At 57.8% G+C, this 68,865-nt stretch overlaps 1 protein-coding gene across 1 annotated transcript; it reads left to right on the top strand.

Annotated features, from left to right (window-relative positions):
• The first annotated feature begins 21,892 nt into the window (after window positions 1-21,892).
• On the top strand, window positions 21,893-57,755 carry MYT1 (myelin transcription factor 1). Its single transcript, XM_044262261.1, has 21 exons — window positions 21,893-21,947; window positions 22,858-22,888; window positions 27,921-27,983; window positions 28,593-28,840; window positions 30,157-31,089; window positions 32,913-33,047; window positions 33,569-33,659; window positions 34,602-34,715; window positions 37,404-37,618; window positions 38,938-39,062; window positions 39,613-39,870; window positions 42,398-42,552; window positions 43,530-43,592; window positions 43,703-43,771; window positions 48,433-48,495; window positions 48,855-48,938; window positions 52,589-52,810; window positions 53,871-53,962; window positions 54,580-54,683; window positions 56,882-57,025; window positions 57,382-57,755. The coding sequence occupies exons 1-21, from the start codon at window positions 21,893-21,895 to the stop codon at window positions 57,520-57,522; spliced, it is 3,405 nt and encodes a 1,134-aa protein (XP_044118196.1). The 3' UTR covers window positions 57,523-57,755.
• Window positions 57,756-68,865: the final 11,110 nt, after the last annotated feature.

The raw sequence follows: 68,865 nt of genomic DNA, 5'->3' as shown, positions 1-68,865 counted from the left end.
GCTGAGCAGGGAGCCTGACTTGGGACTTGATCCCAGGACCCCGGAACCATGACCTGAGCTGAATGCAGATGCGTCACTGATGGACACCCGCCCCCCCCCCCCGCCCCCAGTGGCCCTTGTTAGTACTTTCCGATGGTCTGACGTTGTTCTGGCCAGACGATTCAGGTTTTCGTGTAATCTATTTTGTGTCCATGTGGCCCAGGCTCCAACCCCAGCCTCAGGGGCTTCTTGATGCCCCCTTGGCCCCGAAGCAGGTTAATGGGGCGGGGGAGGAGGAGGTGTTGATGCAGGTTAACGCTGTTCTCCCCATGACACACAGAAACCAGCAGTTTCCGCCGACCCGGAAGGGCCGTGGGCCTGTGGCCTTCTCTCATCCCACTGTTCTGATGCTCCCTAGGGAAGGCCACTGGGGCCATCGGAAAAGCTCACAGAGGCCCCCACGTGCTGAAGGCGTCGGGGGTCTAAGTGCTGGGCACATCCCCCGCCCCCGAGGGAGGAGAGAGGGGGATCTGTTATCGGAACTGCATCTGGCGCAGCTCGGTCACCCTGGAAGGCCGCTGGAGCAGGTCACGTGGGCAGCTTAGCTCTCCTGGCTGCAAAGCCCGCGGTCAGCCCCAAAGCTGAGAGCTGCTGCTAGGTGCGGAGTCCCCTCACGCTCTCAGCGTGCGGGCTGACCGGCTGACCCGCGGCCTCCGATGACCCACGTGGACTCGTGGACTCCGGAGTCGTTCCTGTGATCAGGCTGCCCTCCTGGAAGGCGCACCCCCGAGCACGTGTGCACGGCCGTCCGATTCTTCCCAGGCCTGTTTGGCTCTGCGCACTTCCAGCGAGGGCCCCCTTCCTGCCCCAAGCCCCTCGGATGCCAGTCACCTGTGGTCTGTGTGAAGTGTTCCTGTTTCTCCAAATTCTGTTGCATGCTGGTTCTCGGCGTGCAGGGCACCGTCCATCCAGACTGGGAAATTAGCACGGGCATCACCCCAGCATCTCCAAGCCTTAAAGGCAGGAGGGTGGGCTGTTGCTGGGCAGTGCTAGGAGGATGACGGGTGGGTTCCCCCTCCGCCACCCAAAAACTGGGGGGGCTCTGAGCCCTGGAGCAGGGGCTGCAATTAAACTCTCTGGGGAGCAGCTGCCTCCTGCCAGCCGCCTGCGGCTCGCCCTTCTCCCCCTGAACAGGAATGCTTCAGTTTCTTGCAGAGGGACTGGGGTGGGAGAAGGGAAAGGATACCGCTGTCAAGCCATCTCCCCACCGCAGGGCTGCCGGTGCCTGGCTGGATGGTGCCTGGATCCCCAGGTTGGCTGCCCGAGAGCCTTCTCACTGAGTGGGACACGGGCAAGGGCACGGATAGACCCTAAAGGGAGGGCTGAGCAGATTCATTCTGTTTGTGCGAGGGAGAGCCCTACTAGTTGTCTCACTTTCGAGGGCCTAAATAAAGAGGTTTCCAGGAAGATGGAAGTGGTCCTTTCTCCTGTCCCAGGGCTAGACAGTTCTGACTAAGGAAGGGGTTTCTGGGACTCAGGACGAGAGGCACAGGAGCAGAATTCCAGAGAAGGGCCTTCCTGATCCTGGGAGGCCAGTGTGTACTCTGAAGACCCGGGAGACCTCCAAGGAAGATGCCCAGAAACTAGCTCTCCTGGTTCCCAGCCTGTTGGATAAGGCCAGAGCTGTCCCTGTCCTTTCCCACGGCCTTTGGTTCCCTCTGTGGACCTCTTTATGCTCCCCAGGACTGAGACAGGACACCCTAGCTGTACTGAGGACCCCTTTGTGTGCCTCAAGACCGAGACAGGACACTCTAGCTGTACCGGGACCCCCTTGTGCACCCCAGGACTGAGATAGGACACTCTAGCTGTATGTGGTCTGAAAGGTGTCTGTGTTGTCCGCTCAGGGAGCCAGGCCCATGGGTCAGCCTCCCCATCCAAACTCTCCTTTCCTGAGCCCTTGGTGTGGCCCAGGCTCTGGGCCTTGGAGAGCAGTCGCATGGACACCTGATGAGTGGTTGGGTCCTGTAGGGGGATTTTGGGGGCCTGGGAGCGGTGAGTGGGTGCAGGTAGGTAGGGGGACCCTTTCCCCAGCACCTCCTCTGGCCTCCCGCCTGGCTGGGTCAGTGGGGTGGGTCAAGGTGAGTAGGATGGAGCCCCTCACCTCAATGCCTTTGTGGACACAGTAGCTGCACCCATTCCCCTTGGGCTAGTCTCCTGTTGGCCTACCCTCCTGGTGCGGGGAGAGGGAAACGCGGGTCTCCTGGAAGCCGCCCGGCTTCTCGTGCGGGGACAGAGCACGTGCGCTGAGGCTCTGGCTCCCAATTTGGTGCCAGGCTGGGTGGAGATGGGGACTGGGGTCCCTCTTGAACCCGACGTGGGTGGGGCGGGTCTCGTGGAAATCCTGCGTGCAGCCGGGCGTTGAGCTGAGCGCTTTCCTCCTGCTGCCTTCATTCCTGGCTGGGGCCTGGGTGTGCGGGGGCGGCCACCACCCACGGTGCCTCTCCCGGGACACGGGGCGCCCTGGGGCAGGGCTCGCCCCCACTCCACCGGGAGCTCCTCCCTCCCCTCCCTGCGGCTCCCTGACAGGCCTCCTGGAGAGCTGTCCTGTGATTTGGTTTGGAAAGTCATTATTACCGCCAGGCAGTGTGGCTGTTGTTTTTACAGCGTTGGTAAGGTTAAAAGAAATAATAATAATAATAATATAAGAAAGGCTCAGCTCGGCACTGCTGCAACGTGCTATTTGCATTTTTAAGGAAACACTTCTTTGAGACAGCCTGGGTGAAAGGTCACTATTTGCATATAAATGGAAGAGAAAGTGTATGAAGCTGAAAGTTACGTCTGTATTATTTTCTCAGCAGTGAGCTGCTGTTGGAGAGAGTAAGGGACATGGCTTGGATGTGGCTTTTATAGAATAAAGTACCAGCGAGGCTGATTTAGAAGCAGAATAATGAGAGAAATGTGCAAGGCTATGGGATTGCCAACTTCCCTGCCCCCCCTCATTTTCACCTAAACTCAGCAAAAGCAGGTCTGCTCCACTCAGCAAGTCTCCGTTTTACTTCCCTCTGAATTCCAGCTAAAAAAAAAATAGGAAAGAGAGAGAGAGGAAAACTTGCCCTCGTTTTCCCCTGGGCCCCGATTGTGTTTCCTGCCAGAAGGTGGTTCAGTGGGTGGGGTGCTGACGCGGCTTCCCGACTCCCCAAACCCAGGGCAGAGGCCCCACTGCCGTCTTCCCCAGCCCCGAGCTGAGACGGGCCGGCTGAGGGCTGGGTGCTGAGGAGGGGTCACTCGGACCTAGGAGCTGCTGGGGGGGAAATGAGGGGTCTCCTGGGTGCCCCGCCTTCCCTGCAGCCCCTCCCTGAAATATTCAGGGCACTGGTGCCTCTTCCTTTTGGATTTTCGAGGTTATCAGACTCCCCAAGGGCCCACCCTGCCCCACTGTCCCTGGGCTCTCCAAGGGGACGCCAGGCCCGGCTGGGGCAGGGCCGCGTTGGAGCTGGCTTTGGCCCAGAAACGCTTTTGCCCTTGTGGGCTTCCCGCGGCAGCACTGGGGGCTGTGGAAGGTGGAGACGTGCAGCTGGGGGGGCCTGAGGTCCCCCTCCTGGGTTCTGACTCGGACGCCCCCTCACAGGAGCCTCCACTGACCACCTGTTACTGAGCCCGCACCCCACACCCTGTTATTTTGAAAATGTACTTTGAAAGTAGCTCCAGCTCATGGATGCTACTTTCCAGATCCAGGACAAAACCCGTTTTCCCAGCCCTTTCCCAGAGTGCGTTTGCCAGGTCTATGTCCGTCACCCAGAGTGCTCGTTTGGGTGTTTCCGATGACGAACGGCTTCTCCTCCAGAGTCACCACCACGGCGTGGACGCCTAGTCCCTGGACTGTGTTCAGACGCCTCCAGCTGTCTCGAAGGACGGGCTCAGAACCCTGCTGTTTGGTCGTGATCACGACCCCCGCCTTCTGGAAGGGTGCTTGTCTGTTTTGTAGGGCGCCCCTGGGTTTGGGTTTGTTGGCTGTGCCCCGTGACTGGACTTGGCGTATGTGGGGCCAGTAGGAGTCAGGCCGTCCCCCCTGCGCTGCGTGGCGACTTTGCTCGCTGGGTCGGACGGGGCTATCCACTCTTGCTGCAAAGGCACTGCTGTTTTTTTGCAATTAGTAAGTATTTGGGAAGGGAATTCCAAGCCATGGGAATACCTCATTCCTCATCAACTACCAATTTACTTGTTTTTATTGAAACCTGTAGTGCCTCATGATTTTTTTCATCCAAAGGGTTGTAACTCTTATTTTGATGCTTGTCACTGTGGGCCAGTGAGGTCACCCCAACTGGCCACGCGTCCCCCTGCCTCCCTAAGGCTTTGCCTGGATTCTTGCTCAGCCCAGGCTCCTGGGCTGTCTTCCTGGCCGGAGCCTCGAGTCCTCCCCCAACGGCACGTTTCCGTGGGAGACCTGGTGCTGGGCGGGCCCCCAGCCTCTGAGTGGACCCGTGTGCAGACACACACGTGCACACGCTCACAGTTACACGCATTGGTGCACTTGCGTCTGAACTGAAGTCTCCATTTTCTCTCAGTATCAAAGACCACAAGTCCGCACAGATACTCCAACACTGTTCCCCCACAGGGTACATTTGAGGTTTCTGCCTTTCTCTGTGTGTAACTTCTTCCCCCAACAGTGAGAAACCTGGTTTCCTTCATCCTTCAAATAAGCACTGATTTCATCAATCCTGGTTCCCTCCTCATCCGCCACTCCAGGCCAGGCCTTCCCCGGGGCTGTCTTCTCCTCCTGCTTGGGATCTGACGTTAGGGGCACTCAGGCCTAGTTTGCCCAGGCCTGCAGATCTGCAGGCTGTGCTCCAGGACAGACCCCATGCAATGGATTGCGTCACGACTGGATTCCTCGAGTTCTTACGTCGAACAGCATCTTTGTTCTTTTATTTTCACTGATGGGCCAAGTCCTATGTGCCAGGATTAATTCCTATCCAAGTTTTTATTTTTCTTGTACATAATCACACACAACCCTGCCCCCCGGCTTACTCAGTGTCCAGTGGCTGGCACGGTTTTGTACCTATGTGTCTCCTGAAGTATTTTTATTCTGTCTGCCTTGCCTGGTGTTTTGTCTGAGCAGAGACAGCACCCTGGTTGATTTTCTTCTTCTTCTTTTTTTAAAAAAGATTTTATTTATTTATTTGACAGACAGAGATCACAAATAGGCAGAGAGGCAGGCAGAGAGAGAGAGAGGAGGAAGCAGGCCCCCTGCTGAGCAGAGAGCCCAATTCGGGGCTCGATCCCAGGACCCTGGGGTCTGGATCTGAGCCGAAGGCAGAGACTTTAACCCACTGAGCCACCCAGGCGCCCCCAAGGTTGATTTTCAACCTTATACTTTTGAACGTCTCGCTTCCCTGTTGAGAAACCTGATGCCATTCTGATGATATCTTTCTTTTGTGACCTTTCCCCCATGGATCTTCTAGGATCCTCTTGGTATTCCTGGTATTTCAGAATTTTTTTGTGCTCAGCTTGGTTGGAGCAGATCTTTGTTTCGTTAACTGCTGGGTACTTAACGGGTCTTTTAATCTAAAACTATAATTTCCTTTAGTTCTGGCAAATTATTTTTTATTAGTTAATTCCTACTTTCCCTCCCTTTTTTTGATTCTTCTTTGGAACTCTGGAGTCAGGTGTTAGGTCTCACCTTGTTTCTCTCCTTATTAACTTCTCTAGTTCCCGTCTTCATCTCTGCCTGCCAGGTCTTGTACTGGATTCTTTATGTGCTTTTACATTTTATTTCCAAATTGGGAAAGAGAGACACAGTGGTGTGAAGCCTTCCCAGGTAACTCACATCAGTCTCCAGCTCCCACCCCTGGCTGGGCCAGGCCATGCCTGCTTGTCTGGCCGTCCTGGGCTCGGGCCGTCCTGGGCTCTGGCCTAGCTCCTGCTCCACAGTCCACCCTGTGGAGGACGGAGCTTCCTAGGACGTGGACGTGTCTCTCTGGCACAGGTTCCTAGATGCACTCCCCTCACCCCCCAGCCCAGGATTCGTGCACAGGCGTGGGAAGGTCTTGGGAGCAGGGATCTGGGACGGGGATCTTGCTCTGAGCTGGAAGAGGCGCTCCACTGCCTCCTGCATCTCCAGGGAGCCATGGGACATGGGCCTCTGTAGGGCCTTGTCTTCCTGCCTCCGGAGGGACCGTCTGGACCTCACGGTTTTGGTTTGGGAGAGTCTCTGGATCTAGAGGGTGGGATTCTGGGCTGCGGTCCCCCCAGTGTCTCCTGTGACATGTGGTTGGTTTTCTGTGGGCCTTAACCTATGTCTACATTTTTATTCTAACCCTTTTCTTCTTGACTTCCTGGGCTTTGCCTTGAGTCTAAGCAGCAGGCGGGAAGACCTAGGAGCTGAGGGGATGGAGGAAGATCAAGATGAAAAACAGGAAAAATTCATTTTATTTGTTTATTTATTATTTATATTACTTATTTATTTTCATTCCGTTTATTTATTTATTTATTTTTAATTTTTTCTGTTTTTCAAAGATTTTATTTATTTATTTATTTGACAGAGATCAGAAGTAGGCAGAGAGGCAGGCAGAGAGAGGGGGAAACAGGCTCCGTGCTGAGCAGAGAGCCTGATGCGCGGCTCGATCCCAGGACCCTAAGATCATGACCTGACCCGAAGGCAGAGACTCAACTCACTGAGGCCACAGGCGCCCCATGTTTTTCCTTTTAAATGGCAAAACGTGTTCTTACGATTCCATGGCCCAGCTTTTCAGTGGGTAGACTCTGTTCATGGCTTTGAGGGGATGTGGGAGACATGGGGAGAGTTAGGGTCCTGCCAGGGTTTCGATCTGCCTGAGGACCAGGAAGCTGAAGGGGGCAGCAAGGCCCTGGGCTGGGGTGGCTGGAGCTCACTGGCCTGGGGCATGGAGGACCCCGTGACACACAGGCAGAGGCGGGACGGGGCCCAGGTCGGGGAGAGATGGACCGAGCCAGCAGTGGAGCATCCTGAAGGCTGAGGGTATCTGTGCTGCATCCGCCCCAGTGCGCTGCACAGAAGCTCTGGTCCTTCTCGCCAGGTGGCTGGGGGCTGCGTCTCCTGTCCTTGCCCTGCCCTTCATGGCCTCCGGGAGAGAGGGGCTGGGTAGCCCGGCCCTACCAAGACATGGGCTCAAAGCCCAGGCCCAGGCTGGGAGAACCAAAGGCAGCCCACTCCAGACTCTGGAGCTGAGAGCCACGTGTTTTCACTGAGCTGGTTTTGCTGAGAGCCACGTGCCTCCTGGCCAGGGGCTCACACATCACGGTGGGAGGCAGGGCAGCCCTTGTGGTCAGAAAAGTGCTTTCGATCTGGGCACGATCGTCCCCCTAAAGTTACCCAGGATGCACGAAATCCTCCGCGCAGGGCCCCTGACACGTGAAGTTGTCCTCACCCACGCCTAGCTCAGCTTTCCTCCGGGAACCGGTGCTCGGCGGGGGCACCTGCTCCCCTGGCCACCCTCAAGATTCACGGCCCTGGGCTGAGCTGGACGCTGCCGAGGACATCTGACCTGTGCAGGCCTCTCTCCTCCATTGAGCTGGCCATTGTAGCCCCGGTGGGGAGCCCTGGGGAGTGAGTGCTCCAGTGGGTCTGGGGACTTACTCCGGGGCCCTTCTGTGTGTGCCACGGGCTGCTGGAGGACAGCATTATGGGAATATAATCTACGTATCATATCGTATAATCATATAATTCACCCATTAGAAGCACACAGCTCAGGGGTCTCAGCATATCGAGGGCTGTGCATCAGTCACCACGTCTCACTTGTGAACGAAACCCTGGGCTCATGAACCATGGCCCCCCACTTGCCCCCGCCCGGCCCTCCCGGCGGCCGGTCTCCTAACCTACTCTCGGTGTCTGTGGAATTCCCATTTCTGCACGTTTCGTTCCACAAATATGGAGTTGTACAATCTGTGGTCCTCGTGTCTGACTTTGAGGTTCGCCTCCTCGGACCGCGTGTGAGCACGTGCACACTCTTGCTGCCTGACAGGGGCCGCTTTATGTCTCCCATCCAGCAGCTAAGTGCGGCCTTGGGCTTTCTCCATTTTCCGACTAGTTGGAATAAAGTGAAATAAGTTGTTATGCACAAGACTTGGAGTGGACGATTGTTTCCTTTTCTCTCGGGTCTGTATCTAGGAGAGGAGCTGCTGGGTCATGTGCTTTTCTGTTTAATATTTTGAAGAATTGCCGGGCTGTTTCCCAAAGTAGTGGTGCCATTCTGTGTTCCCATTGGGAATGTATGAGGGTTTCGTTTCTCCATATTCTCTCCAGCTCTTGTTGTTGTCTGTTTTCTAAAATTATAGCCATTTCAGTGGGTGTGAAGTGGTGCCTCATTGTGGTTTTGCTTAACATTTCCCTAATGACTAGATGTTGAGCATCTTTTCTTCTTCCTTCCTTCTCTCCCTCCCTCCCTCCTTCCTCTCTTTCCTGCTTTCTTTTATTTGTTTGCCAGAGAGAGAGAGAGAGAGAGAGATAGCCGGAGCACAAGCAGGGGGAGTGGGAGATGGAGAAGCAGGTTCCCCACCCAACAGGGAGCCTGACACAGGGTCGATCCCATGATGCTGGCATCATGACCTGAGCCAGAAGACAGAAGCTCAACGAACTGAGCCATCCAGGCATCCCGAGCATCTTTTCATGTTGGTCGTTTACGTGTTGTCTTTGAAGAAATGTCTATTCAAATATTTTGCCCGTTTTTAAAGTGGGTTATTTGTTTGATTATGAAGTTTCAAGATTTTTAAATGTATTCTGAATGAATTAACTATTCATTTGTAAACGAATTAGATATATGATTAGATTCATGATTTGTAAATATTTTCTCCCAGACTATGGGTTGTAATTTTCGCCCTATTGATGGTGTTTTTTTGTCATGCAAAAGTTTTAAACTTTGACGAAATCCAGTTTATCTATTTTTTTCTTTTATTGCTTATGCTTTTGGTGTCGCATGTACGAAACCACCGCCTAACCCAGAGTCAGAAAGTTACTCCAATGTTACATAAGAGTTCTAACTTTTACATTTATCTCTGTGATTCATTGTGTGTTAATTTTTGTACGGTGTGAGAGGTCTGACTTCATCGTCTTGGTTACCCTATGTTCCTTGAATTGCCATATGAATTGTAGAATCAGTGTGTCAGTCTCTGAAAACAAGACAACAGCTGGAGAGATCAGAAGTGGTCAGATTCTGGGACGCCTGGGTGGCGCAGTTGGTTAAACGACTGCCTCCGGCTCAGGGCGTGATCCTGGAGTCCCGGGATCGAGTCCCACATCAGGCTCCCAGCTCCATGGGGAGTCTGCTTCGCTCCCTGACCTTCTCCTCGCTCATTCTCTCTCTCACTGTCTCTCTCTCTCAAATAAATAAAATAAAATCTTTAAGAAGTGGTCAGATTCTGCAGAGATGCAAAGGCAAAGGCAGGATTTGGGACCTGGAACTATCCCTGTGTTCATGCTGGAGAAGCTGATGGCTGCGCTTGGGGAAGGAAAAGCTTGAGTCCTGTGAGAAGCTGATGCTGTGAGCAGGGATGGAGTTGGAAGAGGCGTCTGTGGGATGGCAGAGGGAGAGCGGGAGGGGCAGAGGGAGTGTGCACGGTGATGGAGGGGAGGCTCGGGGCGCAGGCAGTGTGGGAGCCCCCACCAGACAAGGAGGGAGTCAGTGTAGTGGCACACAATGGGGCTGTGGCGTAGACATTGGTGGTGACCGTCCACCAACGTGGCGGAGGGCAGTAGGCGGAGGGCGATAGGCGGAGGCCAGTTGGAGTGGGGAGTGAGGAGTGAAGTTAGCGGACTTCAGTCCCTTAGGAAACATGGCTGTGCAGGGGTGGAGGTGGCAGGGCTGGCATGTGGAGTCCAGACGGAGAGTGTTCTTGAAACGTGGATGCCTCAAGCCTGTGGAAGAGTTGAAAAGCCCCAGGAAGGGTTCAGTTTAGAGGCAGTGATCAAATATTCGAGAAGAATATGGCTGATACTCTAGGCTCCCTTTAATCAGTCATGGGAAGGAGGGGGTATCAAGCCCAGATGCAGAGGTTAGCTCAACGAGCATGCAAGACCTCCCTCCCTGTGCTGGGGACAGAGCAGGGACAGAAAAGGGCTGGGGCTGAGGAGCTGGCATTTCCAACCAAGTGGTGAGAACTTCTGATAAGTGTGTGTTGGTGCTGGGGGAGCGTAGGAGAGCCCAGATGTGGGCTCTCTGCGTGAAGACCATTCCCCCTTTGCATGCTTGCTGAGGGGTGAGGGCGGACACCCTCTGGTTCCAAAGGCAGCCCACGGTCACCAGAGACACAAAACCTAGTAAAGACTCTAAAAACATTTTGACTTTTTGCAACAGCCCCCTGAACCCTTGTTCAGGTTTCTTGTCTTCTGTTCTTATCTTGGGGAGGGTCAGGGAGGTTTTGAACTGAGGAAGGTACTAGGCTGTCAGCGCTGAGGCAGGCTAGAGGGAGAGTGGTCTAGGAGCCCACTAGGAGGACTTATCATTCTGTGTGGGGCCCTCAAGAGTCTGTGGGGTTGGGAGTGGGCACAAAACACCGTGTCTGGAAGGAAAAATGGGTGCCCAAAGTTTCCCAGATGGGCTTCCTGGGGGTCTCCCCAGATACGGGGAGGAGGGCTTCATGCTACTTTTTCAGGGGCCTGGCTGGGCTCCTTGCGGGCCTGCAGTGTTCTGAGTTGGGGTGGGCGGGTGTCATTAGCAGACAGACCTGGGTCTAGCCTGGGTCACGGCTCTGACCCAGTGGAGGGAGATGCCAAGTGAACTCTCAGGGGAGTCTCCTTGCCGAGGACCCATGTGTATCTGCTAACAGGTCCTGGTTGCTTTCCAGAGCTTATCTGTCCACTAGAGTCCTGTCAAAGTGAGTTTGGGGTCTCTGTGGGGACAGAGACTGGGCAGCATGGAACAGGCAGGGTGCGCAGGGACAGGTCATGGCCAGTGTCCCTGTCCTTGCCACCTGCTCCAAGCGGCTTGTTTGCTGTTTGTGTCTACAGGCAGGGTTTCAGAAGAACCCACTGGAGACCTAAAAAAGGAACCTGTCTTGAGGAAAATGTGCTTTTCGCTTGCAACTCCTGATGATAAAGGAAGTGATATTGTCATGCATTCCCTGTGCACCTGCACGGGAAAGGTCACTTTGCACACATGCTCTAAACCCCCAGATGGTTCTTTCCTCCCACTTTGTGTGTGGATGGAGAAGGTGACTTGCCGGTCAGATGTGGGGCCAGGAGCCAGATCCGCATTACCCCTGCCTCTCCGCCACCCTCGCCCTGTCAGCCGGCTGTAGGACTTCTAGAAGTGGCATCTTGATGGGACCCCCGTATCTCTGGCCTGGGGGCTCTGTAGTTGTCTCGGGGGTGTGGGGGTTTCCTCTGTGCAAGCTGGAGTACTAGTTGCTCAGGACATGCTGGCAGGAGGGGTCTTGCCTGTGGTGGAGCCTGGCCACACGCACTTCCCAGTGGGGACAAAGAGGGCCGTGGGGGTGGGTCCCAGCAGCAAGAAGCACAGCTGCTCTTTACTGGGCTTCTCATAATGATTAGAGTTTGTTGCCATTTCCCAGGAAAAGAAGGAAATTGCATCAAGGTAAATCTGGGAGCTCATAAGTGAGGTTCTGGCCTTGGGGGTGTGTGTCTTGTTTTCCGTCTCCATCCCGGGGCAGGGCACTAAGTGCATCATGAGGGCGTCTGAGGCCATTAGACCCTCTGTTAGGAGGCAGGAGCTCTGTTTGGAGGTGGTCGTGCTGGAGCAGATGTGAGCAGGTTGCCTGAGCTGCCGTGAGGCTCCAGAGTACCGGCTTTACCTGCTGACCCCCCGGGGCAGGCGAGAGGGGCACACAGACGTCCCCTCACAGGCATTTGCAGCTCACCTTGGCTGGGCTCCCCTGGGAAGCAGGTGAGACCGAGGGCAGAAAGAGCTTGTCCCCCCTCGGCTTCTAGGGTGCCCTGCTGGGGTGCGAGGAGGAGGGAACCGTCCCGCTCCTGCTAAGATCTTAGGGCACACTTTCTCTCCTGTAGCTGCTGGGGAGACGAGCTGCGGTTACCTCATGCATTTACCTGCGTGATGGTGACCGAACATTCCTCCCGCACCTTGCAGCTCAGCCCTGGGGGTAGGTTCTTCCTGGGAGGCCTGTGTGGAAGGTCAGCCCCATGCACTCTGCAGCCTGGGGTCTCCCAGCTTCCGCCTTCTCCAGAGCTGACAAGGGAAACTCTCATCCCCTTGTAAGTGTGATGGGTGACGCCTGTGTCTCGCCTATGGAATTTCCTCCCTCCCCCACTGTGGGGACCCCCTCTTCCCCACGCCTGTGCCATCTTCCTGGGGAGTTCAGGGCGACACCCCACGTTTCCAGCAGAGGCTTGGGAATGTGAACACCCAGTGGGTGGCCTGGTCCCATTTGGAGCTGTTGACTGCTGGGCACCCACCAGGAAGACCCACGCTGCTCACGCTTCCCTGGAGGAGGCCAGTCCTCACAGGGTCCCCTGCAGGGGACTCAAAGCTCAGTGAGAGGGAGGCACACAGTAGGTGCACACAGTGGGTGTCAAATCCCGGTGTTTTTACTCATTCGTTTGAAGACCTTGCATTAGGCCATCTCCTTGACAACCAATCTGTTTCCCTCTGTGTTTGTGCTCCTCGAGGTCACAGGAGGCCCTTTAATGGGATAGAGACATTTTCAGACGAGAGGATGCTCTGGCCGGAGCCACAGGGCTGCCTGGGGCAGGAGTGGTGGAATTTTAGGGAAACTGCCTTTGGAGCGCGTGTCAGAAGCACGAGGGAAAGAAAGATACTGGGTATGACGGCCAGTGCTGACCTACCTGCCACAGGGCTCAAACTCACGTCTCAAGAGGAGCGGAGAGCATGGCGCAGGAACACTCATTTCCTGTTTTTATTGTTGGTACTTAATGACCTTCCTTGAAAGGCTGCTGTGGTAGAAAGCTAGTTGTCATGGAAACAGGGAGCGCCGCGAAGGGAATAGGCGTTTCTTTGTCATGTCCAGCTGATGCCTTCAGCCTCTGCTCAGACATGTGAATTTAGGTGTGGAATTAAATATTAACTGGAGACATTGCCCTGGAGAGAGACGGAAACAGGGAAAGGAAAGATGGGGGGGACCAGGGCAGAGGTGGAGGCCAAGTGCCCCCCCCCTTGCACCAGCCCCCTGCTGCTGCTGCTAGTGGGAACCACACCCACTCTGAGGCAGGTTCTGGGAAGACAGAGCAGGGGCACGGGGTGCTGGGGGCCTCTGAGGAGCATCCCCATCAGAGACCAGTTTTCCTCAGAGAGCTCCTGGTCCTTGTCCCTGGAACTGCCACAGGACCACGACCTTGCACATCCTTCCAGTGATTCCAGAAAGGGGGGGAATAAATGCTGTGGAAAAGAGCAGTCCAAATTTCCCATCTCCCTTCCACCCCACTGAGCTGCCTTCATTAAGTTTTCTTTTTCTGACCCCTCAGAAAATGAGTTCCGGGGTGAGCTGCTGAGTCAGAGGTGGACACAAGGAGACAAAGCCAGCAACTGCAGGACCTCGAGGCTCCTCCTGGGCAGACACGGCAAGGTGAGGCGCTTGGAAGGCAGCCGCTTTCCTGCCACCGGCACCCCCACCAGGGTCTGGGCAGGGGTCCTTCTCTCTTCCAGGCATGGGGCATGGAGGTGACTTTCTGTCTGGCCACCATTACTCTTGAGCAGATAGAAGGTTAATTGGGGGGTAGACCATCAGCGATCTGGTCATGGCAAACTTCAAAGAAGACCTCAGGCCAAGTCCCTGCTCCGGGTCTGGTGACACCTGGGCTGCCTCCGGAGCTGTTCCCGGCCTGACAGACCGAGGATCGCTAGGAGACTTTGTTGCAGGAGCTCCTGAGGTCTGTCGGCCTTGTTTATTTCCATCTTCCCAAGTGGAGGCAAATGACACACGCCTGCTCATACCTGCTTGGGTCTCACTGCTGGAGGTGTCTCAGGCTCCTTGCCTCGCCAGAAACGCTCCAAACCCAGGGTATGCCATGTGCTTACAGCCACACCAAGCCTCCAATTCTAAACCTCCCAAGATGCACTCTGGTTGAGGCTGGCTTCCCAGGGTCTGGTGACCCTCAGGGGTGGAGGGAGAGGTGACAACAGGCTTTTGGGCATTCCTTTCCAGACCTCAGAGTCCTGTCTCCATTTTCTTCACATGGAGATGGTCCTCATCAAGGATCCTAGCCCTGACGCAGGGCATGGCCATCCAGATGTGATGGCCCTGGGTGTGGACGGGAAGGGCTAGAAAGGTTGAGGCAGCAAGATTATTTGAGGATGTTTGTAGTTCCCTTTGAACCTGGTGACTAGAATATACTTTCTAATGGGCTTCTCCTGGCACCTTGTTAAGCACTTTCACTCCCACGTTTTTTTTTTTTTTTAAAGATTTTATTTATTTATTTGACAGAAAGAAATCACAAGTAGGCAGAGAGGCAGGCAGAGGGAGGAGGAAGCAGGCTTCCCACTGAGCAGGGAGCCTGATGCGGGGCTCGATTCCAGGACCCCGAGATCATGACCTGAGCCGAAGGCAGAGGCTTAACCACTGAGCCACCCAGGTGCCCTCCACTCCCACTTTTATTCTTGTAGGCTTGTTGGCGTTCTACCATGTTGGAGCCTGAGGCAAAAGGAAAAGTCAGTAGTACCGATCCTATCTTTATTTAAACTTTGGGTATTTTGTTCATAATAGATTTTTGGCATTAATTTTGATATTTTGAAACAGTCACTAAACTGTTTATCTTGATGACTGAGTTTTTGTTTCCCATCTTAAATTTGCACCAGGTGCAAATGCCTCACTCATCTCTTCCCAGTGTTGAGCATTCAGACAGAGGTTAGGCGCTCTGGATGACATGTCTTGACCATTGTTGGAGGTGTGTGATGTACAGTGCCGGCTGTGAGCAGCCTGGTGGTCCATGATCAGGCTTTCCTGGCAACACCTGCTCTGTTACAGTCTTCCTTCTAGTTTCGGCAGATAGGGCCCGAGTTACTGTTCTGAGCAGAGATACTAAGAGGCCAGAGAAGGAGGGAGGATGTGCCTTTGACAGAGTGGGTTTCCAGAAGGACAGCAGGGCTGGCCCCGGTGGTATGAGCTCACTGAGCAGGCTAGGGGAGTCCGAAGCAGGAGGTAGTGGTGGCCACGGGAGAGCAGAACATCACATAGCCAGGGTGGACTGACTTTCTATGGGGGGTTGTTGATGTGGACCTTTGTGTCTGGAGGGTGGTGGGAGTGTAGTACTCACGGCCGGCTGTCTGCCTCGGGTTCAGCACTAGGCATGCGGACAGCTCAGAGGTGGGCTGAGCAGGGCTGTTCCGAGATGGTTGTGGGCTTGGGGAAATTGCTGGGCATTGAGCTGTTTATTTTTATTTTTTAACTTAAGAAGAAAAGAAGTAGGCATTGATGGTAGGTCCTTAAATCACTTCTTGACCTTAAGAATGAAGCACTGGGGCTCCAATCATGTAATATTCAATGAAGAAGTCCAGATACGAATCCAGGAGAAGGCTGACTGCATGGAGGTATAGCAGTCCTTCCTGACAAGGGAGGGGGTGCCCCTGTGCACGACCTTTCTGGCCTGCTTCACTGGGTGTGACTGCACTCCTCTCCTCGGGTAGAAATCCCATTTGTGTTGGAGTTTCAAACAGCAGGACCTGACATAGAGATGCAGATGTGGAAGAAGCTACCACATAGCTGCAATTTCAAAAGAAAGATTTATTTTTTTGTTGGAGGGAGTGAGAGCGAAGGAGAGAGTGCATGTGAGCGGGGGAGGGGCAGAGGCAGAGAGAGAGAGAGGGAGAGCGCACCTCAAGCAGACCCCCTGCTGAGCATGGGGCTCGACTCAGGGCTCCAACTCGGGACCCTGAGACCATGACTTGCGCCAAAGCCAAGGGTCGGATGCTCAACCAACTGAGCCACCCAGGTGTCCCTACAGCTATAATTTTTAAAAAATTCATTAATTAGGGGCACCTGGGTGGCTCAGTGGGTTGAGCCTCTGCCTTAGGCTTGGGTTGTGATGTCAGGGTCCTGGGATCGAGCTCTGCATCGGGCTCTCTGCTCAGCGGGAGCCTTCTCCCCCCCCCCCACCCCCGTGCCTGCCTCTCTGCCTACTTGTGATCTCTCTCTCTCTGTCAAATAAGTAAATAAAATCTTTAAAAAAAATAAACATTTATTAATTAGATTTTAATTTCCAATACAATGAACACAGTGTTATATTAATTTCAGGTGTACAATAGAGTGATTCAACAATTCTATGCATTACTCAGTGCTCATCACGATAAATGTGCTCTTCACCCCATGATCGATCCCGCCCGTGCCCCCAACCGCGTTTCCTCTGGCAACCACCAGTTTGTTCTTTACAGTTTAGAGTCTGGGTTTTTGTTATTTCTTTGTTTGTCTCGATAGAACCATCATTTTCAATTTGGGGCTGGAGTGAGCCCTAATCCCTGCTCAGAGATGTTAGGAAAACCTCTCCCAAGACATGTGTTAAATAATACTCTCTGGGGTGTCCTTTCTACAAATCAGGGAGAAGCTCTATTCTGTTGCCAGTGGGCCGAGCAGTGGGTGGAATGTCAGCAGAACTTCAGAGACACAGTGGGACTCCCCCCAGAGGGGGCCAGGGCTATCATTTCTAGGAGCCAGGGGTGCTGTGGCGGCCGCGGTCGGGGGTCAGGTGTGTGGGCATGTGGTTTAGCCTCACGGAGCAGGGAATGGAAAGTGGAATGTGTGCAGAGGATTCCCGAGGTAGAAGAACTTGTATGTCTTTGAAGAAGAAGGCTGCCCTTGACCAGGTTTACAGGTGCGTGTTCGAAAACCGGGAACCAGCGAGGTTGTGTAAGTAGACAGTATATGGGACTGGGGATGGGGGCTCTGAAGGGTTCCACCAGAATGCTTGGTGGGAAGAGGCAGCAAGGGCCACCCTTGAAGGCTGGGCCTGAACCCTTCAGTGGTGGGAACATGTGTCTATGGAAGGGCTTCCTAGCGGTGCTGTGCGAGTGGGCATTGCCCCTGGCTGCTCACACTTCAGAGAATCAAACAAACCCAGATTGCTGCTTCTCCCTCACCCCTTCCCTCTCTCGGAGAATATGGACACTGGCCGACGCTGCTGCAGCCGGCACGGTGGGTCACAGCCAGTTCCCTGCCACTCCTGCTATGTTCCTCTGCCTCCTCATCCATGTCATCCTTCCTTCTAGGCAGGTTTGCGTGTGGTCTCCTGGGAGTCAGTGGATGCCCCCTCTCTTTGTCTAGGTCTTCCAGGAGGGAAAACACTGAAGCTTGCCCACAGGAACTCTACAATCCTTAGAATCCTATGGATTTAAAAAAATGTCCTAGGTTCATCCTAATTTTCCAGCTATGCTAGCTGTTGAACACTCTCTTTTTTCTTTTTTAAGATTTATCTTTTTCCCCTTTTCTTTATTTATCTGACACAGAAAGAGACACACACACACACACACAGCGAGAGAGGGAACACAGGCAGGGGGATGGGAGAGGGAGAAGCAGGCTCCACGCTGAGCAGGGAGTCTGATGCGGGGCTCGATCCCAAGACCCCGGGATCATGACATGAGCGGAAGCCAGACACTTGACCACTGAGTCACCCAGGCATCCCCTGGGCCACATTCTAAGTAAAATGGAGCCCTAACCTCTTTCTTCCTCCAGCCCAGGGCTGGGATGAATGTCCCCCGTGGTCAGGGGTCTGGAACCCCCACCCAGCTTCAGGCTCTGGTACTTGTTCAGCCCCTTCTGACTGCTCCTGGCCGTGTTCCCCAGTTCCAGGACCTCAGAGACATTTCCTAGGATCACCATCTGTCTGTTCATCTGTCTGTCCATCCTTACATGACGCGTACTGAGCAGTGAATGAAACTCTGTAGGAGAGGTGGTAAGCTTGAAAACATGACTGGATGGGCTTGTTTCACACTGAGATGAGGACCACGCGGGAAACAAATGTGCACAGAGTGGAGCCTGAGGGGGAGAGGGTGGGAAATGGGAGGCCCAGGCTGCCCAGGGATGCTTCCTGCTTCCCAGGGCTGGAGCACCTCCCACTTAGAGGCCATCAGCCCTAAGACCCTCAGGCCCTCATTGACTCCCTGAGCCTCCTCACTCCCACCCAGGCTCCCGAGTCTGAACTGTTCTCTCCCTCCTGAGCTCTCCCCTGGGGTGCGGACCCCGCAGTCTGGCTGCTGAGGCCAGGACAACCTCAGCATGAATTCTGTTCTTTGTCCCACCCTTAGCTGTCCGTGCAGAAGAGCAGGGACATGGCACAGGGTGGAGAGGAGCTGTGAGGGCCTGGGAAGAGCCCAGAAGATGTGAGAGAGGGAGAGTGCACGAGAGAGGGGAAGGGGGCCCCTCCAGACACCACCACGGACGTTCCTGAACTTGGGGGGGTGGGGGGTCGGGGGCAGACCTGGCCTTGGAGGGTAAAGGCAAAGATTGGCATAGAGTATGTTGGGCCTCATTAAACACCTCGTGAAAAATCTCAGACTGGAGGTTGTCGGACGTCGAGAATCTGTCCTCTCTGCTTTCTTCCTGGCTGTGTGTCCGGCTTCTGAGTGTGTTTCTGAGAATTTAGACAAATCTATGGATTTCAAGGCTGCATAATTAGGGCATTTTCTTTTTTGGTCCCCGAGTTTGTAAATGTCCCACTTAGGGAACCCAGTTTTGGCAAGGGTGCTCTGCAGATGGGTTTGAAAAGGAGCTGGTCTTGGGTGTTGTGGGAACCGTTCGTATTTAAAAAGAGCTTCTGTGATGAATCTTGACTTTATGAAAAAACGCAAAACAGAACAAAATAGTAACAGCTCCTTGAGTGAGACCCGTCACATGGCACTAACAAAGCCAGTTAAAAGGAAGGGTGAAGAGACAACTCTCTGGTTAATGGCTGTGGCAAAAGGAAGTGTTTGCATTCGTAAATGACTCTCCTCCCCATAGTTTTCCTGCTGAAGACAGAACTAGTGAAATATTAATGAGAATGCAGTGGTGCTGTGAGGGGCCCAGGGAAGCTGTAAGATGGGCTTCTGGCCGCAGAACGGAGGTGGTCAACAGAGACAGCACAGAGGATGTTCCCGAGAGAGATCCCTGCCCCAAAGAGAACATGGGCATTGAGGCCAGCCTGGCTGTGACAAGGGGCCTTTTCACCCTCCAGGTGTAAGGTCATTCAGTCATCTCTGGGTCGTGCAAAAGCAGAGAAGTGATTGGGTTGTGTTTGGAAAAAGCGAAGGGTTCTTTAAAGTAAATCCGTAAAACGTTGGAACGTGTCTCGTCTTTGCGCCGATGAGGGACCCGTCTTGGTGTGGTTAGGGACAGAAGGCCCTGGGGAGCCGCCAGGAAGCCAGGCAGTGCGGTACCTGCGGTGCGGTGCGGTGGCCTGAACCCCTGTGGTGCTTACGCAGGGGCCTTGGTCACTATCTACAACCCGGGGTGGGGGCCAGCGGAGAGCGCAGCTTGGCAGAGTGCTCCGCTCTCTGGGAACGAGAACAGGGATGCGGAGCGGGGCTGGTTTCATCGTGTGTTTGCCCAGACGCTCTGAGGCAGCCACCGCCACTTCTTCCCAGAAGTCAGCCCAGAAGTCAGAGTCTCCCTGCTCCGTCGTCGATGTCCCATGTCACCCTCTCACAGACTCATCCCGTGTTAAAGAGCTAACCCGTGTTTCCTCCTGTGGCTGGGCTCCTTCTTTCCTTTTAGAGTCAAAGCTATACGCACTGAAGAGAGCGTCTCACGTACTGGCCATCTGACGCAGGTAAATCGCAGATGGAAAGGTGCTCGGCAAAGTGAAGGTCCCAGCTCTGCGCCGCATCAGTGGGAGCGCCCAGTCGCGTCCATGCAGCCCTTTCTGTTCTCTGCTCTTTGAATAATTTATCTGCAGGAAATCCAAATTGCCAAGGCATGCTTTAACCTAGCAGAATGATTGCCAATTTCCCTGGGAAAACTGACAAAAAAAAATAAGAAAAATAAAAAAAACAATAGAAAGAAGGCTGCCGATTGCATTTCAGCTGAAAGCCGGCACCCAGCCATCAGACGCGTGAGCTCCATTGTGCGGCCGGCATCAGAAGGCGTGCGCTCGGGCTCCGTGCAGATGACAGTTGAAGGCTCGTAACGTAATGAAGTCCCTTTGACACCTGCTCCTCTCTTCACTTTAAATGTGAGTCATTGGTCCATGGGGAGCCTCTGCTTTAAAAATAGAGATTATAGTGATTCCGTTCCGTGCTGCCGGAGAGCTGTCATTGGCCCGGGGGCTCCAGATGCCGGCTCTGCCGCCTGGGCCCGCAGCTGCGTGGATCACGCCCGGGTTTGAGTTCTGGTCCTTAACAAATCACATAAAATGTTGTGTGTGACCGCTGCCTGTGGGGAGGCTCACTTTACAGATTTCATCTTCCTAACTGGGGGGATTCCTTCCCTCCTGCCAGGGGCCTCCGTACCTCAGAGCTCAGGCTTTTCTCTCGAGGGCTTCCAGGCTTGGAAGCCCGAGTCTGTCACCCTTCCTTTCTCCCTTCTGCTGTTTGGCCTTGCCTTTGACCAGCCTTGGTTGTGGCCTGGGGACAGATGGCATCGCTCTGTCCCCTTCCCGACCACAGGGACAGGTAGTGAGGCCGGTGGGGCTCATGGGATACCTCCTGCCAGATAGAGGCCCCTCCCCCCCAACCTCAGAGACAAGGGGCATTTCCACTGTCCCACCCACCTCCTACCTCATCACTACCTGTCTGGCCAGATGTGTCATGGGTGACATCCGTCCAAGATTCTACGTGAGGACCTATGGCCCTGGGAGGGTCCCCTCCTTGGGCTTCTCCATGATGCTTCTACCCTGGCTTCACTCTCCCGAGGGCTCTTCCGTGACTCCCCCACAGGACCATGTGGACCATGCTCCCCATGGAGATTAGGCAGGGTCGGGGAAAGTGGGGGTGCACTGATGGGCTCAGATGGGGCAGTCAGAGTGTGTGAGGGGTCTGCACTGTGCAGGGTGCCCTGCCCCCTCAGGAGGACCCACTCACCCACTCCTGGGAGAAGGGACATCCCTGGGAGTGTGGCCTGTGGGTCCTGACCACGTGGCCCCTCGGCCTGTGTTCTTGCCTGAAGCTGGCTCCCACCTCTAGAGCCACAGTCTCCAGCATGGGGGCCACGGGCCTGACTCAGAGGTGCTGTGAGTCCAGCAGACATGCAGGGTCTCTGTGAGTTAGCACAAAACAGCCTCCCACTCAGAGACTTTTCTACGGATTACTGTTGAAGTGACAATGGTCAGGTCAGGTAAGGTTTTGTATATTAAAATCCGTGTCACGCATCCTTTTACATTTGTAGTACGGCTGCTATCACGTCACTGTGCCTGACGTGCTCTCTGTCCCCACTGGGTGCTGGTGCCCAACTTCTGGGGACACACCCTCAGTGAGCACGTCCTGTCCCTGGGTCAGGCCACCGGTCCCTGGGCTCCCTCCAGGATGGCACACGGTAGAAATCGAAGTAATTCATTTTCTGGACGCTTTGTGGAGACCCGTTCCAGTCCCCGCCATCTGTTTCTAAGAGGGTGACCCCAGTGTGTTGGGGCCCTCACGCCTGTGGGAAGCTGGGCTCTGGGGTCCAGTGGGGGACCGGTTGTGATGCCCAAGTGAGCAGGGGTGGAGCTCCCCAGGCTGGTCAGGAGCCCGTGTGCTGGGAGCCCTACTGTCCACAAGCATCCGGCAGATGGGGCAAGGGCTCCTGCTGGAGGTTCCTGTGGGAGTGGGAAGGTGGGGGCAGTGGGAGGGCTGACTGCTGGGCCGGGAGCTGGGGTTTCCCCACTGAAACCCCTGCCCCATGCTTGCTGGCCTGGGTCTCAGGTCTTCTCTTCCTGCGAGCCTACCCCTTGTCTGTCTGTGTCACAGGCTCTCCGCGACCAGAAGAGCTGGGCCCTGCGCGGCCCTCCGGGGGGGGGGGAGGTCCTGGGCTTGGCCTCCATTAACATCCCAGTTGTTTTTGCTTGCAGATGAGCTTGGAAAATGAGGATAAACGGGCTCGCACGCGCTCCAAGGCCCTCCGAGGTGAGTGCACCCCCTCCCAGCCCAGTGTGGCTGTGAATTCCAGGTCCTAAAGTAACAGACGCTACGTTGGTCAGGAAAGCAGAAGCCCACATTGGTGGCCAGGCCCTGGGAGGCTCCTCCCCTGATGCTGAGCAGTTGGGGTCCGTCCATGGTGTCTGGAGCCTGTGAGGCCTGTGGTGGGGTCCAGACCAAATGGCCTGGGGTGTGGGTGAGCAGGTAGATGGCCCCACAGAGTGCGGAAGGCCAAGGTCCCTCAGGAGACCTTTCCGTTTGGAGCTGGAATGCTGCCAGGCTTCTGTGACAGCCTCCTGCCCTCCTGGGAGGTCAGTCCTAGTGCAGGAGGACATGGCGGGGGGTGGGGGTGGGGGGGCTTGTCAGATTGAGCTGGCAGGGGTGGGGGGGCCTTTGGCTGGCTCACCTCCCCGACTCCCTAAGTACACACCGGGCCACGGCTGCAGGTCTGGTGTGGGGAGGGGCCAGAGCGCCGAGCTTCCCATGTGAGTGGCTCAGCTAGACCCCGGTGCACTGTTGCCCAGCGTGGCCCCATCACCAGGGACCAGCTGCTTGGTTCTCTCCGCCCAGGCTTCTCTGCTGGGTCGAGTTTCCTGTTGGAAGCTGACTTCCCATGGCAATTTGAGAAGGAGACACTGTCCTGGTCCTGAAGGCTTGGAGAGTGGGGGATTGGTTGGGACACCTGACCCCTCTGTAAGGCCAACAGCGTCTCGCGGGGAGATCTGGGGAAAGCATGGGGGGGCGCCGCTCGCCCCCCTGGTCCCGCCGCACATTCTAGGAGGTCAGGGAGGGATGGGGTTCCCTTCTCGCTGGGATTGTCTCCGCTTCTTTTCCGTTTGTGCCTTTTTAGTTCGGACTGCCATATGTGTTTCCCTGTTTCTCTCTTTCTCTCACCCAGTGCCCCCAGAGCCCACAGGTGCCGACCTCAGGTAAGAAAGGCTTTCTGCTAGCACTCAGCATTGCCCATGCCCGTGGCCCCGAACACCCCACTGTCCCACACGGGGCACTTTGGATGGCTAACCGCCCCCTGGGACCCCGTTCCTCCTTGCCGCGAGTCCCGCTATCTTCACCTTGCCTCTGCTCTCTCCCACCTCTGTCCTGACCCCACCACGCAGCCAGCCTCGGCACAGGGGCAGAGATGTGTTGACCAGGCCTGCCTGTCCCCGTGGCCCCCAGCCAGCAGCAAGTTGTCACTAGGAAGGGTTGTGCATCTGCTGGCCAGAGGCCCCATTTGGGCAGAGATGAGGGAAAGCGCTGCGAGGTCCCCAGTCGTCGGCAGACTCCAGGTGCCGACCGTGGCTGGTGATCTTGCGCTGACCGAGCTCTGTGAACTTCCAGATTCTAGGTCAGGTCTCACCGGGAGGGGCATCCTGAGGAGGAAGCGAGGACAGCCCACAGCAGGGATTTGCCAGGTCCAAGCAGGAGGGGCCAGGTCGACTTGCCCCCACCTGCTGGCTTCTGTCCTGGGATTGGCCCCTGGGATGGCCAGAGAGGAAGCCCCCGAGTCCCGTGTGTCCGGGCTGTCCCAGAACCACCCACACGACCTTGGACCTTCAAACCCAGTGGGCCTGCGCCCTCAGTGCTGTTTTGCTCAGACAGGGCTGGTGATGTTCAGTTTCCAACAAGGAAAACCAGCCCTCAGACCCCCCTGCTTCCTGAGGAGGGGCAGTGCCAGGTGTCCTGGCTCTGACAGGACAGGGGAAAGGGAAGTGGTGCTCATGGATGGTCCCAGAATGTCAAGGGGTGTCAGGGGCCCCCTTTAATGGCCACAAATTCCCCATGAGACGGAGCTGGGTTTGGACTGCAGCTGCGCTAACCTGCCAGAGGCTTGTCCTTGGGGGACAGAAGGGCTCCAGGCCCACCCTCATTCTCACAGAGCCCCCAGCGCCCAGTCCCTGGCCATGTTGGTGGGGCGCTGTGCCCATGCAGAAGGGCCAAGGGCGACAACCACACCTCAGTGAGGTTTCTGTGACCTTCTGGACTCCCAGCGGGGGACACACAGAACATTCCAGTTTCTGAGGGTCCGTGCTGTCCCTGCCCTGCCCAACCCCCAGCCTGGAGCAGACTTTCCACGTCACTGCACATGTCCGGAGCTTAGGGGGAAAGAATCTTACCGAACTGAACAAGTCTGGGGCCGGGGCTGTCTCATTTCTCACCAGAGTGGCTGATGGCTGGTTTGCCAATCAGGACGCTAGAAGACCCCAGAGCGTGCAGCGTCCCTCTAACCTTCGAGGCTGTGAGCTGGGGACAGAAGGGAAGGGACTGGAGGGCGGCTGGAGGCCCAGGCTTGCGACAGACTCTGCGCTGGCTGCCCGGCCTGGTCTCGCTCTCAGGAGACACGGCCGGCTGCTGTTTTCACCCCGTGTGGGAAGTGGGGAAACCGAGGCTTGGAGGACTGAAATTTGACCAGAAGAGCTGGGTACCACCCCAGGCCCCAGCCCAGCTCACGGGGAGAGAGTGGGAAGGCCACCAAACCAGGCCGGGGGGAAGGTCCTCAGAACGTGCTCCCTGGATGGGTGGCCCGAGGCACCAGGGGAGAGAAGGCCTCCAGGAGGAGGTGTCACTTCCTCTGGCGTGTGATGCTCAGCGACAACCTCTTCAGACCGTGAAGGGGAGGAGGCTGGTCACGGGAATCAAGGAAGCTCTGGGTTTTGGTAACAGCAGCTAATTTGGGCAACAGATAAAGTTATGGAGTGACTTGCGAAGGCAGATCCAAAGACCTTTCTCTCCTAATTTTGAAATAGAACAGAAATGACTCTGAAGATAGTGTTGTTTTCAAGTGCTCTCAGAGAGGACCCAGCCATGAGAGGGTCCTGTGAGCACCTTCGTTCACCGTGAGGTCTCAGCCTCCTTTCTCGGCAGTAGGGAGACTGTTGCCCGAGTTAGTGGAGAAACTAGGGACAAACGCGTTGATGTCACTGTTTTAACAACAACCCTCAAGGTTTGGGGCTGCTTGGAGCTGAGTGGAGTCCTCTGTGCCGAAGAGACTCCCGTGTCCTGCCTGGGAGGTGCGGGTCCCTCCTGGGCTCCTGGGCGCTCGCTGGCCTGAGCTATACCTGGGGCTGTGATGTGTGCTGGGATCGTGGCTCTCGCTCTCTAGCTGGGCACACCAACCACACGGGCACCTTCATGCTGTGAGAATGGGCAGGCGCTGCGAGCCGGCACATCTGCCCAGCTCACCAGTGACTCTGCCCCGTCCTGGTGAGGCTCATGCTCTGGGTGCCAGCGCAGGGAGCCTGTGACCTGGAACAAGACATCACCGTATTAGATAAACTCCTGCCCAAGTCGCTGAAGGGAGAGCCGAGTTAGGGAGAAGCTCTACGGTGGGACCCGCTCCATGGATGAGGGATAGAGGCCTCCCTGTCCCAGAATTCGGCCCACATCCCCTGTCCCAGTTTGTTTTTTCCCAGCTCGAGCAGGCTCCCCGGAGGCTGCTTGTTCTCAGGGGAGTGGCATGGCCATTGTTAGGAGCTGAGCTGAACAGGAGGCTGACCGGGAGCCGCCAGGGCTCTGAGTGCCTTCTCCTGCCTCTGGAGCCCACGTTGCTTCTCTGTGCCCTGGGTTTAATGCTGAGCGCCCAAGAGAAAGCAAATGGACCTGGTGGCTTTTCCTTTGCGTCTGTGAAGAGTGGGAAGAACTGTGGGACCCTTCGGTCTGTGTCCTGGTCTGGGCCCGCCTGCAGCCACACGGCCTGGGAGGGGCTGTCAGGGGCTGTCGGAGGGGTTGGCTGTGGGAGGGTGGGGCACCTGCTTCCCCCTGCAGATGCCTGCTGGGCCCCCTCCAGAGCACGTTTGAGGAGAGCCGCCCATCTGTCACACCTGCATCAGGGTTCCCTCCCAGCCCTGTGACGTCGCCGGAGGGCCTCCTCGGAGCCAGTGGCCAGCTTCTGCCCAGGGGACAGATGAGAATGGAGAGGTGCCCCACCTGCCTGCAGGGGGCGGGAGGGAAGTCAGTCCTGTCCAGGGCTGGTAGCTGAGTGCGCTGGGGTTTGGGTCTTCCTGGCCTCAGCCTTGACTTCCCTTGACACCTGTAGCTTATGGTTGGATGTGCAAAGCTTTCACCGGGACCCTGTTCAGTGGGGACCATGAGCAGGCTGTCTGCAAGCCTTCTGCCTATCTTCCTGTCCCTGCCGCCCTCCGGGAGCCACAGCAGGGAGCTCAGGAAGAAGCCCTGGCTTCCTCGGCCTCCTCCCCCCAAAACGGGGGAAGCTGGTGCTGCTTCTTCACCCGGGCCTCACGCACCCTGGGGGCGCTTGTAAGGGAAATGGTGTGAGTGGTGCAGCGGCCGGCAGGCAGCCGCTGGGCTTTGACTGGGTCTCCCGTGGCCACTGCATGGGGAGCCAGAGTGCAGGGGCTCCGGCTTCTAATCCTACAGCGGTCCTCACCTGCCCCAGACATGTGGGCTCCCAGCCCGCCCTGCTGCCCCCTGGGCTAGAGGCCAGGATGCTGGCGAGCTGGTGGCTGGAGGTGTGGCTCAGAGATGGTGATGCATCCGGGGGCAGGGCCAGCGGCCTTCAGGACTCCACAGCAGCTGCCACATAATTGCCTGATTAACTCAGTGATTAATCGGCTAATTGGGACCTCAGCTTCAAATCCCTAGTAACAAGGACCTTTTGTGAAAAGTCTCAAAGCTAGCTCTTGAGAGAGAGAAAGCAAGCGTGGGGCATAGATTTTTAGAATAGACGGCCGGGGGCAGCAAGTCCTGGCTGTCTGGAAAGGAAATCCACAATAAAACGCGGCCGGCCGTCTTCCCTCTCTCCCCGCCCTTCCCTCTCTCCCCGTCCTTCCCCCTCCCCCCTCCCTTTCCCCTCCCTCCCCGTCCTTCCCCCTCCCCCCTCCCTTTCCCTCCCCGTCCTCCTTTCCTTTCTTGCTTTTAAACTGAGAACCAGCCCTGGTGGCCTCAGCCTGGAGGGCAACTATTGAGCTCGTAGGTGGGGTGGGGCTTGCCTCCGTCCACTGTCTTATTCTCCCTGACCCGCCCACGAGGGTGACCCGTGTGGCCTGGGGAGTCCCACCGCGTTTCGCCGTTAGGCTGTGATCAGTCAAATTAGAAACCACCAGGCGTGTCTAGACTGAGGTCGTGGGCCGTGTCCCTTCCGGGGCCCACCCTGTTCTTCCCTCCCAGGATCTGGGAGGGGCTAAAAACAAGGGCTTCCCCTCAGCCTCCCTGGGGTGACCTTCAGTGCCTTCTCCCACTTCTCAGGACGTTGGCTTGCCACTCCGGAACAGGAGGGCATGTCTGCTTCTTGCTGTCTGCGGTCTGTGGATGTGCGCAGCAGCCCATGGGATCCCGGCCTTGCACAGGGCTGACTCCAGGCAAACTGGGCTGGGTGGTAGGCCCCATGCCCATGATCTGACGTTTCCAGAGCTTTCCGTGGTTTGGTTCCGTAGGGCGACAGATGACAGTGGCGGGGGAGGGACTCCTGGGTGCCTTGCCTTCCTCCCCGTGCACTTGCTGGCCCCCAGGGTGCATGAGGCCCAGTAGCCCCCTTCCCTCCAGCCGCCGCCCCCCCCACGTCTACGGGTCAGCCCCGGTCATAGGCCCTCCTGGCCTCACTCGTCTGCACCAGGCTGCGGGCCTCAGAGCACAGTGACGGCCGGCTTCTGGTTCTGTTGCTGGTTCTGGGGGCTTCACAGAGCACCCTGTTTCTTGGCTGCTGGGAAGCCAGCAGCAGTTTGCCGGCAGTGGGAAAGACTCATGCGCAGAGAAGAGAAGCCGTCTAGGAGACACCGACTTCGGAAGTCTTGATCTCATACATGCAGACCTTTAATTAAACACACTCATAAAATTGTAATGAGTCATTCGTTTACTTAAATGGGGTGAGTTATTTCATTAATTTTTAGTGAACTTCAAGCAGCCGTTCTGAGATGCACTGTTTGGAGACAGTCTCCTGCTCCCGGGGAAGGGTCTGGGGCGGGCAGGTCCTTCCCCCTGTGACCACCTCTGCTTCTCTCCCTCCAGCTGCCCCACCCCAGGATGCACAGGCTCAGGACACATCCGGGGCAAGTACTCCAGACACCGCAGGTAAGGGGGCTCCCGGAGAGCAGTGGGCCTGCTGGAGCCCCTCACCCTTTCTGGGTTCTTTTGTAGCTCTAGAACCTTCCATCCGTGCCTGTAGCTGCTGAGGCCAACACAGCTGTGGCGCGTCATGCCGCGGCCTCTCTGCTGGGGCCCAGAGGAGGGCGTTGGGAGGGAGTTCAGAGCGGACCTGCCATCCACAAGGGGGGCCTCAGTGAGCTGCGGCCTAGTGGCTGTTGTCAGCTCGATTGCAGTGGGGGAGGGTGTGCAGGGTCTGGAGGTGGAGAGGAAAGGCCCGGGGCACCCGATGGCCTGCCAGGTGGGAGGAAGTGGGCGGGGACCGACAGAGGGCCAGTGCAGGGTTAGGGTTAGACGGGGCCACTGAGGTTAGGGCTTGAGAGAAGAACGAAGCGCGGTTTAAAGCACATGAGTTTTTGATTCACAGAAAACTTCAGTACATCAATCTGCCTGTCCTGAACGTGGGGCTTTTAGCTGAGGGCCAGTGACAAGACGAGACGAGCTTTCACCACAGGGAACGCGGCTGCCGAGGGTGGGGTGCGGGCGGGTGGGTCCCAGAGAGCCTCGACAGGGCGGCCCTGGTCGCCTTCCCCCCAGTTCGCAGAGCTGCCCGCTGGCCAAGAAGAGGAAGCTGGAGGGCGCGCCGGCCGAGCACCTGGCGTCCACACGGAAGTCCCGGCCCCTGAAGCTGGCACTGGACGAGGGCTGTGGCGCGGACACCGACGGCAGCGAGGACGCCGAGGTGAAGGACGCCTCTGTCTCCGATGAATCGGAAGGAACTCCGGAGGAGGACGAGGCTGAACTGCCAGGACAGGAGGAGATTCATCGTCCCGAGCCAGCTGAAGGTGCTTTGTGGCTCTTTCTCCCCCGAAATAAAGGGCGCTTAGTGTGGCCCTGGAGAATCACAGCCTGCGAGTGGGGAGGGGGCCCCACTCCGAGGCAGTGAAAGCACCGCCGAGGAAGCCCTTCCTGAGAACAAGCGAGGTCTTGTCCTGACATTGTCGGGGTTTCCTGGAGAGGGGCCGGAGCAGGGCGTTGGAGGGGCCTGTGGGCACATCTCTGGGAACGCTGTGGGTGTTTGTATGTGTGTGTGTGTGTGTGTGTGTGTGTGTGTGTGTGTGTGTGTGTGTGTGTGAGAGAGAGAGAGAGAGAGAAAGATGGATGGACAGATGGGCGTGGGCTGTGCCTCGGGTTGTGGGGGAAAGGGGGAGGGGGCTCAGACAGACCCCCTCCCCCTGGCTCCAGGGAAGGGCAGCTGGGGGTAGGGCGGGGGTCTGCTGGGTGTCAGGTGAGACTGTGGGGGTGTCCAGGGAAGCCTGGGGTGGGATGGGGACCTGAAGGGATTCTCTGCCAAGCGTTCTTCCCAGGGTGTGAAGCCCAGAAAGTGGCTCTGGGTCCCGGAGGGAAGTGTCCACGCGCCCCCCCTAGCCTGGCAGACGTCAGTCCTGGGAGTGGGACTGGGACCTGAGGTCCCGAACCCCCAGAACAGCAAGGTGCTTGAGTCTTCTGGCCTTGCACGGTCTGAGACGGCATTTCTGCTTCATTGTGGAGCTGATTCTCAGCGAGCGTCCTCACGCTCACCTGGCTCCTGGGCGGGTCTCTGGTCCTCTTTGCAGTGGTGTGTGGCCCAGTGGGCTCTAGGCAGAAAGCACTAGCTTGCCCGCCTTCTTACAGAGGAGGGCATTTGGGGTTTGGGCGGCAGCCCCGGCTGGCCCCCCAGAATAGGCGCCCACACCCAGGGCGTCCTTGTGACCACCCCACAGGCCGGTGTGTGGGGAGCCTTCACCACAGCAAGGTCATGGCACTTAAGATGTGTACACGTGGGTCTTTTAAAAATATAAATTCTTTTTCTCCTTTGTGTTTATGAAGCAAATTTTAGAATCTGTTGTATTAAGTGCCATTTTATGAAATGCAGGTTTACCCGATTTGAGAAAGTAGCCTTAAAGGGAGGGGCTGTTAGTAACAAGTATCGGAGAGTGTCCCAGCTTCAGAAGAAGCAGTGACCCCTTCTCCTCCTCAGATAAGTTCACCGCGTGTCTGCGGCCCAGCAGAGGGGCCGGCATGCCTGACCACCTTCCCCTTTCTGGGGGTGTCGGGCTCCCCAGGCGGTTGGGGCAGGGCGCTCCTCGGGCTCCTTCCACATGTTTCTGATTCTGTGCAGGAAGGAGCCCTGTCAAGTCCCACTTCGGATCCAAGCCTGTCGGCAGCTCTGCGGGCCCCGCCAAGGGCGGCTACAGCAGCTACCAGGAGATCATTGCTACTTCTCTCCTCAACCTGGGCCAAATCGCTGTACAGACCCTAGTTGGGGAGGACTTGGGCCAGGGGGCCAAGCCGGGCCCTGGTGTTGGGCACCTGGTGCAGGAGGAGGCTGAGGAAGGGGCCACCAGTGACGAGGGGGAGAAGGACGTGTTCCTCAGGCCAGAGGATGCAGAGCAGGTGACGGGAGTCACCAGGGAGCGTCCCCAGGAGCTCAGTCCCCAGGCCGTGGAGGGTGTGGCCAGTGAAGGGTCCAGCAAGAGGAAAGTCGCTCTGGGTAATGAGGAAGAGGAAGAGGAGGAGGACGAAGAGGAGGAGGAGGAGGAAGAGGAGGAGGAAGAGGAGGAGGAGGAAGAGGAGGAGGAAGAGGAGGAGGAGGAGGAGGAAGAGGAGGAGGAAGAAGAGGAGGAGGAAGAAGAGGAGGAGGAGGAGGAAGAGGAGGAGGAGGAGGAGGAGGAGGCGGCGGCGGCCGCTCCTGAGGTCATCTGCCAGGAGGATGCCCCCCTGGCCCCTGGCCAGAAGGTCCCTGAAGCCCGGCCGCTGGCCTCGCCCAGCCCGAAGCCCGAGTACCCCGTCCTGGGGGAGGAGCGCTCCGACGACGGCCTGGACGAAGACGCGCACTCCCAGAAGTCCGCGGCCACCGACGCGTCGGAGATGTACGACGTGATGACACGTGGGAACTTGGGTCTCCTGGAGCAGGCTATTGCCCTAAAGGCTGAGCAGGTACAAGCCGTCTGTGAGCCCGGCTGCCCGCCCACGGAGCGGGGCCAGCTGGGCCCCGGGGAGCCCGGGAAGGCAGTGAGGCCCCTGGATGCCCGGAAGAGCTACTGTAGCAAAGGTAGGGCTGGCGGCCGGGCCCACACACCCTCCCGTCCTCCCTCCCACCCTCCCCGTCCCCCCACCCCCTGCTGGGGCTGGGTAGTGCTCGTCCCCCCACTGTCCCCACTGGTCATGGAGAGGCAGGCTGAGGGACAGGTGTGTCCAGAGTGGAGGACCTTAACGGGCTGGAGGTGCAAACAAAGGGCACACATACACATAACTACAGTCTGGCCACAGATGCAGGGAATGGGCTCACACTGCCCTTGTGGGGCGATCCAGAGAGAGTAGCAGAGCTCCTGGGGGGGAAAGCGGAGGCTAGGAGGGGCAGTCAGCTGGCTCCCTCAGCTCAGCCGCAGCTTGGGAGCTTGCCGTGGTCATGGAGAGACACAGGCAGGCCCTGGGCGGACACAGCTGGGTCGTAGAGACATTGAGTGAGCTCTGGGGAGCCCCCATTGGTAGGTAAGTGGGGATACAGGGCACAGATTTCCTAGGGAACCTCGATGAGATGAGCTGGGGGCAGACGCTGAGGGACACAGCTGAGGGGACCCAGATGAGGATGTTGTTTCAACCTGGAGGAGACCTGTCACCTTTCAGGGTGGCACAGATGTGGGGACAGCTGCTCGAGAGCTCGGATTCAGACTGGCAGGGGCTTCAGGGGACGCAGGGGCAAGGAGACCCAGATGAAGGTGACCCACATTTAGGGAGTCAGAGCTGCGTAGAGTGTCAGTCTGCGGGCAGTGGGCTTGGGGCTCACGGATCAGGGCAGAGATGTATATGGCTGGGCACACCGTGTATGGCTGGGGGACACCGGCTGAGTGATGGTCTCAGCCCAGGTGTTAGGGTGACTCAGACTTGTGGAATGGACACTGGGGGACCTGCCTTCAGGGATAGAGTTGAGGGCATGGACCCAGGGGACAGAGCCTCAGGGTGAGGAAGATGGCCGAGCGGAAGCACTGGGCAGGGGCAAGATAGGACTCACGCCAAGTGTCGGATGCAGCCTGAGCCCCAGATAGAGCCCGAGTTCTGGAAGCAGGCATGGGGGACAGGTTGGGGACAACCCTGCCTGCTGGGTTAGTGGACGTCCAGTTTCCTGCTCATTTGAACGTGGAGATGCAGAGCCTGGGGCCCTGCACTTCAGAGCCCCCCTGGGTTTCTGCCTTGCCTGGGGGAGGCATTCTGGGTGTGGTTGTGTGACCTCTGCTTCTCCTGGAGGGGAGGGCAGCACCCAGAAATTTCTCTGGGACATCGGCTATGCTCTGGGGATCATTGTGTCCTGACAAGTGTTTCCTTCTGGCCCCTACATCGTAGAGGGACATCTCCTGGCCCACAGAGCCTAGACTTGAGTTCAGCAACTGAGATTTGAGTTGAAATTTCTGCCCATGCCTTTATCAGTCATGCGGCTTTTGGCAAGTTAACGTCTTTGTCCTCGTTTTGTCAAAACCAAAGGACAGGTCCCGGCAAGGAACTGGTCCCATTTTTCACCTCTCTGTGCAGAGGCTGGAGCTCTAGGCTCGGGGGCTCTGGAGGCATGGCCCCAACGCTGAAGGCAACAGGCTCCCACAGTGTCAGCAGGAGTGGGCAGGGAGGGCGCCAGCTGCCACCTGCGTCCTCCTGAACACGCTGCCCATCCTGTTACATGGGAGGGTTTTCCATGAGGACGGCCAGTGTGGGCCACTGTCCCCAGAATGATCCAGCCCCGGTCCCTCCCAGGCAGCTGGGCAGTCTGGCCACTGTGCTCCAGACACCGTGAAGGAAGGAGCGTGGCTGTCCCATCCCCCTCCCCACTCGCCACCCACCAGGCAGTTTTCTCCCTGCACGATCTGATGCATCTTGTGTGTTTAGATCCCTCAAGAGCTGAGAAGCGTGAGATCAAGTGTCCGACTCCAGGCTGTGATGGCACTGGCCACGTCACAGGGCTGTACCCTCACCACCGAAGCCTGTCTGGCTGCCCCCACAAGGACAGGATCCCCCCGGAGAGTGAGTAGCTGTGCACAACTCACACCATCTCTGTTGCTTGGATGGCATTCCTGTGGAGGAGGGGTCACCCAGGGCCCTGTCCCTTTGGACCGGCTCTGTCCAGATGCCCTAACTCGAGCCCTACGAGGCTGGGGATGTGCGGCATGCCCTGTCACCTGCCTTGAGGCTGCAGCCCCATGCCAGGGCCCCAGGAGGCCTGTGAGGAGACAGCCAGTCCCCTGTGCTCCGACGGGCAGTGGAGACGGCTGTCCTCACTTCCAGCCTAGAGGCAGTAATTGCGAACAGGAGTCTCAAAGGCAAATCATAGAACCACTGGGGGGCTTTGAGGGCAAGTTGGCTTCCGCCCCAGGGAGGCCGGGGCCACGGTGGGAGGGAGCACGGCTGGACTGGGCTGAGGCTGGAGGGCCCTGCCGGCTGCTGGTCTCAGCTGCCACCCTCCCACAAGGTTGCAGACCTCACATGGGGCCCCTCCGTCCTCCTTGGCCGTGCTCAGCATGTCCCTCCCTCTGGCTCTCTCGCAGTCTTGGCCATGCACGAGAATGTGCTCAAGTGCCCCACCCCCGGCTGCACCGGCCAAGGCCACGTGAACAGCAACCGCAACACTCACAGAAGGTACTCAGGTTGAGCCGGGCGTGGGGGGGCGGTGGGGGGGCGGGCTGGGCCTCGTGTGTGTGTCCCGGCCTGGGATGGGTGCAAGCTCAGGGCAGGCCTCTTGGTGGGGGGTCGGAATGGCGTCCGGAGGTGTGGTCCCTATGGGAGTGGTCCTGAGACACCAGAGGGTGCTGGAGGGATGGGTGTGTGCCCCCCAGAGAGGCCTCCTGACCTTGGGGAGAGCCAGGTGAGGCTCTTTTGGGAGGCCTCCACCCGCCAGGACCGAGGTCCAGGCTAGAGTGTGGGGGCCGTGGCCCCCGGGGTGCCCTTGGGGTTTCGCGGTCTGCCATCCTGCACCTTGAGAGGTGACCGTACTCCCCACCCGGAGCGCCTTGGGCAGTGTGGCTGCGACGGGCTGTGTCCTTGCAAAGGCGGCTGCACTTCCCTGAGAAGAGGCCACACTCCTGAGTGGGGCTGTGGCCATCCCTTGGCCAGCCGCCGGCCAGCCCGATGCTGACAGCTGAGGTTGCTCCCACGGTGTCTCAGATCAGGTAGTTGCCGGGGAGGGGCCCGGCCTCCAGGGTCAGCACCTGGCGTGTGTGGCAGTGTGGCCTTGGGACTCCCCACTGGCTGCGGTGGGTCGGCTGATGGAGCATGAGCCAGAGACAGGTCCCGAGGGCTACGCTCTGGTCAGCAGTGAGAGGAAGGCAGGGAGGTGAATGGCAGGCCCGCTGCCCAGACCCGCCTCGAGCTGTGAAGGCATTTAGGGTCTGCTCTGTCTTCCCCTGTCATTGCTGAGGGTTTCCCCAAACGGAAAGGGATGTGCACAGCTACTCTGAGGGCTCGAGGACAGAGCAAGAGACAGGAGACTTCCCTGGGCTCTGGGTGGTGTTGGCGAGCTCCTGGCTTGGACAGGTCTGGGTCTGGAAGACAGTCCTTAGCTGACCTCTACCTTTTCTCCAGTTTGTCTGGGTGTCCCATTGCTGCTGCTGAGAAATTGGCCAAATCTCATGAGAAGCAACAGCCGCAGGCGGGAGACCCTTGCAAGAGTAGCTCCGGTTCCGATCGGACCCTCAGGTGAGGGAGATGAGCCCCAGAGCCGAACGCGCCTGCCCCTCGGGGTCCCACAGGGGTCTTCCCAGCACGTGTGCGCGCGTGCTGAGGGCCCGAGTTGCCCTGGGGGCCTCCCGGGGGGAGCTGGAGGCTAGATTCTGGGGCACATAGGACAGTGCTCGCTTCGGCAGCACATATACTGAAAATTGGGGCACAGAGGACAGAGTCTGACAGCCGCGCACTCCCCCGTGTTTCCGCTGGGGCACTAACCCTGCAAGGCCGCCCTGCCTTGTTCTCGCTGAAGGCACCAGCTCTCCCCGCTGGGGAGCGCTCGGGGGCTGTTTGTGGAGATGCTGGTCCTGTCTCCAGAGACCAGACTACCCGGGCTGGCGGCCACTGGCGTCCAAACCCTCCAGGAGCTGCTCCTTCCTGCCTGCACCTCCCTCACCTCAGTGAAGGACCCTGAACCCAGGGCGAGGACGGAGGCACGTGGTGCCCTTCAGAGCACGGCCTGCTTGTGGCCCCAGAGGTTCTGAGGCAGCCGTAGGCAAGCGTGTGTATAGAGAGATGTCAGCGATCAGGGGCTCCCCAAAGGCCATTAGGAATGCATGTGCTTGGCATCCCGCCAGCCCTGTGACTCTGTGAAGGCAGGAGCCACAGGAAGGCCACAGTGTCGGGAGCTTGCCCAAGACAGCAGTTATTGGCGAGGGGGGCGTGGAGGGAGCTGGCACTGGCCCCTGGCCAGCCTGGCCTCAGATTCTTGCTTTTGGCCAGCGGGGTGGCTCCCCACCAAGTGCCCTCACTCTGTGGATACTCTGCTCCCGGTGTCTCTGAGGGACTGGGACTTCAGAAGCCTTTCCCTCCCCCAGTTCTTCAGATCCCAGTCCCGTGTCTGCCCCTCAGAGGAGAACGCTGAGCAGGCACGAACCTGGGCAATAGCACAGACCCTGGTCTAGAGAGAGGCCCGCCTCCTTCCAGGGCCCATGCAGCTCCCAGTCCCTTCCCTGGTGTGTGCTTGCCAAGGTCTCAGCCAGAGAACCTGGCCACCCCCCTTGGCTTGCTCTGTGGGTCCCCTGTGAGGGGTCTCTGGGTGGGGCCAGAGCCGGGGCCTCACCCCTCTGCACTCTGCACTCCCATCTACGGGGCCTTCAGCCCTGCGTGTCCCGTAGGCTCCTTCCCACCTGCTGGCTGGCTCTGAAGATGCTTGGAAGCTGCTTCTTGCGTCTATCCTGTGACTATTTCTTCCAGCTTGCCATGCTACTAATCCGGTTTTTTCCTGCCTTGATCTAAGTCATGGGTAAAAGTTATACGAGCAGGCAGGCGAGGCCCTGGGAGCTCAGGGTCGGGGGCCAAGGGTCCCCCGCGCAGTGGCTGTGCTCCTGGGAATCGGACCCCTCTTTGTTTGCCTGTGAAAGTGGGTGACAGCGTTGTCTTGCGGACTTCGCAAATACCCATGAGGCCTGAACAAGGTCGTGACATTTTGCCTCCCCAGGCCCTTGGTGCCAAGCTTCAGACAGTAGCTATGGAGGCCGGTGTTCAGGCTCTGCTCCTGCGGCGCGGCCACGTTTCTGGGGGTCGTTCTGGGGGTCGTCCCGGGGGGGTGGGGCGAGGCTGTGCAGACGTGTGCTGGCACTCCACCTGCTGGGGATGGGGCCCCGGCCGAGGAAGCCAGCAACCTGTGCCGCCAGCTCTGAGCTCAGGGTTCTTCTCTCTGCTGGCTGGTCCTGAGCACTCTCCGGGGACTCCCCCGGATGCTGCCTGGCCCTCTGCCCTCCTTGGGGAAGGGGAATGGACCTATGCTTGGGACAGCTGCTTTTGCAAGGTGCAGGCTCAGATCTGATCTCCTCAGGGTTGCGGGGCCTGTCCCGGGGCTCCTGTTCCACCCTCCCATCCCCCTTCTTGAACCCAGGCCGCAGTCGTAGCTTGGTTCGGAGTCAGGAGCAGAGAGAACTGCCGTGCCTCTCCTCTCCCTTCCCTTCTGTCTGAGCTGACCAGCGCAGAAGCCTGTCTACACCCTGTGTGGGGGCTACCCCCCGCCGGGCTGGTCTTCCTGTCCGGCCCGTGCTGTCTCCGCTCCTGTCTTCACGCCTCCCGTTTTGTATTTGCGACGCTGTGCGGTCTCGTGACCGTGAGCGAAGGCCCGCAGGGGCTCCCTGCTGTCATGTCAGCCTGTTCAGCCCCTCTGCGGCTCTTCTCCATGGACGTCAGGCAGAGAATAGTGCAGGGCTGAGGCCCTGGCCAGTCGAGAGCTGAGTCGGGCCCGCCCTGAGCCCGGTTCTCAGAAGCGCCCACATTATGTCTGGATGTCCCGTCTCCCTTCTCACTGGGCAGCTCTGTTATTGCAGCAGAATTCCGTCTAGGGGCGGCCGGCCACTGTCCGAAGGACGCTCCTGTGGACTTGCCTGCCAAAGGCTCCTACTACTGGTAGCCGAGCTCTTTGGAAGCGGCCCTCCTAAGCTCTGGGGGGACATCTGAGGCCTGCCCTCCCCCTCTGGTCTGCGGGGACACATGCCATCATCCCTTCAAGGCTCATCGATTGCTCCTGGCTCTCCTCCTCGTCCAGAACAGGCCCCAGGCACCCTTTTGTGGGGGGACGTGGGGGAGGGTCTCTGTGTACCTGGGACTCTGAGGGGTTCCTGCCTGGGCTGTAGGGTGGGGCTTGGGGTCCCTGGTCCTGTCCTCACGGTGCTACACCTCTGTCCTACACCTCAGGCCTATGTGCTTTGTGAAGCAGCTTGAAGTCCCTCCGTATGGAAGCTACCGGCCTAATGTGGCTCCTGCCACCCCCAGGGCTAACCTGGCCAAGGAGCTGGAGAAGTTCTCCAAGGTCACCTTTGACTACGCAAGTTTTGACGCTCAGGTTTTTGGCAAACGCATGCTTGCCCCAAAGATTCAGACCAGCGAAACCTCACCTAAAGCCTTTAAATGTAAGTTGGAGAGACCCACTCCCGAGAGGTTAGGGTTTGAGGGGGGGGAGGGACCCCTCACCAGCATTCTCTGCCCCGGGGCTATCTGGGTGTCCCATGTCTACCACGGTGGCTTTCCCAGAGTCCGTGTCTTCCTCATGTTACTGCTACCACGTTCTCCACCACACTCGATGTATCTCTTCACCGTTGGTGAAATGACACCCAGGTCCTTTACGGCGTGCGTGTCCGAAGTCTTGAGAATAGGTTCCCTGATGTGGTCCTTCCTGCGGGGGCTCAGAGAGCCGCCACGCTGAGCCTGGGCAGGCAGAATCTGTTTGCCTTCCTGCATGAGGACCGTCTCACTGGACAGTGTGTTGTGGCGTTAGCCACAGGTTTTCTGTGTACTTGTACTAACAAAATGTGTTCCTCTGAACTTTGGGGAACAACCCTTCCTGTCTGTTTTGGTCACTGAATATACCAATCTGTGGGTTGCAAGCTCATTAGCCTGAGAAACACATATGAAATGGAAAAGCAGCCCACTGAGCCCGTGAGACGGGAGCTGGCGTCTCCCCAGGGGTGTCCAGCCCTCCGACGCAGCTATGAGGACCTTCTGTCACATTAATAATGGAAACACCAGGGGCTGACACAGCCGCCAGCATCAGTGTGGACCTTTGTCCCATCTGCTCGGTGCCATGACACCCGGGGAGGACCTAGCGTGCACAGGGATCTCTCTGGAGGTCTGGGGACTTGCTGGTGCTGCCGTGACGTTGGAAGTGTAACCCCTGACGGCTGGTTTGGGGCTGCAATATAATCACTAGAAGAGACAACATTTTATGCCCTCATTGGCCATGTTTATTTGAACGATAACATGACTTTACTGAAGTGGTATTATGGGGGCACCCAAAGTAGCCTTTAAATGTAAGGCTCCTCCTTGAGTCATGTCCCGGCCACTCCTGCTCACAGAGGTCTGTGCCCTCTGTCATCGTCCCCAGCTGGCAGCGTCTTTGCTGGACGCTTCAGACAGGCTGGAATGACTTTGGAGGCGTTTGTTCTCTCTGCCCAAATGTTAAACGAGCCGGAAATGGCCTCCTGGACGCCTTCTGAGGGGACGAGCAGGTGTGCTGTGGCCCTGTGACCGGGATGAGTGGCCCTGCCCCAGGCCAGCCTCCTTAGAGCTGCGCGCCGTGCCCTCCCAGCTGGCCAGACCTCCCCACTGCGTCCGCGCGGCCGCCTCCCCTTCCAGTCGCATACCAGCCGCTGTTGTTCCCTTTTTGCAGCCCAACCTTTCCCAAAGGCCTCTCCCCCCAGGCACAGCCCCCGCACTTCACCCCCTTCTGCAGGCTTCGACTACACGCATGATGCCGAGGCCGCGCACATGGCTGCCACGGCCATCCTGAACCTCTCCACGCGCTGCTGGGAGATGCCGGAGAACCTCAGCACGAAGCCACAGGACCTGCCCAGCAAGGTGGGTGCAGCCCCTCCGAGGAACCCCTCTGAGGCAGCCACAGGCTGGGGGGTTTACAGTCGGGACAACAAGCCCCCAGGTGACATGTGCCTAGGACACTCGGTGTCCACTGGACAGTCGTCATTCTTACCTTCTCTTCCTCCGGCTCGTGGCTCCTGGGACGGGGGGTGGCTGCGGGAGTCCCTGTGAGAGCTCTGTTCGCTGTGCCTAAGTGGGACACTTAGAATGACTGTGCACACGCACGTTCCTCCGTGTTCCCCTGAGTCTGAGGGTCACGCACATATACGAGACCTCGTGTTCTCCTGAAGCTGATGGTTGAGCAAGGTCTGGCGGTGTTAGCAGGACCTGGGAGAGAGTGGCGGCCCCCCCGCATCCATCTCAGGAGCTGGCGAGTCAGGAAGCCTGCTTCTCAGAGGCTCTCGTGTTCTGGCTTGGGCCTGCTTCCTTCCGAGGGAAACACTGTCCTGGGCTGTCTGTGATGCTGGTTCGTGGACCGGAAGTCACCCGTGGGCTGAAGTCCCTAGCATGGATTCTGCCTTCGTGGTTGCAGGCCACGGACATCGAGGTGGATGAAAACGGGACCCTGGACCTGAGCATGCACAGACACCGCAAGCGCGATGGCGCCTTCCCGGGAGGCGGCCCTGGCGGGAAGGCTCCCGACGCCTCCCAGCGCCAGAGCAGCGCCAGCGCCGCCCCCAGCAGCTCCATGGCCTCGCCCCCGTGCAGCCAGGCCTCCCGCCAGGACGAGTGGGACCGACCCTTGGACTACACCAAGCCCAGCCGCCCGCGAGAGGAGGAGCCTGAGGAGGTGGGTGTGGGGCCGGCGGGCTCTCACGTCTCTGGGGAGAGCTACTGGGGACCTCAGAGCCGCGCGCCGCACCCTCCCAGCTGGCCAGACCTCCCCACTGCGTCCCTGCACGCGGGGGGCCTGGCCACCTCTGGCAAGAGAGAACCCGGCCTGCCATCCCTGAGGGCTTTTCAGCCTGGGCCCATGCTGCGGTATTGTCCCATCTGAGAGAGGTCATTCTCCTGCTTCCACGGACTTGGTGATCAGTACCATCGTGGGCACCCGGAAAGCGTGGGGAGAAGGAGGGCTTCTTTCACATCCCATGGGACATATTCGGGAAAGGCTCCAAATTCCTGGGTTTTGTGGCCTCCCCCAACCCTGAATTTTGCAGTGGTCCCTCCTGACCATCTGCAGGACATACCAGCCACCTGGCTCCTTGGACAGAGGAGGCCGTAGGGTGGGCAGTGGCCCGAGTCCCGAGACCAGCACCCCCTGTTAAAGAGCAGCAAGACAGGTGTCTTTGTCGGAGCTGCAGTCTGGGGACAGGGGAACAGCCCTTTCTAGCCACTCTCCCCTCCTGAGAGAGCGACTCATTGAAAGCTCTTCCCCACAGATGTGTGCGTCCTGAGTAGCAGAGCCCCGCTGCGGGGGTGGCATAGACTCCCAGGGGCCTCCATAGTGTGGGCAGGCCGGCAGGTCCCCTCATCCTCCCTCCCTGTCCCTGCCAGCACCCCCTCCCACCGACCCCAGAAGGGCAGGGGCTGGTCCCTGTGGAGGAGACCTCTCTGGGAGACAACCAGCCTGCAGTTCGGTCCTCCCAGCCCCGCACCCTCAACGTGTGTCTGCGTCACAGGGGGGAGACTGGGCCCCCGGCTGAGGTCACTTGGCACAGTCCCGTGGCTAGAACTTGGGAGAGGGGCACCTCTCAGACTGAGCCCTGAGTGGGACAGGCTGGCCTGGCAAGGCCTCTGGGACTGTGTGTTTGGTTTTCTTCTTGGCCAGTGGGAGCCCAGTCTGAGGCCAGATGCGGCCCCCACAGGCGGCTCCCCCTAGTACAGTCTGCGCTTACCTTGTTCCAGTCCTGCTCCAAGGTCTAAGCCCCCTTCCTGGTGACTGTAACCCTTCGCTTGACTCCTCCCCGCACCTTTCCATGACTCCCCGCTCAGGCTAATGTCCCTGGCTGCCTGGTCCCCCCCTTCTCCCTTCCACACCCTCTGAGCCCCCCAAGACTCATGTCATCAGTCTCAGAGGTCCTGAGGTCCTTGCCCCCAGAAGCCTGTCCCCACAGTTGTTCTCCCCCTAGAGAACCCCCTAGAGCCTCAGCTCGCTCCCAGTCCCTCCCTTTCCTCCAGCTCCCTTCTGGGCACGGGTGGGTCACCCCCAGAAGTGCCTCCCTCATCCAGGCCTTCCTGGCCCTTCTGCCACAGCCCAGGACCCCCGACTCAGACTCCCCAGCTCTGCGTGAGGCTCCTCGATTCGTCCCACGCCCCCACCCTTAGCCTCACCTCCCATCCTGGCCTCTGGCAGCGGCCAGAACAGTGTCGGGCGCCTCGGGGACACCTCCCTTGCTGTGGAATGGCCTCCTCCCTGGGCTTCTGGGAAGCTGCCGTTTATCCTGGAGACCTGGCTTAAGTCCAGCTTGCTCAGGGGAGGGAACACTTGCCCCGTGCCTTGTGCAGTCACAGTCTCTGCAGCAGGAGTCGCAACCCGCCCCCCGCCCCGCCCCCGGCATGGAGAGTCTCACTGTCCGTCCTGGAGAGCCTCTGCTGCTCTGGGCTGTGCGCTCCGAGTCCCCAGAAATCCTGCAAGGGGCTGCTATTATCTCGGGCTTGAGCATGTACCACCTGGGCCCCAAGAGGGTGAACCTTTGCCTGAGACGCACACATGCCAGCCCCGGGATTTGGACCGCGAACCAGCGCTGACCCACAGCAGGGTGTTGGCCTTCTCTTCTTTTGTCCTTGCTCAGCCCTGTGTCCGACGTGTCCTGCCCTCGGCTGGCTACTAACCCCTCTAGACCTAGACCTTGGGCTCGGGAGGGGCCTGCTGTGGCCGGGGCCTGGTGCTGGCGGTGGGGGTGCACAGGGGGTCTCAAGGCCACAGCCTGTAAGTTACTGCTCACGCTGTGCTGTCACCATCTTGGCATCTCAACAAGCGTTGTTCCATGGTAGTGTGCGTTGAGCCCCGAGGAGCTGTGCCACGTGTAGGTTCTTGTGTCTGGAAGGTGGCCCAGCAGCGGTCAGGTGGAGGGACACACAGGCCCGAGGCCGTGGGAGGGCGGTGGGCTGGCTGCCTTGGGCGGTACCCAGGCCTCGTTCCCAGGGTGGCCAGGCCCCTCTGGCCGAAGTGTGCAGCACTGTAGCCCCTCAGGGCTGCTGTCTTTTGTGTTTTCCGGGGAGGTAGGTAGGTCTTCCTCCCTCATCCGAAGGCAGGAGCCTCGGGGAACTGTTTCTGCCAGCCCTATTCTGAAGGGCCCCTCTCCCTCCGCCCCGGGTCGGGCACCCGGCCCCCCGCCAGCCGGTTAAAACGTCTCCCTGCTGGTCTTTTGCAGTCAGAGCCAGCAGCCCATTCTTTTGCTTCTTCTGAAGCAGATGACCAGGAAGTGTCAGAAGAGAGTTTTGAGGAGCGGAAGTACCCCGGGGAAGTTACCCTGACCAACTTTAAGATGAAGTTTCTCTCCAAGGACATAAAGAAGGAACTGCTCACGTAAGTCCCCACCTGGGCCAAGAGGGCTCCTTGAGAGCCTTCGTACTCTGGAAGAAAGCGCGCCCTGGTCTGAGTCCCTAAGACTCAGCCCCAGGCCTCGTCCCTGCCCCAGCTTAGCGCCGACCGTCCTGTTGGCCAGACAGGCTGGGTCGACCTGCGTGATGGCCCTCTCGCACACGGCAGTGGGTGACAGGTTTCCCCTTACCGCTGCGCTGCACTGGGATCTAACACATCCTTCTAGTAAGAGCAAGGGAGAGCCCGTGTTCGGGCCCACAGAGCAGCGTGAGGGCTGAGGGAAGCAGACCCTCTCCCAAGCCACAGCCATCTGCCCTGGCTCACAGAGCCCACTGGCATGCCGTGTGCTTTAGGACTCGGTGCCCTTGGCTCTGCCAGCCCAGCCAGCCCCCTGGAGCTGGTCCTCACAGGCTTCTAGCAGATGCTGCTGCAGACAGGGGAAGCTGCTGGCAGATAGGCGTCTCCCCACGGCTGGATGCCACCGCACAGCCTCTGGTCAACCCTCCTCGAGCCCCGCTTCTCTTGCAGGACTGTGGGAGGCTGTGGCTGCCAGGGACCCAGCCCTCCCCTGTGCTTGGTTTGTCCCCGAGCTTCCTCTTCTGCTGTCTATGAACCAGACCTGCAACTGCTCTTCCCGGGCTTTGGTCTGGGACCTTGTCCTCAGGGAGGGTCACGCCGCTGTAGGAAGGGACTGCCGACCCGCATGTTCGCGGGCGCACCCGTGTGCGTACCGAGATGTCCCCGCTTCACACTGAGCTGGAATTTGGTTCCTTTTTCCTCCCTGAGTTTAGTTGTGTGGGAGAAGCTGGCTGTCCGAGGCCCGTGGGGGGAGGAGTCTCCCCTTGGCTCGTGGGTGAGTCGAGGACAAGTGTCAGCCCCTCTCCCCCAATAGGCTCGTCCAGGGGGCAGGCCTGGCAGGTGTGCCTTGCTCTCTGTTCTGACACTCTTTTTCCTTTGTTCAGCTGCCCCACCCCTGGCTGTGACGGCAGCGGCCACATCACCGGGAACTATGCCTCTCACCGCAGGTTCGTCCCTGCTCGGGTCCAGGCTGGCCTGGGTGCTGTGTGGTGGGTCTTCCCTTCTCCTCCTCTGCTCCCCTCTGGCTCACCCCAATATCCCATCTCTTCTCTTTCAGCCTCTCTGGTTGCCCTCTTGCTGACAAGAGCCTCAGAAACCTCATGGCTGCCCATTCTGCTGACCTCAAGTATGTCTGCCTCCTGGCCTCCCTTCTCTTGGGCGGCTCCCTTGCTCTGCTCTCTCCTTCCATGAGGCTCCAGCCAAAGTCGGCCTTCTCCAGGGCTCCGGCCCTAGGGAAGCCCTTCCCAGCAGCATGGGGCAGAGAGACAGGCCATGGAGGGGCCGACTTGCTTGCCTGGGGCTCCTGCTGCTGCTGCCTGTGTCTCTCTGAGTGCTGCTGTCTGCCTGTCCCTTGCTGCGGGCTCCTGTGCCACCCTTGGCCCTGCCAGCTGCTGTGAGGAGGGAGGGCCGGAGGGCCTTGCGATGAGCAGGACCTGACTCTGGCCCCTAGTGGCCCAGCCCATCCTCCCTCTCCTGAGGACCCAGGATGGTGTTGTCCGGGCCTGCTTCTGTCCCTGCCATTGAGGTGTGGGAGAAGCCCAGAGCTGGCCTTGGCTCCTAGGTCTTGCTGTGGCTCCGCGGGCTTTAGGCTGTGCAGCTCTCGTGAAGGGATCTGGGTGCTGCTGATGAGAGAGAAAACTCTTGGCCCTTCCCTGTTCCTATGACCGCTGCAGCTGCTTCTGTCTTGGCACCTGGTGATCCTCCCAGGGATGCCTCTCCACGCTCATCCCTTCTCTTTGCCGAGCACCCCCGCCTTCTGCTTCTCCTCCTGTCCCTAACACACGGGCCGGCCAGGCCCTGTGGGCACCCACTAGCCTGCTTGACCACCCTGCTCAAATGCAACGCAAGCACCGGAGGTTTCCCAGGTTTTCAGCATCCTCTTGGGGCTGGGTTTGGGGGCTGTAGTCGTCGTAGGTTTTTGTGCGTTCAGGTGAGCTGCGGCCTGGCAGCCACTGTGACCCTGAGCCAGGCCGTGCCAGTCCCGGCTCCCAGGCCGAGCAGAGGCTCAGGAAGGAGGTTCAGCTCTTGTGCGCTCAGCTCACTCCCTTCCCTGGGGTGTCTGACCCTCCCTCAGGCCTCCACTTTGAGTGCTCCTGAATCTGGGCTCATTCTGTCTGAGGCCAGATAGGAGCCGGGGTCCTGGGGCCTCTAAGACGAGGGGCCGTTGCTACCAAAGTCTTCCGGGGGGCCTGAGCTGATCTAGAAACAGGGCAGAAAGCTTTAGCTCTCTGCAGTGTCCCCATTCTGCCAGCCTCCTCTTTGTCACTCTGGGGAGGCTGTTCTGGTCCCAGGAGCCGGAAGCGTGTCTTTGGCTGTTGTTACCAATGGGGCCTTCTGTTCTGGGCAAGGCTCACCACCAGAATCGCCCTTCGAAGAGTTACCAGCTGTGACGTGAACCTTTTCCAAGGCTCAGCTCGTGGCACTTTCACACTCGTCCCCTTGCCTGTCCAGCCCCAGATACCTAGTTGAAACCATCCGTCCTGTAGGCTCAGGACCCTCTTCCTGAACCTCCCCTCCCTTTCCTTCCTCTCTTCTCTTAACGCCCTTCCCACGCTCTTTTGTCCTGTTTCCTTTTCCAGCTGAACAGTAATTAGCTCTCCTGGTTTTCCAGGTTGAGGGCCTGAATGATTGGAGAGCTCTAGGACTTTCTTCCTGCAGAACAGGTGCTCGGGGCCTGGTCTGGGTCTGGAAACATGGCCTTCCAGGAGGGTTAGTGCTCGTTTAGGACTAAGAGCCTGTGAGGAACCTTAACCCACACTTGCTTAGAAATAGCAGCAGGAGGTCTTCCTCCAGTGGAAACGAGTTACTCATCAGCTTCGGCAAGGTCTGGGAAGGTGTCCTGACTGGACCCAAGCTCTTTTCTGGACCCAGAGGTCTTTCTGTGGGAGTCAGTGCTGTCCTCTCAGGACACAGCAAGGGCTTGGGGTGGATGTGAGCAGGCCTCCAACGTGGTCCTGGCGTGCTAGTGTTTCCCTCTCCCTCCTCCCGTTGAGTGGGCATCTCGTAGAGGCTGTTCCTGACCAGTCTTGGGGCCATGATAGGGGAAGATGACCTGTCCCCAGAGAGGAAAAGCCCCTGCCTTGCCAACGGCTCCCTTGGTGGCCTCCCTCTTGACAATGGCTGCAGAGACAGTCTCAGATCGTGTGTTTTCTGTGCTTTAATCAAATCCCAAGGGCATTTGCTCTTCCCTACCGAGTGCCCGGTGTGGTCAGGGGCTGGGGACATTGCTGCCGTGGGCCGCTCAGCCCTGTCTATGTGTGGGGATGTGAGGTGCACTGTGCATCCCCCGCAAGGCTGTGATGGGAGCTCTGGCAGGTGTGGGTGGCCTCCCCACCACGGGAGAGGGTGGGGCTCTAAGGCGAGGCCTGTTGCACACCGCCAAGATGCGGAGTGTCCCTTAGACACCGGACCCGTCCTCTTGCCCAGACGACACACTCAGAAGCAGACGGCGGGAGGGTTCCTACAACTGGCCCGGCGGGCCCTCGGGGCACAAGAGCGGCTGACACGGCCAGCGCCCGGCATTCCCCACTTCTCCACCCACACCTCGTCCTCTATTGGTCACGCCTTTTGGAAAGAGCGACTGAACCGGGCCTTGGCAAGGAGGGCTGGTGCCCCCTGCCTGGAGAAGGTGTGCCTCCGTGGGCACCCTTGGGCTGGGGCCTGGCAGGGACCCTCCACATGTGCATGCTCTCCTCTGCCAGCCTTACTCACAGGGGCCGTGGGGGCTCCACCAGAGTCTGGACCCACACACAGGGCATCAAGGCCTGGGGCTGCTGAGGGCCTGCCCACCACCTGCAGCATGGACCTGAGTTCTGCCGTGTTTTCATGAAGCAGAAAAGAAATGGAGCCCTAGGCGGCCACCAGAGCTCCGGAGAGCAGGGACAGGGCTCTTGCTAGCTTGGGCCATGAGGGTGGTCGGCAGCACCTTCTGGGCTGAGGAGGGGCAGCAGGGCAGCGGCGGGGCCTTGGGCTCAGCGGAGAGTTGTGTGAGGCGTACCCTGATGTGTCTGAAGGACTCCGTGGCTGCAGCAAGGAGCCAAGCCCAGTGGCTCACTCCCTGGGACCTTGGAGGATGCAGAGACACAGTGTCCCAGCAGGACCCATGTACCGGTTGGGGGTTTGTGTGAAAGGGCTGAGGCCCACCTGCACGGAGATGCTGGCTGGTGTCTCCGATCAAGCAAACACCCCCTTGATGTAATGTGGGAGGGTTGGGATGTGAGTACACCTGAGCAGACCAGGAGCCACCATAACCTCATGGGGTTTGAGTCGCCCCTGAATCCAACGGCAGGGCGACTGGACTGGCTGGCCTGCAGGTTCCCCGTGTGGCCACAGGACAGGGAGGAAGAGGAGGGCTCGAGACAGACAGTGGCATTGGAGAAGGAGCTGGTGGGATGGCCCCCCCATCCCGTGTTGCTCCACCAGCTCTGTGTGTCCTCGATGGGAACGGACAGTGTGGTCCTGCTGGGTTCTAGGAGGCAGCTGGAGAGCCGTGGGGGACGGCCCACGGTCTTTGACTGTGCCGGGAAGATCCTGAGGAAGGGTGTGGGCATAGCACAGGGGCCTGAGGCCCAGAGAGCTCTGCTGACTGAGAGGCAGACGCCTGTGCACTGTTTCAGTGGACGCAAGTCCCCATAGCCCTCTCGAGGCCGCTTTCATCTTGGGAAATGGCCTCAGTTCCCTCGGGTTCTTCTCTGTGTGAGGATGAGGACTGATCAGTGAGACTCCGGTTGGGAGCCCCAGGGTCCCGCCTGGTTCCGCAGGGTCGGAGCCGCACCCTTCCACCGAACAAGGTACGGAGGGGCAGACCTGCTCCAGAGGTGTCTCGTGGACCCACTCGCAGGCCCGGGCAGCCCTCCCCATTCTGGCACCAGCAGAAACTCACTCATTCTTCCACTGTGGACTTTCAGGGAAAAGCAATTTTTTTAAAAAAAGATTTTATTTATTTATTTGACAGACAGAGATCCCAGGTAGGCAGAGAGGCAGGTAGAGAAAGAAAGAGGAGGAAGCAGGCATTGGTGTCACGAATGCACGAGGAGAGAACCTGATGCAGGGCTCGATCCCAGGATCCTGGGACCACGTCCCGAGCCAAAGGCAGAGGCTTAACCCACTGACCCACCCAGGCGCCCCAGGGCAAAGCAATTTAAGAAAACTCATACTTGTGTATTCAAGTGTAATTTTCACTTTCCACGAGATACATTTGTCGAACACTCTGGATGCATCAGGCTGGGCTTCTGTGTTGGGTGTCCCCTTCCTCACCCTGGGCCAGTGAGGATCAGCCTCTGGCCCTGCGACTCTGGACTCAGGGAGTCGCGCGACTCTAAGTGATGGCGCCGTGGGTGGTGTGTCCTGGTGCCCAGCAGACAGCAGTTCACTGGCTCAGGCAGAGGCTGTCCTCCATGAAAACAACCCCTCCTCCTCCTGGTCACATCAAGGAAGGGGAGCCCATCTTAGCTGTTAGGTTTGCCATTCTGAATGCTGTCTAAAGGCCCATATGTGTTCTGGAACCTTCTAGTCCAGCCTAGAGCCCTGTAGAAGGCCAAAGTGGGAGCCCATCTTTCCTGCAGTGGAGATGAGCTCCTGTCTTGGCCTCCTTGGGCCCCTTGGGGAGGCTGCGTGGCACCGTTCTGAAGGCGGGCGTCTTGGCAGCAGGCCGGCCGGACACGCACGCCATTTCCGAGACCAGTGCTGAGGAGGTGGTGGGCCCGCTCAGGGACTCGGGACAGAGGGGGCCCTTTTCTGGTCAGGCCTCCTCCCGGGCTCTGGTTCCAAACCCTCTGTCCTCCGCAGGTGCCCCACCCCCGGCTGTGACGGTTCTGGCCACATAACAGGGAACTACGCCTCACACCGAAGGTGAGCCGTGCCCCGGGGCGCCAGGTCGGATGGAGTCGGGGTGGGGCGGTCTCTCCTGCAGACAGAGCTGCCGTGCCCCCAATGGGACAGTGACATTGCTCGGAGCTGGAGCCTGGTTCTCCTTCTCTGTCTGTCTCTGTCGTCTGATCTCCCGAAGCTCAGGCCGCCCTGTGCCGCCAGACCTAGAGGGCTCACGGTGACACCGCCTGCCTCAGCCCCTGCCCTGGAGAGTGCTCCAGGACAGAAGCTCCCCGGGGACCCACGGGGCTGCCCGTCCCGAAGTGAGAGGGGCAGGGCAGACGGGCTGAGAGGTTGCTGTTCTGGGACCACCGTGGCTTTTCTTCCTTTTTCAAAACTAGCTTGTCAGGCTGCCCTCGGGCCAAGAAAAGTGGAGCCAGGGTGACGCCCACGAAGGACGACAAGGAAGACCCCGAGCTGATGAAGTAAGTTGGGGTCTTACTGACTCCCGTGGGGGCTTTGCAGAATTGGGAGGTTCCTGTCTGTTGTAATTGTGAAAAGCTCCTTCTAGGCTCCCGTGTCACGAACACCGCTGGCCAGGGACACGCCCGTTCTTACCGAAGCTCTCCTGCGGTGTGTGAGGGCACCGGGGAAGCTGGATCCGTGCGCGTTGTATCACGGACACGCACGGGCACTGCTCCTGTCTGTGCGCCTCACATCGGGGGGGGGGGTCTGGTGGGGCCAGGAGAGGCAAAGGGCCCTGCTGCCCGTGGACCTGGGGGCCCACCTGGACGCAGGCTCAGGGCATGGGGGGCAGCCCCACAGGGCTCATGGGTACTGAAACCCGCCCCGCTGTGGTCTTCTGTGCAGGGAAACGACAGGTGCAGGAGTCGGGGAGGAGAGGGTGGCTAGAAAGATGATCCGTCTTCAGACCGGATGTGTCTGCACACTCACACACCAACGCAGCGGGCTGGTATGGAAAGAGCAATCCGAGGAGGGTCACCCTGAGCTGGGACCTCGACACTCCTGTGAGGAGGACCAAGGACATCCTGGGCCTTACGTGCTCAAAGTCCTTGATACCCTCTCCTGGCCGTCTCCCTGGGGGCGTCTAACTTGTCATCAGGTGCTGGTGCGTGAACACTGACTCCGTGAGAGCCCGCTTGGCAGGGCTTGCATTGCTGCAAGTGTATGCTTGCAGAAGGGAACTTGCCCCCTGAGCTTCCCACTTTCCGGTAGGGGCAAGGCTGGGCCACAGGGGCACACAGAGTGACCCATCATTCACATTTCCCAGGACTTTCAGAGCTAACAGTGGACAGAGCAGTCGGTCCCCTTGCCAGCTGAGGAGTGGAAAGGAGGGGTTCTGGCTGGTGCAGACCTTGGGGTGGGCTTGGTCAGGACATAGCCAGGCAGGTGCACAGAAAGCCCGGCTGCCTGGTTGTGTTGCCTTTGGGCCAAGCGTAGCTGGATGCCCACCCCTGTGGAGGGGAGCAACCAGGACCAAGTCAGGGGCTCCTCCTTGGAGCTCAGTCCAGCTGCACCCAAACATCTGCTTGGCCACAGAGGATAGACCCGAGTGACCACCACCACACCCTTCCAGGGGGCTGGCCCCACCAGCTGTTAGGTGTGAAAAGCTGTGGCTTGTTTCTTTAACTTAGTGTTTACAGTAAAACTACAATGGAGGCTAACACAAAAATGCAAAGTATGTGGACATTGGTGTCACGAATGCAGCCACTAAAACGCTAGCACGAGGAAGAGCATCTGTCTTTCTGGGAAGCCGTGTCAACGCAAGCCGCTCTGGAGGCAGACAGGGTCTGCCGGTGGGTCGCGAGCAGGGACTTGTGCTGCATTTGCAAATGATGAAAGTCATGCTCAGCATTTTTCAAGTTAACGGGGAAAAATGGTTTTCCTCCTGCTAATGTGCTGTCAACTTTGCTTTTTAAATATCAAGATTTTTGCAGCCAATTGGAGAATATGACTTAGAAGCAGGTGGACTTCGAGAATGGCTGCAGGGCAAGGCGGGGAGGGCCCCTCCCCAGCCACAAACCCTCACTGTATTTACAACTGAATGCCATCTTTAATCAGGTCCTGCAGCCTGAGGCTTTCCTGGGCAGGGGCTTGCTTGTGTCGCTGTGGAGGGCTGGCGGGGGAAGAGTTCCCTTTCAGGACACCTATGTCTGCATCATTTGAGATTACGTCCTGTCAGCACATGGAGTAAATCCCTTTGGCCAGAATAAAGTCAGCGGCCGGGCAAGTCTGTGCGTGTGCCAGGGTGGGTTGTCGCCGGGGCTGGAAGAGAGCCCCCGCCCCTGCCACCGTCCCCAGCCACATCTGCAGCTAACCAAGAGGGGTCCTGGGGGTCCCACTGCCAGCTCACCTGGGAGGCACAGAAGCTACCTGACCTGGCGCCCCACACGCATCTTGACGTGAGCTCACCTGGCAGCTCGGAAGGTCTGGACACTGGATGTGGAGGGAAAGCAAAGCAGTGTTACTGTCGACATGTCTGAAGCGGTCACTCTGAAGGCGTTCCCGGAATCTCTCCTGATGAGGAGGGTTAGGGTTTTGCAAAGAATATGAGTGCACAGAATTCAGACTCAACCGTGTGTTGTAATCTCGAAGAGTGACCTCTCATCTGGGCTCTTGATGCTGTGCTCTGGGGTGCTCAGAGCTGCGTCAGGGTCCTCCCAGGTGTGAGGGGCACACATGGAGCGCAGCCTCCCGAAGCACCTTACTGGGCCCGTGGCAGTGTTTCTACTCTGGACTGATTGCTGAGATGACCCTGACCGGCTCTGTGGCCATCCCGCCTGTCTGAGGCCCACGTGGCTGGGAAGAAGAAGAGAGAGGGACGGGCACCAAGAGAGGGGACAAGTAAGGACAGACCCAGGCCAAGGAGGCTGGGAAAATGTCTACAGTGGCCACCTTGGGAGCAAGGCCACAGTGCAGGGGCCACTTCTGGGCAGCAAGGCCCTGTCCCTCACCTGCTGTGTCAGGAGCTCTGGGATGGCCCACGCCCTGCAGAAGACTTCCTGCCTTTGACCTTCCCACCCCAGGGACCACCATCTAAACTGGGGGAACATGTCCCTTTTCAGGGTCCTGTGTGTTTGACAGGCCTACAGCCCCTACAAAGTGGGTAAAACCAAATGGCCAGTTACAAAGGCCTCGTTTGCTGGAGGGAGAAAACTGAGAACTTGCAGGGGCAGGATCTCGTCTTCGGCCAGTTGTGGGTTCCTAGGGGGTCCCAAGCTCAGAGCCCATGACCCTGAAATGCTGGTGCTCAGAAGGTATGGTGGGGACTTCTGGTCCAGGTCCCTCCTGAAGGCCATGAGGTCGGATGCCCGGAGCCCCCCACATTAGCCCGTCTTCTGTGGTGCACGGATCCCGACGGCAGCATGGCAGGGCGGGGGTGGGTGGTGTTCACTCTGAACCTTCTCCAGTTACCTCACCGGTTCCTGGGGCCTGTGTTATTTCCTCAAGGGCTTCTCTCCCTGTCCTGGAACAGCCTGAACAACAGGAAATGCCATTGCAAGCCGGCCTCGGGCAGGAGTCTTGCCGTCTGAACTGAGTCTTTCTTGCATGAGCCCGGTGGCCTGGCTTCTTCTTCCAGAACACGCATTTCAGATGTGGCAAAGCAAAGCTGGGACATCTGTGGACATCATGCCACAACAGTCTCATTCTGGGGTGCTGTGGGGTGAGGGGCCCCAGCTGTCCCCACATTGCGTGGCTGCACTGGTGACCTTCTGGGACCCCCAGGATCCCCCGGTGCTCTGCCAGGTGCAACCCCCAGGAGTGGCCTCCGCGTTGCTGGGGTGATGTAGACTTGATGTGGCAGCAAGGTCTCGGTGTAGACCCAGAGGCTCCAGAGAGCTAGCCCAGGGCCCAGGGGCATCACGGCTCCTGGGCGCTGGGGAGAGAGGGTCGCTGGTCACCTTCCAGGGGTGCAGGGGTGTGAGGTTGCAGCTGGAGAGGGAACATGGTCCCTGCTGCTTTCCTGTCTGGTTGGGACGGCTTCGGGAATCGCTCGGACAGTGGGAGTTTATCCAGGAGCCCCCAGCAGTCTCAGCATCCGGCTTGGGAGAGTCTCTGGGCTTTTCCCCCCTTTTCCCGTGCCCTGTGCTCACCTCTGACCCTTTCGTGCCAGGTGCCCTGTTCCCGGCTGTGTGGGGCTTGGTCACATCAGTGGCAAATATGCATCCCACAGAAGTGCATCTGGCTGCCCATTGGCTGCTCGGAGGCAGAAAGAGGGTTCCCTTAATGGCTCCCCCTTTTCCTGGAAATCACTGAAGACCGAGGGGCCTACCTGCCCCACTCCGGGCTGTGACGGCTCTGGCCACGCCAACGGTAGCTTCCTCACCCACAGGAGGTAATGGCCCCACATATACTGGGTCTCGTCGGGCAGGCTCCTTGGGATGGGCCAGACTAGGGCTCAGTTGTGGCCTACAGTTTTTCCAGGGAAAAGCAAGGCCCAGCCTGGTAGCCGACTGGGGAAAGCCACGGACGATGTGTTGGGGCCCAGACCATTGTGTTTGTGACATGTGTCACCCCATGAGGCTCCTGTCAGGAGTCCCCCTGGCCCCATCCCAGCAGCGTCCCTTCAGCAAGAGCAAGCAGAGCCCAGAGTTTGGTGCGCGTTCTGGAAACAGGCCGCTGGCTTCTCACGAGAGGCTCTGTCCCCTCCCGCTGAGGCCTCTTCTTGGAACTTTGGGTTGAGGCCTCTGCCTGCTGTGGAAGGGACATGGTGACAAGAGATCTCCCCGCCTGGGCTCTCGCTTGTCCCCCAATACCTGCTCCAGGGCTGGGGCGCCTCAGAGCCCCCCTTCTCCTCCTCTGGGTGCCAGGCAGCTGAGGTGTTGACCAAGGCGCAAGGGGTTCCCACACAGTCCTTCTTCGTCTTTCTTTGGTTCTGCCCTTGTCTCTCCACCTAGAAGATTAATTAGCTCATTCGTTCCACAAGCCTTCACATGGGTCCATACCAGGCCCAGGCCCTTAGACAGAGCCGGGAACAAGGGTGGATTTGGGCCAGGCGGGCGGGGCAACGATTCTAAGTGAACGACTGAGTGAGGTACTGAGGACGGCGGAAGGGGGAGGTGCTGTGACCAGGAAGGGGGAGGAGAGTGACCAGGAAGACTGAGGAAGGCCTCTCTGAGAAGGGGATAAGGAGCTGGCCCCCCACCATCTGGGGACGAGCCTTTAGGGCTATGGCCAGAGCTGGGAAAGGCCTGGATGCTGAATAAGGAGCGTATAGCTTGGGGGCTGGAGCCAGGGAGCAGAGAAACAAAAGAAGTAACTGAGAAAGTTCCAAGCCAGGACCCTACCAGGCTGCCAGCCAGCAAGGACTTGGCTTTCTTTATGACGTGTCATCTTGGACTGGACCTTGGTGTGTGACTTTGCACTGGTTTTTGGTGTGTGACCTTTGCTTCCAGCTTGTCTGGCTGTCCCAGAGCGACCTTTGCTGGAAAGAAGGGAAAGGTCTCAGGGGATGAGGGTCTCAGCACCAAGTTCAAGACAAGTGACGGTAAGTCCCTGCGGCTCCTCCGACGGACCTCCGCGGCCTGGGCAAGGTGCAGTGCTCGTGGGAGGGCTAGGGAGGCAGAGTCCCTCCTGGAACGAGTGGGGACAGACCCCTGACCTGAGCGACAGGTCTCCCAGCCTCAGCTCTGAACCCTTGGCTGCCTGGAGTCTGGGGTCCTGACCCTCAAGTGGCATGCCTGCTCTCACCTGGGTACTGGTAAGTGTTGGCGTCAGAGAACCCTGATGGCAGGAGCAGCAGCCACGTTCTCGGGGTTTGTGGAACTGTGAACTCAGTTTCAAGGAAGAAGGAAGCTGAGGAAATTCAGCACCACCTGGAAAACTTCCATCTTCCTCCTAGCGATTAATACCTCACAGAGAGATTAATACTCTCCTACCCATCACCTAGGGGCAGGGTGCAAATGTAGACACATGGCCACTAGTCTCCAAGACCAACTTTTCCAGCATAACATGTGGGATATGAGCTGCCCAGCACGCTAGGCTGGTCGCCTCTGCTTGGAGAGGGTCCTCAGTTCAACCTAGAAAACAGGCCTCCCCTGCACCCCCACATGCTGGCCTGGGTGTAAAGCCAAGAGCCACAACCAAGGTTTCTCTCTGGAGCAGTACTGGAGAATGATGAGGAGATCAAGCAGCTGAATCAGGAGATTCGTGATCTGAACGAGTCCAACTCTGAGATGGAGGCCGCCATGGTGCAGCTGCAGTCCCAGGTGGGTGGCATAGCTGCATGCCCAGGTGCAGTCCCAGGTGGGTGGCATAGCTGCATGCCCAGGTGCAGTCCCAGGTGGGTGGTGTTGCCCACCTGCCACCCTCTCAACCCAAGGGGTCCTTGTCCTCTCAACCTCCTCTTCCATGAGGCAGGAGAGCTGAGCTCCTCATCAAGGTCACTGTTAGGCTCAGGGACACTCAGAACAAGCCACACCTGCCAGCTTTGATAGCTCTTCCAGCAGTAGGGGTCCTGAGGTGCCCATGCTGGGGGTCCCGTTGGCTGGGGGTCAGGGTTGGCTGCTGGCCCTGTCTGAAGGAATAATATCACAGGGTGGGTTCTGAGGGCTGGGCCGGAGCCTGATTCTACACCAAGACTGCCATGTAGCAGCCTAGTGACCTGGCAAACCTGTTATCAGTCTGTACCTTGATGTCCTTACTGGTAGAATAATAGAAATCAACTCTGTGAGGTTGTTGGAAGAGAAATGCGTTTCTATGGGAGTGTGTCTGTCCCCGAAAGAGTCACTATTGCTGTGTGATAAGGTTACAGATTACTTCGAGTATGTGCAGCATATCTCTGTGATTTCCCCAAAATGAACACTGGCCATCAGGGGGAAAAAAAAAAAAAAAGCAATGAGGTTCTTATTTTGGAAAGAAGCCCCACCCTTAGCTGTTGAATAGGGGGCCAGAGCAGAGCTGGGGGCACAGAAGGAGGGACCCCACATAGCTCTGTCCCCTATGGCAGTGACAGAGGGACAAGGAGCTGACCGGACCCTGCAGGATCTGAGGGCAGAAAGGACAGATGGGAAGGTGGGGAGGCCCCTTCCCAGAGGCTGCAGTGGGACATACTGGAGGCCCACGTGTCTTGTTACGCTGTTCCTTCTACTGGCCAAGAGGCTTTTATGCTGGACTTGGAAGCCTAGATAAAAATAGCGTCAGCCCATAGAGATCAGGAAGGATTTTCATTCTGCCATGCATCCTTTTCCCTCAGGCTCATGGGTAGTAGAAGCAGAGGAGTTACTGGGGCATCTCTGGGTGGTGAGACACATCACTGCAACTGTCACCTCTGTCTCTCACTGCTCTCTCTTCCCCAAACCTTGGGGGCAGCTCCTCGGATTTCTTTTCTTTTCTTTTCTTTCCTTTCCTTTCCTTCCCTTCCCTTCCCCTCCTTTCCCTTCTTCCCTCCCTGCTTCCTTGCTCCCTTCCTCCCTTCCTTCCTTTTCTTCTCTTTTCTCTCGCTGATTTCCACCTTTTTATTCCCTGGAATTTTTTGGACTGACTCAGAGCCCTCTTTCCTCTGGAGGGAGTTTTCAGTCCTGTCCTCTGCAGAAAGGCTCGGGCAAAGAGAAGGCAGACTCCTAACTCCTGCTCAAACTGTTTTAAGCCAAGGACTTGTTACCAGGCGTTGAAGCACGATGTTTCCCAGCCGTGTGGTTGGAAGAAGCACCCCACTCCATGCATTGTCCCCTAAAAGGTAGCTCACCTTCCTGCACCTAAGGCATGGTGCACTGAGTCACACTCAGCCACTGCTCGAGCCCCCTTGGGATGCAGTTAGGTTGGGAGCTGCCCTCCCAAGCAAGTTTTCTCCAGACCAGGCCCCAGGGAGGCTTCCCACCTTCCCCACACCAGCTGTGAACCTGGGCCTAGGGTTGCGCTGACCCCGAGATGCCCCAGGGCAGGCAGGACTGGCCATGACTGTCAGCCCTGTTGTCGCCTTCCCTTCGAGGGTGTGCTGGAGGGGTCACTGAGGGTCTCCGCTCAGCTAGGACCGGCAGAAGGAGAAGCTTGCCTTCCACAGCTTTGTGAAGGCATTTTGTTGGTCTTTCTGGAAGACCCAAAGGTGGCCAGAGCCCCACAAAATGGATGCAGTATTCCCATTACAGACAAGGAGGAAGAAACATGGTGAACTTTAACAGCACAGCGGGTGGTGGGCTGGGACGTGAGCCCAGGGTGCTTCGGAGTCTGTGTTCCTCCCTGACCCTGCAGGACAGAGGTGGCTCAGAAGGCTGTGGCTCCACACGGCCCCTGGCTCCGTCACCGCATCCCTTCCTCCATCCGGGCACCAGGGTCCCGGCCTCTTTGCCCGCTCCCAGAGAGGCATGAAATGTGACACAGATAGCTGGGTGTGTCCTGGGAGCACGAGAGGGACGTGGTCCATGGGACTCCCACGGCAGGAGGCATTTCCCGTCTTGGTCTGGTGCAGATCTCCTCCATGGAGAAGAGCCTCAAGAACATCGAGGAGGAGAACAAGGTCATTGAGGAGCAGAACGAAGCCCTGTTTCTGGAGCTGTCGGGCCTGAGCCAGGCTCTCATCCGAAGTCTTGCCAACATCCGCCTTCCGCACATGGTGAGCAGGACGTGGCCCGGCGGGCACACTGCTGAGCTGGTGGCTGAGCCCCAGGACTCTGGGGGAGGTGAGGAGGGCAGGGCACCTCTCTGCATCTGGGGTCCTGCCTGAAGGGCCTCAGTCTAGGCGCTCGGCCCCCAGGCTGCCGGCCATGGAGGCTCTCCGTCTCCCGAGGGCTGTGGGATCTGCAGCCGAACACTCATGTTTGTCTCAGCCCCAGGGTGCCGGTGGTGCCCCCTGGAAGGCCTGGGCTTGTCTCAGGGGGCGTGCTGTGTTCACCCATAGATTGCTGTGGCTTCTGAAAATCACGGACCCATTGTACGGATGGGGCTTGCTGACCCACTTCTGTTCCCCAGGAGCCAATATGTGAGCAGAATTTCGATGCCTACGTGAGCACCCTCACTGACATGTACTCCAACCAGGAGTGCTACCAGAACCCCGAGAACAAGGACCTCCTGGAGAGCATCAAACGGGCTGTGAGGGGCATCCAGGTCTAGAGCTCACCATCCAGAAGCCACCCCACCAATCAGGACACCTGGGGCACCCCGACTTGGCTCCATCGATTACCTCCCTTGCCCTGACCCCGCGGTGGAGACGCCCAACTGGCAGCGACCAGTTGGCAGCCCAGGGCGGGCTTATCCAAAGGGGTGCCTGGAAACCGGTGTCTTTCTCACCGTGCTTGCCAGGCTGGAGGCCTTGACCTCCCCACACGAGTGCAGGGCAAGGCACGGCGTATTACAAAGCGATTTATTTTTGTTTCTTGAAAGAGATCTGAAGGGCAGCTCCAAGTCTCCAGTGGAAGCTCATGGACAAGGTTCTCAGGGAAGTTTCAGACTTTGCAACCACAGTATTCCTCTGTCTGTCGAGGCTGGGAGGGTAGCCGTGGGCACGGGGCGGGTGGTGTGGGGGACACGTCAGCCTGGAGCACGCGGCCAAGGGTGCGCGTCTGCTCGATGAGGTCCATGTGGCAAGTGTGTTTTCTGTTTTCATTTAATTTAGTTTTGTCTTAAGGACGGACTAAAGCACCGTTCCAGTGGGTTAGAAAGAGACCGACAGCCCGTGGTCACCGTGAGGGCTCCAACCTGAGGTGCGCCTGGATGTTCCACAGGAGAGCACCTCACACATTGGGGGGCTGGCACCTGCACAGACACGTACAGCTCGGGGTCACGCTCCCTCTCGGGGCGGCAGCCTTCAGATCCAGGGCTAGGTCAGGGCCAGGGTCTCCGGCTCTCTGTGTGTCCACCGTGCCCGTGACCTGTCACTGCCGCACTACCCGGGTCACGGCCGCGCTCCAATGAGATGGGGACGGCGTCAGCAGGGTCAGGGATAGATTCCTAATTTAGAGACCACCAAGATTCATTTCTTTTAAGATCCATTCATTCAAGATGAGAGAAAAATTGTACTAGAAAGTGTTAAACGCAATGTCCCTAACATGTAAATAGAGTCCAGATCGGTTGTGACTACAATTCAAGTTAGTATTTAAACGTAGAGAATTGCACTTCCTGGAAGAAATAAAAAAGTAGTTAGTTTAATTATTCTGTAAATTATTTAATTTTGTCAAGATGTAAGTATTTATATTCACAACCTCTTATGTTAACATTTGCTATTTATTTAACCTTTTTATTTATTAATTTTGTACTATTACAACTAGACCCCATGCCAGGACACCACGAGAGGGAAATCCATGAAATCAAGGCAAAATCCATGATCGGACTATACGAAAGGTCACAAAAAAAGTCTTGCTCTAACTTCTATATGTAGAAGTCTTCTTATAATTTTGATGCAACCTACTTATTTTTTATATATTTTGTTATTTATTCTTTTAATAATGGAATTTTTAAAAAAGTATTTTGTAACTGAGGAATTTTGATAATTTGGGGATGTTTTTCCCTGGGTCCAATGGAAAGAAAGACTTTGTGGTTTTCTTTGTCCCTTTGGTTCCTTTTGTTTCAGGCACGGCGGCAGCCAGCGGCACGCTGTGGTGTTCATTTATTTCAGTGTAGCGGGCGTCCGGGCGCTGCTTCTCCAGGGCCGAGCCGTGCCGCTGTGAAGGAGTGCTCGCCGCACGCGGCACCGAGCAGTTCCCACCCACGGGCTCCCTGTCCCTCCGGCAGCCCCGATACTGTGATCCCCTTCCTCAGGAAATGCGTGGGGCCCACAGCACAGCACTTCTCGGCGTGTTTGCAGGGTGATTTCCTAATAAAAGTCCACTCTGACTGTGCACAGGAGCGGCGTGTGCGACGATGCCGGCCTCTGTCTCCTTCTTCCGTCTGGTGCTCTTTCTGCTACCACACGCGGCACCAACATCTTTCCCCTGGGGTGTGGTTCGGAGAGGTCTAAGTCACAGGGCCCTGCCCCTGCCCACGTGACTGAGCACATGCAGTGCACCACTTTCTCTTGGGCTCAGAGCGAATTCTCCCCATTGAGGTTGTCAGACGGGGTGGGGGGTTGGGGTGGAATGGGGGTTGCCACAGGCCATCTCTTCTGGCCACAAAGAGGAAGCCATCTGCAGTAGGAGAGAGTCTGGACATTCTGGAGGGAAGCAGAGCTGAGAAATGGAGAGATTCCTGTGGAGGTCAAGGAGGATGAGAGAACGCTTTACCTTTCACAGTTCCTGGATCCAGCCATAACTGAAGGTTGCCCACCCTTGCACTTTGCAGTTAGGTGGAGCAATGAACTTCCCCTTCCCTCCTCCCCAACTCCTCTTCTTCCTCCCCTCCCCCCTTCTTCTTTCCCTTGTTGCTTAAACTCTTGCGGTTGGCTTTTTGGCCTTGTGTGGCAGCTCACTGTTTTCACACTTTAGTGTTGGGTGGGGCTCCGGCTCTCACGGGGCAAGCCTCAGGTTCGGAGCTTCTAACCTGACTTAGGTTTGGATATTCAACCTGATCTGTCAACCCCTTTGGCCTCCCTGGGAATCTGGTCCTGAAGGCCCACCTGGAGCTCCCATCTGACCTGACAAAGGACAATGCTTAGACATTCTGAGCCTGATTCCCAAACCCGGTCTGAGTCAGACAGGGTCCAAGATACCTGGGGACATCTGGTGTGTTTGGAGGGCGGCCAGTCCTTAGGAGAGACGCCGTGGGCCTTCCCTGCTCTCTCCACCCCTGCTCCTGTCTTTGCCTCTCTCTCTTGCCTCTTGGGTCTACAATATGCAGGCCTCTGAAACCTGGCCTCTTCTGGAAACTTCTATGGCTCCGTCCTCCCTTCCTCCACGGGGCCGCCTTCTCATCTGCCTGTGGTCCCTTCCTGGTTTCTGCCCCAGTCTGCACCTGCCCCTGTGGATGCTGGCCCCCTGTGTCCTCCTCAGAAGCTGCCCCAGTCCACATCCTGGCCTCCCTTCTTCCCTGAGTCAACATCCCCACAGCTCGTGTCTGCCACGTGCTGACAGCTCCCACACTGTTTCCCAAGCCTGCTTTTCCCAGTTGTAGCACTTGCTGGGACTCCATCTGGATGTCCCACAGGCCATAGGACATGTACCCAGGTGACCACATTAGCCCACTGATGGCTCCCACCCTGACCCTCCCTGGGCCCGGTGAGATACGAACCACCTCCAGCTGGAGAACTCATGACCACATGCAAGCTACCAGGAGGGGCCGTCACATGGCTGTCGGTGCCACCGTGGAACCCCGATCTGGGCCACCCCTGGGGTCTACCCTAATGAAGGCAGCGTGTGAGTTGAGGGAGAACAGGTGGGGATTTGGGTTATGTGTCTAGCTGGGAGGGGATGCAAGATTATGGCCCCAGCCATGCCCTGTCTCTCACAGGGGACGGTGAGGACACGGTGACTGCTGAGCGCCAGGGGAGCCCCTCCTACTAACTGAGGTGTCTGCTTGGGCTGGTTCTGGCTCCTGAGGGCTGGCCAGCCCCTACAGCAACATCTTGAGCCAGTATAGGTCTTTGGGGCACCCCGGGAGCCCTACAGGACTGCAGGAGCTGGTAAGGTCTCAGCCACTTCCAGGATGAGGGGTGGAGGGGGAGGGGCAGGAAAGCCCACAGACCCACCCTGCTCCCCACGTGGGACCGTAGAGGAGGAAAGTACAGCTCCTTCCCGGCACCCAGCCAGTGGATACCCCTCATCGGACCTGCCCATCGCTGCTCAGAGGGTACCTCTGCCAAATTGGACACATTTCTGCCCATGTCTTTCACACGCTGTCAAAAGTGTTTTCCTTCTATTTAATTCTGTCGCAGTTCTTTCTGTAGAACTTGTCAAAACAGCAAAGGAGAAATGTGGTGCTGTTTATGGAGAGACAGTAAGGAATCCACCCGAAGCCCACCTGCCGTATCGCGCAGACCAAGCAGAAGTGCATTTAACTCCTACACCACGCCCCCTGGGCTACTGGCTGGGACCCAAGCAGGGCTTGATCACCCAAGACCCCATCAGGCACCAAACCTGAAAGGTCTGTCAGTCTCAGCTGAGTCACCCCACACAAAACCCTGCCTGGCTCAGCCCTGAGCAGGTACAGGAGGGAAGTAACGACGAACCCCTTCTCAACACCGTGGCAGAAGGTTAGGGTTGCCCCCATCATACAGACCGGGAGACTGAGGCCCAGGAGGCTGCCCAGGGTCACCCAGAGGATTGGCTACCCAGTCAGGACTGACATCAGGCCCCTGGGCCCTGGGGTCTGTCCTTCTCGGGGTCAGCTCAGCTGAGCTCCATGGAGCAGTCAGACCCAGCGGGTGCGGAGGAGCCGGAGGAGAAGGCAGGAACCCCCAGGAAGAATCTGTCCAGGCGCAGTGTGGACAGACAGGTCTCCTAGTCTTGGAACAGTCGGCCTGGTGGACACCACGGCCTTCTGGGAGGCTCTGACCATTCCCTGAGGTCGCTGGGACCAGATCTAGACTCTGAAGCCTCCTCCAGGTAGAGGCAGGCTCTCCCCTGGTTCTGTGGCTTGTCCTGCCTGCAGAGCTGAGTGGGGTGGAGCATGTCCCTGCAGGGGGCTCTCCTTGCCCCCATCAGCTGGGTTGGGCTTCCTGCCTGATTCACTGTCCCTAGAGCTGGCCAGGGCTCTTCCACAGGGTAGTTACCCTTGTGCAAGATCCCTTTTCTAGACCTCTCAAGGCAGTGTCTTCCCCTGCACACATTTTTGTCAGTAACAGAAATGACGAAGACATGGTCCTTGTAACGGGGCCACAGTCTCCAGAACATTCCTGATCCTTCTCTAGCCTCCAGCATACTTGCACCCTCCTGTTGGTCCCAGAGGGTATGTCAGCTAGCTCCCTGGCCCCCTCCCAGGCACTGTAGGGTTTCTGCCGAGCTCAGGTCTGAGGTGGGGCCTGAAAGCAGCTCTGGGGTCACTGGGAGAGACCCCCATGCACATTTCCTTCTCGTAGCGCTGAATCCAGGGGGGCCTTTCCGGGGCTTGCAATGCTCCGACATTGTTTGAGAAATGATGTGTGTATGTGCCCTGGAGCGGGGATCTGTTTCCTGATCCGAAGCCCTCCCATGTTCTTGAGCAGTGAGCGAACTGCCTGACTCACAGTCCCAAAGTGTCCTATGAATATGACAGTCATTATGGCCATGGGGCTAGGCCATGAGAAGCTGACTGTCTCTGCTGTCATTTCCCTATCTGTTCTCATCCCCTCTGGGCATGAGGAGAAGTGAGACCTGTGCCTTCCCCACAGTGGGGACTGGGTCATTCCGGAACAGCTGAAGTGTTTGGATGCCCCCACTCCCCACTAGCTCGAGGTCCCTGGGAAGCTGCCACAGGGGCATCCGTGAGAGGATCCTGTCACCTTGGTGGTCTGCTTCAGGCCCCAAGGCTCACTCACCACTCGCTTCCCCCAGCCATGGGGAGGTGTCCCGGGGCAGCTTGCAGCAGTGCCCTGATGCCTGAGCAGCCAGCGCCGCTGGGGGAGGGCAGCTGCCCGGCACGTTCAGGCCCTCAGTCAGGACTGGGGACCTTCCAACACTGTTCAAGCTCTTCCAGCCTTTACGTGGAGAGTCCCACAGAGCCGCTGTGCTCTTCCGGCCAAGGCTGAGGGTCAGAACTGATGTGGCCGAAGGGAGATGTCCAGGACATCTGGGCGGCCCCAGTCAGATGCTGCCTCAGAGCGCCTAGCTGCCTCCCTCACCAGCCCCGTACAGAGCCTCAGAGAGCACATGGGGGAGAACATGTGTGCTCTCTGCGGGGGGGTGGGTGGGTACAGGAAATGTGTCTGCCTGGACGAGAGTTAGGGGTGTTGGGCAAGTCCTCTTCATGGGGTCCCCTGGCTTCAGACACTCTGTCTGTCAGGGGCCACCTCACAGTCGGAGACAGGTCATTTCTAGTCTCTGCGCTTCGGTTTCCCTCTCTGTAAAGGGGTCTACAACACATAGTGGAAAGTGCTGGCCCAAGCCCCAGGGCAGACACCCTCCCCTGACACTCTGAGGACAGCCTTGAACTCCCCTCCCCTTCCCTGTGTCTCCCCACTTACACCAGCCACCACTCCTGTCTCTAGGGTCTGCTTCTGGTGAGCTGCCTGGCATCCTGATGTGCCACCACAGCTGCCAGGTAAGGCCTGGGCTTGTAGGCATCACCCAGGGCCCTCCTGTTTGCAGCCCCACGTCTGGGGACTGGAGGTGAGTACCTCTGCTGCTCCCACCTCTGTGAGCAGCTGGCCTGGCCAACGGCTGCCGTCCGGAGTTCCGGAGTTCCGGAGATTGGTCTCCCCAGACGGCCTCCCTCCTCCAAGGCTGCCGCGCACTCATGTTCTCCCCTCAAGCCTTTCCTCTTGTAAGTTACAAGCTAGGGAGGAAAGTCTGAAGGGATGGCCAAGGGCACGGGGAACCCTAGGAACCTTGAACTCTAGGACTCGCCGCTTAAGAAACGTGGGGGTGGCACTCGGGTGGCTGTTGGGTTCGTGTCTGACTTGGTTCTGGCTCCGGTCATCACCCTGGGGTGGTGACACTGAGCCCCGCGTCAAGCCTGCTTCAGACTCTCCCTCTGCCCCTCCATCTCTAAAGAAAGGGGGGTGTCAGCTCCTGGGGTGCTTCCTCCCCGGTACTGTGTGGGCAGGGCTCCGGACCCTGGTCTGCTGCTACTTCTTTGTGTCCCATGTACGTAAAATCCACACACGCACAGGAAGTGGGGTGGGGAGGGGCTGTATTTTGTGGAATTGACGCACTCAGCTGGGGAGGCGACATCTGAAATCTGCAGGGCAGGGGGGCGGCTAGAGACCGGGAAGGGCTGCGGCTGAGGGATGTCAGGCTTCACTCTGAGGGTCTCAAGTGCTTGGGTTAAGACCCACCCACATCATGCAGGGCAATCTGTTCTACTCCGTGCTTGCTCATTTAAATGCTAATCACGGTGAAAAAATACACTGGGTGTGGTGCAAAAACAATGAATACTGTTACGCTGAAAAAATAAATAAATTTAAAAAAATGATATGCTATTCATAACTTCAAAAAAATAAAAATGCCCCCGGTAGCATCTAGATCTGCGTTTGACGGAACAGCTGGGCACGGAGCCTAGCGGACACAGAAACGAACCATCACAGACCTCTTCCCGGAGCCCACACATCACTAACTTCTTACTGAAGTAAGACGAGAAATTGTTCTTGGTCATTTGTGGTACGACTGCCCTGGAGTTCACTTTCAGGTAACATCACCCGCAGACTAGGGAGAGCGGACGAGCGTGCGAGGCGTCCAGAGAAGGGCTAAGTCTGCCTGCGGAAGGAAGAGTTCTTCCTCCTCGCAAGGGCTGCACAGGGCTTGTGAGGAGGAGGAATTCTTCCTTCCCTTTCTGCGGGACGGGCTGCACCGGCTCGCCCGAGCCGTGGCCCAGGGGCGACGCCTGGTGGTCAATGTGGTGTCTTGTGACCTGCCGGCCTCCCCTCTTGATTCCTTTGTTGGGGACAAGTCTTTGTTCTCTGAGGGCTTCAGATTTCTTCTCTTTATCATTGGTTCTGAGCAATTTGATAATATTGTGCCTTGGTACTTTCTTTCATGTTCCCGTGCTTGGGGCTCATTGAGGGTCAGAGTTTTCATCAAAGTGGGAGAGATTCCAGCATTTCCTCCACTCTTTCCTTCTGTCCCAGCTTGTGTCCCTTCTTTCTGGGACAGTCTTTACTGTGTGTCAGGCCATATGAGGTCGCCAACTCCCCCCCCCGCCCGTGCCACTGATGCTGTTACTCTCTTTCCACATTTTTTTTTTAAAGATTTTATTTATTATTTATTTGACAGAGAGAGATCACAGTAGACAGAGAGGCAGGCAGAGAGAGGGGAAGGGAAGCAGGCCCCCTGCTGAGCAGCGAGATGTGGGACTCGATCCCAGGACCCTGAGATCATGACCTGAGCCGAAGGCAGCGGCTTAACCCACTGAGCCACCCAGGCGGCCCATCTTTTCACATTTCATTTGGGGTAGTTTCTGCAGCCGTGTCTGCAACCCTTTCTTGAGCAACATCCAATCTGCTGCTGATACCATCCACGGTATTTTTCAGCTCAGACATTGTAATTTCTATTTCTGGAAGTTATATTTGGGGTCTCTTGATGTAACCTGTGTCTGCACTTACGTCCTTGTTACGCTCTCTCCTTTATAACCCTGACAGTCTTAGCCTGGATGCTAGACATTGTGAATTTTACCTTGTTGAGTGTTGGGTATTTTGTATTCCTGTAAATGTTCTTGAGCTTTGGTCTGGGACACAGTGGCCAGGAAAAATTTTGATCCTTTTAGATCTTTCTCTGATATGTTAGGTGGGGTCTGAGCAGGGATCAGCCTGTGACGAGCTGGTAACTCACTCCGGAGGCAAGACCCTCCTCCGTACTCTTCCTACTGTTCCACGAACCGAGAATCTTTCCAGTGTGGCTGCTGGTACCTGTTGCCCTCTCTGCCTCGCGCAACCACAGGCAGTGTGCCCTCTAACCCTTTTGGACGATTCTTTCCCTGGCCCTGGGTTGTTTCTGCACACACACGTGCTCATTAGTTCTCCACTGAACCCTTGAGGGGGAGCTGCTGCAGGTTCCCAAGTCCTCTCTGTCACTTTCTCCCCACCGGACCCCTGCCCTGCGCCCTCCAGCCACCGTGGTCTCCCTGCCCTCTGGCTTTTACCTCCTCTCTTCAGGGAGTCCTCTAGGCTCTGCATGGGATCCCCCTCTCGGCCCTGCTGCCTTGCTGAAGACACCCGTGGTGGTGAGATGAGGCAACTGGGAGGGCTCAGCCCCTTGGTCTCTCGTCTCTCAGGAGTCCCCGAGCTTTGCTGCACAATGTCCAGGTTCTAAGAATGCTTGCTTCACATAGTAGCCCACTGCTTGGTTGTCTCAGGCATGAGAGCAAATCCTGTCTGTCTTGGTCAGAGTTTCAGAATTTCTTGGCACATTTCAGTTAGAGATGATGAAAAAATTTCTGGAGATGAATAGTGGTGATGTTTGCACAACAGTGAGAAACGTACTTCATGCCATTGCGTGGCACACTTAGAAATGGCTAAAATGGTAAATTTTATGTTATCTCTCTATTTCCACAATAAAACCATTTTTAAAGGGCCCCCTTAGCCGAAGGAAGTCTTCATGCAGCACACTGAGGACAGTGACCCAATCCACCGCACGTAGCTCCAGCCGCAAGCACCCAGGCACACACTGACCTCAGGCGTCTACACGACTTCCCCCGTGCCCGGGCTCTCCTCTTCCAGATATGCCAACCACGAGCGGCCCACCCATCTCTCAGCCCAAGCCCATACCCCTCAGCAAGTCCCCCGACTCCTGTTAGAGACGCGCTGCCGCCCTCCATGGTGGGCTTGCTACTCACAGATGAGACGAATGAGCTCATCCCGCGCTGGGTGTGTCCACTGGCCTTTGGCTGGGCACTGACCCTTCCATCTGACAGACAGGGAGCCTCTGAGCGGATTGGGTGCTGTTGGGAAGCAGGGACTTCCCAGGGAGTGTTCTCTGTTAGGCGGGCAGGGTGGAGGGAGGCTCCTCTGCAGGCAGATGCTCTGCCCCCCACCCCCAGCTCTGCCCCAGGGGGGCTCCTCTGTATCTGATGAAGGAAAAGGAGCAGGGCTCACTGCTGTCCGCTGGGAGAGAGCATGTCTGAGGGTCTGTGGGTGACTCACGGACCTTGTTTTTGTCTGTGCTTGGGCACAATTACGATGTCTTGTCTCACTGTGTCACCATGTGGTACCTCTGCAAGACCGTCCACCTCCAGCAGGAGAGTCCGTGGCCTTGCTGTGAGGGCCAGGCTAGCGGCGTCAGACACCGCTCCTGTCATGCTCAGAGATCACGCTGGTACCCGCGTCGCGGGAATACCCCACATAAAGTGCTTGCTGTGGCACTCTACAGAGATGACCTAAGTCTAAGTCTAAGGCTGGTGAGGCTGACACGGGGGGGTGGGGAAATAACCGTGGAGAGCCAAGCCGATGGGCCCTAAGGGAAGGTCTAAAGGACTGATGTGATCAGACTGTGCTTTAGGAAGATGACTTGGCAGAGCCCAGGGAGGGAGGGGTGGTGAGAGGGTATGCAGGAGGTCAGTGAACATTATCCCGGCTAGAAGTGAGGGATACAGGGCCAAGACAGAGTAGAGTATATGGAGGGTGTAGACCGTGGGGAGAGGGTCGAGGATGGCTCTACGACCTCTGTAATCTGAAACGGTCACAGATAACCAAAGGTACGCAGGTAGGAAGGACTCTGAGAGGCAGTGTCAAGGTCATGAGATTGGTGGCAAGCCTTATCCTCCCCAGGAGCTATGCTCGTAGCTATTGTAGAGATGGGGTAGGGGGCTACTGGCACCGTGTTCAAAGAAAGGGTTCTGCTGCTAGAAGCTCATCTGGAAAACCACAGGTAAGGCCGGACTGAAGTGAAAGGAAGAGTGGGGTAGAATTTCACCAGGTCTGCCAGGTGGGCCGTGCAGGTGGTTCACAAAGGGATACGCAGCATGTGCGCGGCAGAAGCTGGGTCCCAGGGTGCCGGGGCGCGGTGAGGGGAGGCAGCCTTGAGGACCTGGTCACAGAGCCACAAGGTCACTTTTGAGATGGGAATGACCTTGACTGATGCCCAGCCAAGGTTTCTCAGACCGTCCTACCCTGGAGGGTGGCGTGTGCAGATGCCACGTGCCTGGTCAACATCTCAAGCCTGATGCTGTCAGCACAACTTCCCTGCCGCAGATCAGGTCTAAAGTGAGCCCTTGGGGACTTGGCCTCCTATGTGGTGTCCCACAGGCCGCCGAAGCTTCGCTTGGCCTGTTTCACTAGGGCAACCAGAGCAGACACGTCCCGACCCTGCACTCTCTGTGTGGGACATACGCGGGGGCACACATACCCCAACTCCTCCAGGTCTGTAGGACCTTCCTCTTGCGGCCCAGCATGTCACCCCCGCCCCCCCAAGCAGTGCACTCCTCCTAGAGGCAGGCTTCTCCTCCTTCCTCCCCTGGATTTGGGAAGTTCTTATCTGCATAATGTTCCATTTCATATTATTCCTATTCATATTATTCAAAACCAGTTCTCTTTGCCTTGTAGGACCCAAAGAATTGTACCAGCCTGCCCCTTGCCCAGATGCCACCATCCTCTAGGAATAGAAACCTTGAGAACCCAGGCGCTGGGTCTTTGTGTCACTGCAGATGCCTGCGGCTGTCTATAGCGGAGACGGCTGTGCACACCGGCTCCACGACATGGGAATGTACGGGTTCACGGTTCACTTTGTGGGGCAGATCTTGGATGGGGTCTGCTCCAACTCTGTGTTTCTCCGCTGAGGCCCAGAAAAGAGGTGAAGGGTCTGCGCAGAGGCAGGTGTCCAGCCAGCTGAAGCCCAGGAGGGGTGGGGGCTGCTGTGGCCTCCTCTCAGGTGTGTGCACGGAGGGCGCTGCGGCTCCCTTCTCCTCTCGCGGGGCCGCAGCCATGGGACCCTCTCTTGGCACAGATGGATCCTTCTTGTC

This window comes from Neovison vison, chromosome 8 (assembly GCF_020171115.1).
Source record: "Neovison vison isolate M4711 chromosome 8, ASM_NN_V1, whole genome shotgun sequence".
Taxonomy (NCBI): Eukaryota; Metazoa; Chordata; class Mammalia; order Carnivora; family Mustelidae; genus Neogale; species Neogale vison.
Note: the sequence above shows the minus strand (reverse complement) of the source record. Positions and strands in the feature narration are given on the sequence as shown.

Excerpts from the sequence above, each read along its gene's own strand:
- MYT1 (XM_044262261.1), top strand. The coding sequence starts at position 21,893 with ATGAGCTTGGAAAATGAGGATAAACGGGCTCGCACGCGCTCCAAGGCC. Across the intron at positions 34,716-37,403 it reads GGTTCCGATCGGACCCTCAG|GCCTATGTGCTTTGTGAAGC; the intron begins GTGAGGGAGATG and ends CCTACACCTCAG. Across the intron at positions 39,871-42,397 it reads GAGAGGAGGAGCCTGAGGAG|TCAGAGCCAGCAGCCCATTC; the intron begins GTGGGTGTGGGG and ends GGTCTTTTGCAG.